The 60,396-nt window shown below is 50.8% G+C and overlaps 4 protein-coding genes across 13 annotated transcripts; 3 read left to right on the plus strand and 1 right to left on the minus strand.

The window, feature by feature from the left end:
• The first annotated feature begins 2,123 nt into the window (after positions 1 to 2,123).
• ZNF775 (zinc finger protein 775) lies at positions 2,124 to 34,020 on the plus strand. 5 transcript variants are annotated; one of them, XR_014266941.1, is made up of 4 exons: positions 2,124 to 2,206; positions 12,069 to 12,149; positions 19,547 to 21,281; positions 33,288 to 34,020. XR_014266941.1 is itself a non-coding variant. In XM_082473339.1 (4 exons), the coding sequence occupies exons 3-4, from the start codon at positions 12,116 to 12,118 to the stop codon at positions 21,070 to 21,072; spliced, it is 1,560 nt and encodes a 519-aa protein (XP_082329465.1). In that variant the 5' UTR covers positions 2,539 to 2,641; positions 4,164 to 4,255; positions 12,069 to 12,115; the 3' UTR covers positions 21,073 to 21,894. The 5 variants fall into 5 exon arrangements, 4 of the variants coding, with proteins under 4 accessions (XP_082329464.1, XP_082329466.1, XP_082329465.1 ...); XM_082473339.1 differs by lacking the exons at positions 2,124 to 2,206; positions 33,288 to 34,020 and adding exons at positions 2,539 to 2,641; positions 4,164 to 4,255 and having other exon boundaries at positions 19,547 to 21,894; XM_082473338.1 differs by lacking the exon at positions 33,288 to 34,020 and having other exon boundaries at positions 19,547 to 21,894.
• On the minus strand, positions 28,105 to 34,449 carry LOC309665830 (uncharacterized protein; the record flags this gene model as incomplete). Its single annotated transcript, XM_082472555.1, has 5 exons — positions 28,105 to 28,430; positions 28,981 to 29,084; positions 33,403 to 33,628; positions 34,083 to 34,342; positions 34,445 to 34,449. 5 exons carry the CDS (start codon positions 34,447 to 34,449, stop codon positions 28,105 to 28,107), a joined length of 921 nt encoding a protein of 306 aa, XP_082328681.1.
• Positions 28,476 to 34,020, plus strand: LOC309666178 (uncharacterized protein). 3 transcript variants are annotated; one of them, XM_082473374.1, is made up of 3 exons: positions 28,476 to 28,629; positions 30,775 to 31,662; positions 33,288 to 34,020. In XM_082473374.1, the coding sequence occupies exon 2, from the start codon at positions 30,803 to 30,805 to the stop codon at positions 31,412 to 31,414; it is 612 nt and encodes a 203-aa protein (XP_082329500.1). In that variant the 5' UTR covers positions 28,476 to 28,629; positions 30,775 to 30,802; the 3' UTR covers positions 31,415 to 31,662; positions 33,288 to 34,020. The 3 variants fall into 3 exon arrangements, with proteins under 3 accessions (XP_082329500.1, XP_082329498.1, XP_082329499.1); XM_082473372.1 differs by lacking the exon at positions 28,476 to 28,629 and adding an exon at positions 28,928 to 29,058; XM_082473373.1 differs by lacking the exon at positions 28,476 to 28,629 and adding an exon at positions 28,954 to 29,054.
• Positions 34,339 to 59,568, plus strand: GIMAP8 (GTPase, IMAP family member 8). 4 transcript variants are annotated; one of them, XM_082473358.1, is made up of 4 exons: positions 34,339 to 34,452; positions 52,722 to 52,892; positions 56,121 to 56,781; positions 58,397 to 59,567. In XM_082473358.1, exons 1-4 carry the CDS (start codon positions 34,448 to 34,450, stop codon positions 58,529 to 58,531), a joined length of 972 nt encoding a protein of 323 aa, XP_082329484.1. In that variant the 5' UTR covers positions 34,339 to 34,447; the 3' UTR covers positions 58,532 to 59,567. The 4 variants fall into 4 exon arrangements, with proteins under 4 accessions (XP_082329484.1, XP_082329487.1, XP_082329486.1 ...); XM_082473359.1 differs by lacking the exon at positions 34,339 to 34,452 and adding an exon at positions 52,448 to 52,588; XM_082473361.1 differs by lacking the exon at positions 52,722 to 52,892 and having other exon boundaries at positions 58,397 to 59,568.
• Positions 59,569 to 60,396: the final 828 nt, after the last annotated feature.

The raw sequence follows: 60,396 nt of genomic DNA on the forward strand, positions 1-60,396 counted from the left end.
TTTGTAATCACAAAAGTATTAAATTATCTTGTCAAAATTAAACAATGCAGACAATAATTTAGATTTATTTTTTAATGTAAAAGTTCTTTATTTCCCCCACTCCCCCGACCCCATGGCTTTTCTCTTTGCATCCTGTAAAGAGTTTGAGGGTGGCCTCCCAGACATTTTTCCTGTTCATTTGGAAACGCACACGTGCGGCCTCCCCTTTTTTCGCTTAATGGAAATAGGATCCCAGGTGTGCTTCATTGTTTCCACGCTTGAAGTACCCTTGGTCATGAAAGGTCAATCTGGAGGAAGTCTTTTCACTCTGTGGAAGGAAGAAACAGGCCCAGAGAGTGGAAATGACTTTCCCACTCATAGCCAGTGGCAGATGTGGAACTACAATGCTGGAATTCCACAAGTCTTGGTTGAACTCCCACTAGGTACTCAGAAAATAAGATGAATGAGACTCTTTATTTAAAGAGTTGATGGCCTAGTGATTTCCGGCCTCTGGGCAGGGTTTTACACTTTACAAATGCTTCTGTAGAGGATAGAACCAATTAGGGTCCTGCAAAAACCCAGTTGTCCCTCAGTATCCTCTGGGGATTGTTTCCAGTAACACCCCCACACTCCCCCCTCCCCTGCCCCCCCGTGGATAACAAAATCTTTGGATTCTGGAGTCCCTTATATATAAAATGGCATTGTATTTGCATATAACCTACACACTCATGTCCTCTTGTATACTTTAAATCACCTCTAGATTACTTATAATAATACAGTGTAAATGCTATGTACATAGTTCCCTGTGCCTGGGAAAATTCAAATTTTGCTTTTTTGGAACTTTCTGGAGTTATTTTTTCCCCCTGAATATTTTCAGTCTGCTGTTGACTGAAATCACAGATGTGGAACCTGCGGATACGGAAGGCCGACTGTAACTAGAAAATTATTAACTCTTACAGATGAGTGAGTCAAAAGTCCAGGGACAGAAAGTACCTTTTGTAAAAATTGCACAAGAAGATTGTGGCAAAACTGATAGAATTGGGTCCCCCGTTTCTGTTATGAGGCTGAATGAACAGCAGCTGGGCCCATGGCAAACGCTTAGTAGGCAGCTGCTGACTGATTAGAATAAGATCCATCGGCTTAACAGTAAGGTTTGTAGCAAGTCTCAGAATGAGGCCAGCTTCTCTCGATATCAACCTCCTGTCCCAAAGGCGGTTTCTAGGCAGCTCCGGAGACAATCTGCCAGTGGGAGTTGCCCTGGCTGGCCGGCCCCCTTTGAGGTAGCAGTGTGAGGAATTTTATTGACATAAAGGAGCATTTCCTTCCGATCTGGGTGAGTAGATGTGAAAATTCTCTTTCCTGAAGGTCTCTGGGAACAGAAAACCCTCCTTGGCCATCTGGACCCTGCCTCTAAATCAGCAGTAACACTCGACCTAGGAACGTTGGCCGCTCTTTCCTCAACAAAAAGGGAGGGGTTGGATTTAATGATGTCTAAGTCTCTCCTGGAGACCCCAGGTTCATTTATCACGCGCCTACGACGTGCCTAGGACCGCGTGAGTGCGGAGGGCGATTTCTCTCCCGTCGCACGAGACTCGCACATCTCACTCTAACACCTGGTGTGCTGTAGTGCCAAGTGCCATAACCATGTCACATGCACACTCGAGTGTGATCGTCGGAGCGGGGTTCGTGCGTCTTGTTCCCCCGGATCCCGGCACCAAGGGCGGTGCGGGCGCGTCGCAGGCGTCGGACGGAGAGTTGCCGAGCGACTGGATCGGTTTCAGAGCGCGCGTCTGCGCGGCCTGGACGGGGAGGGAGAGCTCCGCGGAGAGAAGGAGAGGGTGCTGCCGCGCCGTCGGATCACCAGCTATCCGGCCTCTCCCCCTCCCCTCCTCCCCTGGGAGACCGGGCCCAGCGCCCCACGCCAACGCTTTAATGCCTGGCGGGGCCGCGGCTGGCCCCTAGGGAGGCGAGGTCAGCCCGCCCACCCAGGCCATTGGCTCCAGAGAACAAAGGAGCCGCCCCACAGGCTTCTCTGATAGGGCTGAGCTGGTCATCTGAGAGGTGCAGCCAATCAGATGGCCGGGCGGCCCCGGGGATGGCCAGGCCTACCAGCCAATCAGGGGCGCGTGCCCGCCCCGCCTGCCCCGGGACTGGCGGGGCCGGGGAGCTCAGTGCCCAAGTCGCCCCGGGGTGGCAGTTCCCGTTAACCTTAGCCACAAAGTCAAAGGTATTTATTCCCGTCCCCTCCCTCCGAGTCCCTCTGAATCCGGGTGGGGAGGGGCGTGCGGAGGGACGGACCGTGCCGCGGGGCCAGCGTCCGGCCCCGCTCCTCCCGCGCTGTCTCCACCCAGACTCGGGCTGGAGGCGGCCTCGGGGTCCCCCGAGCCCCCCGCGCTCTCAGCCCCGAACTTTCCCCACCCCCACACAGCTCACGGGGAAAGGGGCCCGGGTCGTGTGTGGGAAGGGGCTGCAGGCCGGGTCAGAGCTGGAGTGGGGCGTGAGAGCGGGAGAGGCGCGGAGGTGAGCGCGGGGACTGCCCGCCGGCTCCTCCGGGCGCGCTCTGCCAGAGCCTGTCCCGATATTCGGGAGCGGTGTCAGCCTCCCCCAAAGATCGAGTTCCTGCAGGGCGGGAACCCCAGTGCTCGCCGCAGAGTGACACATAGTAGGTGCTTAATAAATGATTAAATGAGTGGGCCTGAGGATCGGGGGCGAGAACAATGAGAGGGAAGCACCACAGAAATTGGAGGGGTGTGTGTAGGGGTCTCCCCGAAACCTCCATTCTAGGAAGACAGGCATAGGAGCCAAGATCTCAGTGGGGCTGGGGGTAGGCGCTGGGGGTTTCTTCCCTCGTGAAGGTGGAGGGTATAGAGATGCCGCCCCCTCCAGCCCTTTGGGAGGATGGAGCCTGGTGTGTGTCTTGGTCCACCAGACCTGGGGGGGCGGGGGGGTGTGGTCATAGCCCCGACGCGAGGCCGGCTATGTCCAGGCTCCACTATTAGGTGTGCATTTTGGGTCCAGGTGTTCATCTGTAAAATGAAAATATTAGAGGGTATTAGTCTCCTTTCAACGCTAAGGTTCCATGATTCTATGCTTCTAATCTGTTTTGGACTTAAATTTCTTTTATCTAAATGTTCCTTTGTTAAAATTTTTATTAATGGTTTACAGCATGCTGGACCTTGTGCTGGGTGTTGGGGAGAGAGAAACACTCCCTGTGTTAAGATGTTTACAGTCTTCTTGTGGAGACAAAGTATCATTATACTATGTAGATGGTACTGGGTTGGCGGGGTGCACAGGTTAAACAGAGAAGGGCCCCTAACTGAGCCTGGTGTATCCACAAAGGCTTCCTGGTGAAAGTGATCCTGGATCTGGGCTGGGCAGGGAAGAGTTGGGCAAGGGTATTCCAAGACTGATAACAGGTGTCCCTAGCCCCTAGACACGGCAAGGTCAGGGAGTTGCATCTGGGGACAGTGGGGTAGGTTGGTGGTACAGTGAGAGGTGAGCAGAGGCCAGATTTTAAATGGTCTTGCCAAGAAATTTTTAGCAGTACCTGAAAGTGCTGGGGACCCACTGAAGTGTTTTAAGCAAAGTAGTAACATGTCTGAATTGTAATTTTAGGACAATTGCTTTGAGTCTGGGTGGTGGATGGATTGGAGGGGCAAGATGAGCTATGAGAGCAGCGCAGTCTCCAGGTGAGCAGGGCTGAGGCCTGAACTAAGGCAGCAGCGGTGGCAGATGCTGGAGGTATTAAAACAGCGCTGGTATGATTTAGTGACCTGTGGATAGTGAGGGCTGCGCTCTGCGGTAGTGAAAGGTGATGGCAGTTTTGAGAGGCCTGGTGAGTCCCACCTGGAGGGGCAAAGGATGCCCAGGGCCAAGTGCAGAGCTGGTCTAGGCACCTGCTCCCCTGGTGAGGGTTAAGCTGAGGAATCTGAGGTTTCCTAGCATGGGGGTGGCCTGCAGGGGAGAGTGGGCCAGGTGGGCAGGAGACCTGAGTTCTAACTTTCTCTGAGGCAGGGAATGTCCCCTCTGGGCCTTGCTTTCCTCATCCAAAAAGGGAGAAACACTCCTTATCCTTGCTAAGCTCCTTGGAATGCAGCAAGGGTGAAAAAAGTGTTTATAAATCAAAATGTGACAACTGTCCAAAGTGTTGTTAGCAGTTGGTTTCATCCCTTGCCTTCGATCAGGTAATGGGCGTCCCCTGGCCCTGGCAGGCTCCTGAGTCTTGGATTTGGGGCAGAGGAATATGGGTGACGTTCTATCCTCTAAAGGGAGACAGGTGAGCAAAGACTGGGGATGGGGATGCCATGGGTGGGGGACAGGCCTGGGGGCGGGGAGGTGGGGGAGTGACAGTCCCAGCAAAGGTGTGCATGTTGGGCAGGGCAGGTGGGGCAGGGGTCCTGGAAGGAGGTGCCTTGGGGACTGGCATGGGATTGAATCCGGGACCTCTGGGAGGTGGGCGGGCATGATGGGATAAGGCAGCTGCCCTGGCTGCCCTGGCCGGCCCTGGACCTTGTTCCCAGGGAATGCTGGCGGAAGCAAACTGAAGTCACTGAACTGGGCTCTTCCTATCAGTTCTGACAACTGGGTAGTGGGAGGGGGTGATGGCAATGCAGTGACCTAGAAAGAATTCATCTTGCACCTTGTGAACATTTTCCGGAGTCCTTTCGCAACGTTTCCCTCCCACTGCTTGATGTAACAGTTCTATACAGAGGACCAAGCATTATTTCCATTTGCAGATGGGGAAACTGAGGCCCAGGGAAGGAAAGTGGCTGGCCCGGGGTCACGTGACTAACCAGAAGCAAAGCCGGTCCCAAGGTCTCTGGCCTCCCTGTCCTGGGCTCCTGCTGCTACGTGTGGTCTTTCTGTGGGACGATGGCCTGCCCCGCCCTCTTGCTCCCCACCGCTGTCCCCTCTCCTGGGACTGAGGACCACAGTGTTTGGGAGGCTGAGGTCTGAAGATGCTGGAGTAGGAAGCGGGGGATGGGGAGAAGGAGGAGGACGGAGGGGGAGGGCTTGGAAGAGGTAACAGTGAGGGTGCATGGGGACACCTGATCCGGTAGTGAGTAGAGCCAGGAAGTCAGAGAGGAACAAGGGAGGAGCAGGGAGGTGGATGGGAGAGAAGGATGGGGTGGGGGCCCTGGAGGGGCTCAGGGATTGTTCTGGGAGTTGTAGAAGGATGCGGGGCATGCCTTATGCTGGGATGTGGGGTGGAGGCAGGCTTCTAGGTGGTGGGTGGAGGTGACGCTCACCCGGTCTGGGCTAGGACCTCGGCCTGCCTGTCTGTCCTCGGGCACCGGGCCATAGAAGGTGGGAAGAGCAGTTGCCCTGCCTTTCCAATACCATTTTAAAGCCACTTGTTGGGGATGGTTTGCGTGTCCTCCTTGGTCAGAAACGCTGGAGGAGAGGAAGGTGTGCAGTCTGGTGGGTGCAGGGATGGGGGACCGATGCCTGGAGAGAGCGCTGATTATCCAGAGATCAGCCAGAGCACAAGCCCAGGGACCAGGCCTCGCGCAGGAGTGGCTCGCGTAGGACTGGCTTTGGGAGAGGGCCTGGGGGCTGTGCGATCAGTCCTGGGAGACAGAGGCTACACCAGCTCCTCCCCGCAGCAAAGTCGGGGTGTGAGGCCGTGGGGCTCGCCTGAGCTGAGCCGGCAGAAGCGTCCACGGCTCTGTAGTCCAGCCCCCCGCCTGGCGCTCAGGGCCCAGCCCCGGCCCTGCTCTCCTTACCCCCGCCCCACAGCCTGGCCCGGAGGAGGCCCTCCTCCCCAGCCAGTCTCCATCTCCCGGGAGAGGCGGTACCCGGAGCTGCTCTGCAGGGAGCCCTGACCGTGACAGCTGTCCACGCCCGGTCCCTCTGCGAGGCCAGCTCCCGTTGCTGAGCAGAGTTTGGGGTTCCTGTGTGGGCGCCGGGGGCCTCCAGAGGTTCTGAAGCAGCTTGAGGGGTAACGGTTTAGGAGGAGTGAGCTGGCCGTGGGGTGTTCAGAGAGAGGGCTCAGAACCTTCGGGTGTGGATTGTTCTCAGGCCACGAGAAAGAGAAAGAAAAGACTGTTTAGAAAGTCTAGTGTTTCCCCCAACCTGATGCTCACGCAAGCCCCCCCCCCCCACCGGAGCAGGCGCTTTCAGTCACCTTTGCCATTGGGAACCTAGGCCTAGAGGTGAAGTGATTTGCCAAGGGCAGGTGGGCTGGAACTCAGGGCCCCTGATTCCGGGTCCAGGCGTGCGTGGGTCTGAGGAGAGGGGCAGCCAATGCGAGTGGGGCCGACTCGGCCGAGGAGCCAGCCCTGCGGGGCTCAGGTTCCTGGGGGAGAGGGGAACGGCCTGCCGCCTCCTCCTGGCCAGACCCCTGCAGCGTGGCCTGCCGGGCAGAGCCTTGTCCTCTTTCTAGGGCTTTCTGTGCCCCTCCAGCTGCAGCGCTGCTGCCTCACGCCGCCCCCCTGCCCTCAGCTTACCCCACCGGTACCCCAACAGTGACTGTTCCCATCACCCGCTGTCGCTTCCTCTCCCGGTGGCTGCATCATCCCCTGAGTTCCGTTCCTTGGAGCAGTGGACCTGGAGGGATGGCCATGGCTTGTGAGGACACTTGTGTCAGCAGGGGGTCACATGGCTGTTTTCTCCAGTGTGAAAGGGGAGTGATTTGTGCTCGTGCGGTTCACGTTGGCACACTTGTGTCTCTGGATCTGTAGGTGTAGCGGTGGATTTTTTAATATTTCAGTCTCTCTGTACTTTGCATATGCAATTTGGTAGGTATTCTCATGTGTATGAGTATCTCTGTATTTTTGCATCTTTGAACATTTGTGTACTTAGCCGCCTTGGATGTTAGATATGATTGTCTCTAGATGTGTTTTTGTGCGTTTAGTGTTTAGATCAGTTTCTTCTTGTATGCCTATGACTGTATTTTATCAATATTTTTATTTATTTATTTATTTATTTTATTTTTGGCTGTGTTGGGTCTTCATTTCTGTGTGAGGGCTTTCTCCAGTTGTGGCAAGCGGGGGCCACTCTTCATCGCGGTGCGCGGGCCTTTCACTGTCGCTGCCTCTCTTGTTGCAGAGCACAGGCTCAGTAGTTGTGGCTCACGGGCCTAGTTGCTCTGCGGCATGTGGGATCTTCCCAGACCAGGGCTCGAACCTGTGTCCCCTGCATTGGCAGGCAGACTCTCAACCGCTGCGCCACCAGGGAAGCCCTATCAATATTTTTTATTGAAGTATAGTTGATTCACAATGTTGTGTTAATTTCTGCTGTACAACAAAGTGATTCAGTTATACATGTATACATTCTTTTTTTTTATATTCTTTTCCATTATGGTTTATCACAGGTTATTGAATATACTTCCCTGTGCTCTACAGTAGGACCTTGTTGTTTATCCATTTATATATAAAAGCTTACATCTGCTAACCCTGACCTCCCACTCCATCCCTCCCCCAACCCCTTCCCCCTTGGCAACCACCTATGATGGTATATTTTAAATGAAACATCCACTGATATTAACTGAAATCCATTTCCCAGGCCAGGGACATCATTAACCTGTCCTGAGGTATTTGTTGTTGGTGATGAAGCACTGGGGCCACAGGGACCCCGTCTTCTGTCCTCCCATTTCTTTCATTCGTTCATTCATTTATTCATTCATCCAGTATAAGCTGAGCACCTTCTGCGTCTCAGGCCCGGGCAGGCAGGGCCACCGCCATCCTGGAGCTTTATATCTAGAGCCATGTCGCCCAGCAGAACTTCGTGAACCTGGAAATCTTTTCTGCTGGATGTTATGGTAGCTTTAGCCACGTGTGACTGTTGAACACTTGAAGCGTGGCCAGTGTGAATGAGAAACTGAATTTTAAACTTAATTTATACACACTTAAATAACCAACGTGTGGGCCTAGAGGCCAGACTCCTGAAAAGGAGGCCCTGGTGGCTTAAGGTTTGGTACACTCTGCACCTTCTCTTAGAGGCAGCATGGTCCAGGAGCAGGAGCTCTGGCTGGGGCAGGCCCACCCCAGTTCGTTCGGTCCTGGCTCCAGCACTTACTAGCTGTGTGACCTTGAGCAAACTGCTTAACGTCTCTGAGCCGTGGCTCCTTAGGATGAAGTGGGCGGTGCTTGCTGAGTGCCTGGTTCACAGTCAGTCTCCCTGTCCCTACCGAGTCTTGGCTGGTCACCCCCTTTTTCTTTCCAGAGCCAGGTCAATACCGAGGTGACCAGGGAAGCCCCCGCCCGCTCAGTGAATGAGGGAAGGACAGACAGAGCCTGTGTCCCCCCGGAGGACTCCGAGAGCACGCCCTCAGGGGGAGGGCTAGCTGGAGCCTGCGGGCCCTCGCCCATCCCCTTCCAAACGCTGGCCTGGGCTGCTCCCCGGGGGACTTGACCTACTGGTGTGAGGGCGGTCAGCTTGATGGGGAGGGTACCTTGGGAAGACTGCCTCCTGTGCGCATAGGTGAACGGTGGCAGTGAACGGTGGCAGATGGTGTCGCCCTGGGTGGGGCTCCTAGCTGAGCAGCGCCTGTGTGCTGGGCCTTCGGCTGGAGTTTGGGAGATGCATCCCTCAAAGCCTGAGCTATTGGTGGAGGCCACGTGGCCGGTCCCCGCTCCACTGGTGACAGAGGACACATGAGGTGCCATCTCCTTCTTCCCCATGTGGGGCCTGAGTCTGTGAAGAGAGATGTACTTGGCTGGTGGAAAAGGTCCAGGGCCCTGAGATCTGGAGGATGTGGAGTGACCCAGACGTGTCCCTGCACCGCCTCTCCTGGCCCGTGGCCTTCGTCCACCCCCAGCTGCTGTCTGCCTTCCCCCCAAATTTCTGCTAAGATCAAAGCCCCTTTGTTACCTTCCCTGCCCCCAGACCTCAGCACCTGCCCCAGGCCACAGTCCCGCTTTGTGTGACGCGGCAGTTGTCATGGCAGCTGTCCCGCAAAGCCTCCCCGTCAAGGGGCTCTCATCCCAACTGCAGCCTGACTCAGAGCCAGGGGCTGGGAAGGAGGAGGTGACTGGGGCCCTGTCCTGAGACCCACCCCCTGCGTGTGTCCCGCCCTCCACGGGACCTGCTGGGCAGGGAGGGGAAAGGTCATCAGAGCTTGGGGTCGGGGAGCTGGGTGATAGACCAGGTGGGCCTTAGGGACTCGGTGTGGGCGTTGGTGGATGGGGATCGGCCCCCGTTGCGTCCTGTTTTCTGGCCGGGGTCTTCTGCTGGGTGGCCTGCTCGCCGTGTCCCTGGGCATCTCTCTCTCCAGTCAGCTGAGTGATGTGTCTGGTGGAGCGAGAAGAGGTGTGCAGTGCGGTGCATCAGGGTGGGGTGTGCGGGGGCCTGGCCGGCCTGGAAAGACGTTGCCACATGCAGGGACCTTCTGCCGTTCGGCTTGTCTCAGGGGTTTGTCTGAGGACACCTGTTGGCCTGTTTTCCAGACACATCCCACCTGAGCACACAGGTGGAGATGGGCCCCCAAGACATAGCCCCTGCCCCCTCTTCCTGTCCTCTGTGCCTCTCCTCCTGTCCCCTGCCCTCTCCTTTCTTCCTTCTTCCCCTCGGGCCCATGAGGGTCCCTTCCTTCCATTTCGACTTCTGTTCTTTCTCGGACCATGAGCTCTGGTGCAGCTCAGTGACTCCTTGTGAATTGGTCACCAAGAATTGAAGCCCTTCTGCCACCTGAGGCGATTTTGAGTTCATAATACCTCTTAAGACAGAATGGATCAAGTAGGACTGATTTGATTTGGCTTAAGGGGTTTCAGTTGTGTTGTGTAGGGGTTTTGTGAATGAGCCCAAGTCCCACCCGCTGTCCTCGCCATGAATTGTGGCCCGAACCTCCACCCCCCTGTCTGAGATTCCCCATATCAAAGTGGCCTCTTTGTTCACCAGTCCTCTGAGTCTCCTTAGGCAGACATTAACTCTCCAGTTGGTGAGAGGCTACCCCATGGCCTGGGATGCAGAGTGACCTGGAAGGAAAATGTGGTGCTAAGGCAGGAGCACTGGCATCCATCAGGGGCCCCGAGGGGGGCCTTCTCCTGCCCTCATTTGTGGCCCCCTTTTCTCTGCACCACAGGCAGGTTTCAGTGTCTATAGTAACCCACAGCAGGAGTGCGTAACAGACCCCTTTTGGGGAAATAGAATTAAAAACCAAATCTCCTGCCAACTCAGAAAAACTCCCCGCAAAAGTAGGAGAGAAAGAAAACAAGTTTTTAACTGAATAAGCATTAGACTGGAATGTGGTGCACATCACAGGCAATTTGCTAAGAGGCTATAGACAGAAATCTCACCTGTTACACAGTCCAGCACGGGCAACCCCACTGCACACGTGTTCTCCAGGGAAAGCATAGCCAGTCCTCGGGTAAGAGGACTTGACGGCACCATTTGTCACACAGAGTTCACCCTAAATTCGCCTGGAATTGGGTGGCCACGCGTGATAGCTAATTGCCTTTGTGCAAAGGAAACATCCACTGCTTGTATCTTGGTGACAGGAGGAGGTTTGCAGCCCGGAGCCTGGTGCTGCTGGAGAGTCAGGCTCCCACGGCCCACGGGCAGGGGACACTGGCCGCTGTTTCCTTGATGTTTGCATTTCGGAGAGATGGCTCCCAGGTCCTGGAGAAAGACGGTCCTGGGTTGTAAAGCCGGCACGAGGCTTAGTGAGCTTTAAAAAGATTTATATACACCTCAAAGGGGCAGAGAAAGAACTTCCAATCAGAAGTTCTCTAAAGAAAATACTCTGAAAGAAAGGGGAGGGTTCTCTTTCCCTTTCTGCCCCAGGGAGGGTGAGTTTTCTATTTCTCAGATTCGTATCTCCCTGACACCCCTGCCCCCCACCTCTCCGGGCAGGGTCCACATCTCCAGCCTGGGTCCCTGTCCCCGGAGTAGCCGCTGGAAAGGGACCTGGGAGAAGGAAGCAGGGAGACCCTTAGAATGGGGTTTCTGGGAGGCTCTCCGGGGCCTGAGGTGTGGAGCAAGGGGAGGCTGGGTTCCCCGAGCCCGAGCGGTGGCCGAGCAGAGGTTCCTGGTCCTGCAGCGTGAGCCCAGCCTCCCGTCTCGTGGGGCAGAGGCTGGGGCCTGTTGGGAGTGCAGGGGGTCGGGGTATAGGCATAGGAAACGAGATCCCCGTCCTCGGGGGGTGCCGCCCGCAGCACCACTGCAGCTGCCACATCTCTGAGCGCACGTAACCAGCAGCATGTTGGTGCCACACACGGCTCTTTGGTGCCTTCCACGTGCGGGCTCTGTCCCGGACCCTGGCACTCGGCAGTGAGCCCGGGAAGTCCTGTCCTCCATTCCTGTCGGGGAATAAGCAGAAAAGTAAATATCCTGTCCGGTGGTGAAAAGTGTCAGGGAGGAATGGGAGCTGGGGTTAGGGTTGTGACTTTACACGGGGTTGCCAGGGAAGGCCACTCGGAGGAGGTGACATTTAGGCTGGGGCCTGGAAGGGGCAGGGGCCGCGCCAAGGGCTCAGAGCAGCAGGGCCCGTCCCGATCACGTTCCAGGCACCAAATGAGCCAGTCGGGAGATGTTCAAAAGACTGAAGAGTAAAAAAAGATGAGCCCCAGATTGGTGGATGAGGGAGCAGGTCCCTAGGACCCAGGTTGGCCACCTGTGTTCTTGCCCAGGGGTGGGGGATGGCTGTGAGGCCCCAGAAGGGTTTGCACTGGAACATGGACGGGGGCTTTGAGAGACGGGGGGCTGGTGATCTTGGAGGGACGGTTCTTCCCTCCAGGGTGTCCTTGTGACCACGTTGCAGGGTAGGGGCTGTCTCTCAACTTATTTGAGTTTCCTGGTTCTCTCTTGTGGCATCCTTCACACTCCACCCCGCAGGTGATGAGAGTGTGGGCATGAGGCTCTGGTCTGGGAGTTAGAAGCCCAGGGACCCTGCCCAGCTCTGCCGTTCGGCCACCTCTGTGACTTGGGGCATGTCAGCAGCCCTCTCTGGCCTCAGTTTATTCTTCATAAAATGGGAATTATACACATTTTACCTGCCTAGCAGGTATATGTGCTTTAAAAAGAAATCCTGCTCATTTTGACAGAGGTCATAGAAAAGCTTTTGAAAAAGAGGGACTGCCTCCTGTGAGGGGCATTCGTCCTTGTCCCACAGGCCAACTCTCTTTCCTTTGCTCCCATCTCACCCGCAGACGGCCGCGCCGGGAGCCGCCGTGCTGATGCCGAGGGGCCTCCGGGGATGGAGAGTGGCCTGGCTGGCGACTGCAGCACAGGTAAGAGACGAGGGGCAGGTGGGAGCCCACCACGGCCCCCTCCCCAGCCCCGTCGTCCCTGTCCCTCTGTAGCTGAGCAGGAGTTGCTGGTGGCCTGTAGAACCACACGGTGGGACCAGGACACTGAGGTCACGTCCAAGGATGGAGCAAACACAGACGGGGGCGGGGCTAAGAACTGACAAAGGCCATCCTGTGCTTGCCAGGCAGGAACACACACACACACACACACACACACACACCCGTGCAGAAATCTGCTGGGGGAAGATCAGGTGTCTGTCAAGCGCTAGATCAGGGAGTGCTTGGTGTTGGCGCTGATCACACACCGAGAGCCAGCGCTCTGGGGAGGACACGTGGCCGCAACAAGTCCTGCTGTTGGTTGGTCAGGAGAGTGTCTCCAGTTCGGTCCATTAAGCTTCCCGGGGTCACACAGTTCACGGTCTGTGTCAGCTGATGCACTTGGAGCCGGTGGTGAGGAAACACAGCAGTTAGTGCTGGTGTCTCCCGGGCAGGGGGCAGGCGCCGCTGAGAGTGGGAAGTGCCCTGTGGAGACCCCTCCCCAGCCGCCCGCTTCCCGCTTCTGGGATGGAGCAGCCCCTGGTCTGAGACCCGCTCTCAGCCTCTGTGGCAGGCGCTGTTCTGGGTGTAGCTGGGCTGCACGGTGGCTCTGGCCCCGGGAGAGGGGACCGGCCCAGGCCCGGGAACTCTGCCCCTCGCTCAGCACAGTCACCAGGTTTCTTTACGTCCCACCCCTTCCAGGGGCGTTGCCCCGTAGACCCCAGAGCCCCCGCCCTCCCAGGACAGTCACTGCAGTGGGCCTAAGATGAGACAAAAATCAGGCAATTGGGTAAAAAAGAAATAAAACACCAGCTCAAAGGAGGCAGTATGATATATGGACACCACACTGTTCTGGGGCTGGGTCCTGACACAGACGGCAGTGAGTTCGGCCACCCCACTTCCCAGTCCCCCCAACCCCGGCCCCGGGCTCTCGCTTTGAACGCTGAGAGCACTCGAGGTGTGTGTGTGTGTGTGTGTGTGTGTGTGTGTGTGTGAGTGAGGCTGACATTACAGTAATTACAGGAAAACCTAGGGCATACAGTTCCAAACATTGCAGCTGAAGGACCCTTTTGCCCACGTAAACTCATAAGGGAGATCCTAATTCAGACGTGAGAGATGGGCTCCACCAGGGCCTTCTCTGCCCCGTACGGCAGCTTCAGCTTCGGGAAGAGGTAGAAAAACACTGGCCTGGACCCTGGAGCCACTGGGGCCTGGGGTCCCCCGTGAGCTCAGCCTCCACAGGCTGCCACGCCTGCTGGCCAGGCTGAAGGAATGACTCTACTGGAAGGCCAGAGCTTTCAGATAATTGGGAGCTTACCTCTTTCAGGTACCTTTTACTTTATTTTATGTGTTTTTTTTAATTGTGGTGAAATATATTATACATAACATGAAATTTACCATTTTAACCATTTTTAAGGGTACAATTCAGTGGCATGAAGCACATTCACGTTGTGGTACAGCCATCACCACTATCCATTTCTCGAATTTTCCCATAATGTCAGAAACTACCCATTAAGCAATAGCTCTCCATTCAGCAGCTTTTTATTTTATCTGAACCATTTAGATAAAAACTGATGCTTTTTATGCTGACTGAGGACCAGTACCTTTGGAACAGGCAGGCAGAAGCCTGTTTTCCTCCGTATCAGTGCCTGATCCCTACGGGAAGGTGCCCGTGACGACTGAAGTCCCAGCAACACACGTCACAGGTCTACACGCGCCACCCCTGGGCTTCAGGGCCTCCTCATACAACCCAGCCACTGTGCTGGAATCAAGGCCAGGTTTAATCAGGGAAAGGTGGTGGCTTTTGTGGCGCTCTGGGGCATTAATGGGTGCCCTGTCACTTGGAGACAGTGGTGCCCCGCTGACTGGAGTATATTTTGGATTCACTACATGACCACCAATTTGGACAGCTAGCCCTGTTAAATACTTCCGCTGGCCAACAATTCAGTGCATCTAAGGAAGCATTCTTAGAATCAATGAAACTCATTACACGTGGGTTTTCGATTCCTGCCAGTACACAATTTAAATCACCACTTTCATTTTCAAATTATTACTCCTGATAAAATGACCTCTCACAACCGAGCATCTGGGGAGGCCTCACGGCGTCGTTTCGCCAGGTGGAAAGCTGGCCCCTTGCAGGTGCTTTCTGTGACACTCCCACCCTCCCACCTCCGCCCCCATGGGCACCACATCGGTTTCTTTGCCCCCATGTGGCCAGTCAGGCTGTGGAGTGGAGCAGAGCTCTTTGGCCTCAAAACTAAAGGCCACCAGATTAGAGGGGAGGTTTTCTCTTTATTTCCTAAGATATTTTAAAGACTTAAGAATTATAATGTTTGAATTTCTATGAGAATATTCAAATAACACATAGAAAGTGTGAGTCCCCTTTGACTTCCCCATCTAATCCTGCTATGGTCCATATCACCTGCAGGGTGGCCACCATCTTGGGTTTGGCGTGAACCGTCCTGGATCGGGCATGTGTATGTACACAGAGAGGGATGGTTTTATTTTCCATAAGTTGGATCAGACGACTGATACTGATTTTCAATTTTTTTTTTCTCTCTTAAAATGTTTTCGAAATCTTTTCACGTTCGCCTGTAGAGCTCTTTTCAACTGCTGCATAGTATTCCACATTATGAAGGGAGTGAAACTTTTATTAGACTATTATTGATGGGTAATTAGGTTGTTTCCCCCTTTCTCCTAATTACAGATAGCACTTCAGTGAATATACTTAGACGTTCCTCTTTGGACTCATATGTATTTCTTAGGATAAACACCTGGAGTGAAATTGCTGGGTGGAAGAGGCGGAAGATTGTACACATTTATAATTTTAATAAGCACTGTCAGGTCGTCCTCAGAGAGTCTGAATTCGTTTAGGCCCCCAGCATATCCATGTTGTACTTACCCTCCTATGTAATTTCCATGTGTATTGTGAAGTCGGGGTATTATCAACCTCTTCAATATTTGCTGCTGTGATGGGTGAAAAGATGCTACACTGTTATTTTGCACTTTGCTGATTACTAGCGAGGGTGCACCTCTTTTCTTCCTGTCTATAGGAGTCCTTTATATACTCTGGATGTTAATCCTTGGTCTGGTCTGTCATATATCTGCACATATGTTCTCCTAGACGTGTGCTGTCCAGTAGGTGGCCAATAGCCACATATGGTTATTTAAATTTAAATTTAGATTTAAATTAATTTAAATTTAAAAAAGTAAGTTCAGTTCTTCAGTGGTACTAGCCACATTCCAAGTGCTCTGTAACCACCTGTGGCTAGAGGCCGCATGTATCAGAGAGCTCGGATGTAAAATGTTTTCACTCTGTGGAAAGCTCTGTTGGAAAAGGCTGCCCCGCACGATCATTTCTAGTTCGCTCATATGCAGTATCCTTTGTCGTACAGGGGTTTTAAATTTAGTTTTTATGTTTTGCAACCTGTTTAAGAAGATTATCAATTACCTCTAGATTCTAAACAAATTCTCCTAATTCTTCTAATACTGTATTTGCTTCTTGTAAACCAGCACTTAAATCCATCTGGAACTGATTTTCATAAACAGTATGAACTACAAATCTAACTTGAATATTTTTCCCAAATGGAGAGTTAGTTGGTCCTAAATTGATGAATAGGCCAGCCTTTCAGTGTTGACTTGGAATGCTACCTTGTATCGCATATCAAACTTTTCTGTTCTTTTGATGTATCTGTCAGTTATGTGTATTCTACACTTTTAATGATTGTTTTTAGCTTTTTTTTTTTTTTTTTTGGTGGGAGGGACTCTCACAGCCTCACCTCACCTGGCTCACTATGGGACGGCCCCGTCAATACAACTGCATCAGTCAAGACTTTTATTAAATGGACTTTATTTTTTAGAGCAGTATTAGGTTTACAGAGAAAATGTGCAGAAAGGACAAAGACTGCCCTATACCCTTCTCTACAGTTTCTCCTTTTATTAACATTTTGCATTAGAACGGTGCAATTTTTACAATAGATTAAACTTTATTAACACATTTGTATAAATAAAGTCCATAGTTTGAATTAGGGTCCACTCTTTGTGTTGTACATTCTGTGGACAGATGCTTAATGTCCTGTACCTACCATTACAGTATCAGGCAGAGGAGTTTCACTGCCCTAAAAATCCCCTGTGCTCTGCCTACTCGTCGCTTTCCCCCTGACCCTTCAACCCCTGGCAACCACTGATCTTTTTACTGTCTCCACAGTTTTGCCTTTTCCAGAATGTCATATAGTTGGAATCATACAGTGTGTAGCCTTTTCAGATTGGCTTCTTTCACTTAGTCATATGCATTTACGTTTCCTCCATGTCGTTTCATGACTTGAGATCTCATGTCTCTTTATCACTGAATAATACTCCATTGTATGGTGTACCACTGTTTATCCATGCACCCAATGAAGGACATCGCTTGGATGCTTCCACGTTTTGACTGTTATCAATAAAGCTGCTATAAACATCTGTGCGCAGGTTTTTGTGTGAACATAAGTTTTCAATTCCTTTGGGTGAATACATAGGAGAGTGATTTGTTGGATTGTATGGTAAGAGTATCTTCAGTTTTGTAAGAAACAGACAAACTGTCTTCCAAAGTGGCCTTCCTTAACATTTTGCATTCCCACCAGCAATGAATGAGAGAGTTCCTGTTGCTGCACAGCCCTGTCAGCGTTTGGTGTTGTCGTGTTTTGGATTTTAGCCATTCTAATGGGTGTGTGGTGATAGTATTTTAGCTTTTAATGTTGCATAAGCCAAATTCTTCCTTGCTCATTTTTAGAATTCCTGGGTGATTTACACACATAGTAAATGTTATAATTTACTTAATTAGGATTACACTGAACTGAAACATTTCGGAATGGAGAGCTTCTTATCTAGGAATATGAGGTACCTGTTCTTTTATTTACATTTTATCCCTTCAGTAAAGTTTAATAGTTTTCTTTATGTTTTGCTTGTATATTAGGTATACTTACAGTTACTTTATTGCCATTCTAAAAAGTTATGAATTTTAATGTTTTTTATCTGGCAGTTTTGTTGAAACTTTTATTTCTAAAACTTCATCAGTGGATTCTCATGCACATTCTAGGTTAATAATTATCAGCAAATGACAGTTCTCTCCTCCTTTCCAATATTTATATATATCTTTCTTTTTTCACCTTGTTCCTAACTTGAATAGGCTTCTAATCTTTTGCCTTCAGTTATAACATTTGCTGCAGTTTCTAATACAGCTCCTTTGTCAACCTAAGAAAATTTCCTTATGTTCCTAGTTTGCTAAGAGCTTCCTTCCTTCCTTTTGTCTTTCCCCCTCCCTCCTTTCCCTTTTCCTTCTCTCCCTCCAGAAATGATGTTGCGTTTGATCATGGGACTTTTTCACATCTATTGAGATAGTATAAGGCTTCTAATGTTTAAAAGGTTAATGTCATGAACTGTGTTGAGTCATCTTCGCTTTCCTGGAGAAGATCCAGCAAAGCCAGGATAGGTTGTTCTCTTAGCACTGCCAAACTTGCTTTGCCAGTGTTTTTGCTTGTTTGTTTTTTGCATCTACTTTCAAAGAACGATAAACCTATAATTTCCTGCCTACCCCACCCTTGTCTTATTCTGGGTCATGTTAACATGTAAGCTTCCCCCCTCCCCCTGCCCTAGTCATGGTCACAGTTTATGTAAGCTGGGAATAGTCCTTCCCGTGAAGTTTTAGTAGAACCTCTTTGTACGGTTCAGGGGCTTGTTACCCATTTCCGAGGTTGAACTTTAGCTTTCTTTTCAGTCTCTTCTAATTGTTTCTATAGACATGGCTTCTACCTTTTCTTGAGTCTGTTTTGTTAATTTATTTTTCTTGCAAAATCATCCATTTTACATAGATTTTTCAAATTGATATAATGTCTATACATGGTATTTTGGGATTTATCAGAATCCTTTTTATATCTTTGTGTTCCCTTTATCCTATCATCTCTGCTTTTGTCTTTATTAATTCCTTCCTCTTACTTCCTTGGGGTTTACTTTGTTGTCTTTTTAATATTGGCAGCGGTTTTTTTTTTTTTTTCGGCTGTGTTGGGTCTTGTTGCTGTGTGCGTGCTTTCTCTAGTTGCAGTGAGCGGGGGCTACTCTTTGTTGCGGTGCGCAGGCTTCTCACTGTGGTGGCTTCTCTTGTTGAGGAGCACGGGCTCTAGGCGCTCCAGCTTCAGTAGTTGTGGCTCGCAGGCTCTAGAGCACAGGCTCAGCAGTTGTGGTGTGTGGGCTTAGTTGCTCCGCGGCGTGTGGACTCGTCCCGGACCAGGGATTGAACCCGTGTCCCCTGCGTTGGCAGGTGGATTGGCAACTGTTGTTTAGAGTTTCTCTTCTTTGTTCACAACTGTTTCATTTATTTTTTATTGAACATAAACTTTTTCTTGAAGTATAACACAGAAAAGTGCACAGGTCGCGGGCTGTATAAATTCTCCAAGTGAACACGCCCATGTAACCAGCACCCGGATCCAGAAGGAGAACGTTGCCAGAGCCGCAGAAGTGCCCCAGGCCCCCTTCCAACCACAGTGCCCTCTATCAGGGGGCCGTTACCCTTCTAACTCATCCATTAGTTGGCAGCTTTTGACCTACGTATAAATGGAATCAGTCTGTATGCAGTGTCTATAGCAAACCTTTTCCATCATGGCTTATGTCCATGAGCCCGGAAGCAAAGCGCCCTTCTGACCTGAGCACAGTGTAAGGGGTGGGTTAGCAGCAGAGTGTGCTGCTGGTGTGTGGGATTCGTTTAGTACAAGGACGAGGCAACACCTATTCTGGGCGCTGAGACCTTTCTGGCCTTTCTTGTGCATGGTTTTGTTGAAGAAAGGTGAGGCTGCCAAGAAGGTAAGGTGCTCACGCACCACGGCTGCTGCCCCGGAGAGGCCTGGCAGGGATGCGGGGCTTGGCTGCCCAACCCCTGGGGGGGGACTGGACGTGCACTCGTCCAGCAAGTGTCCTGCACGTCCATCCCCTTAGGAAGAGAAGGAAAGTTTTGAAACTTGGCCACTTTCTGCTTGCTTCCTGGGCCGGAAGACTTCCCTGGATTGGCTTCTTTACCTTCTCTGCATCCCCTGGGCCTCAGGGTGGAGGAGGCGGGCGGCGGGGTCGTTGGCACAGCAACGCTCACTTATCGTTTCTTTCTTGTCTTTTTTCTTTGCCTTCCTGCACACCCCAATCCCCCCTTTATTGTCCTTTCCACCCTCCCTCCTCTCATCTTCCTTCTGCATCCTTTTCTCCCGCCCTATTTTCTGCCAAGCTCTGCCCTCCTGACGCTTCTTCCCTCCCTCCCGCCCTTTCCCTCCACCCCACGGAACACCAAATGACTCTCCCCGTCTCTCTCCCTTTGCCTCCGGCAGGAGATGTGCTGGTCATGAAGATCAAGCAAGAGAAGACAGAATGGCTGCTGCAGACGCTGGGGCCACAGGCCGCGCTTTGCCAGAAGGATAAGGAGAACATTTTCCAGCAGCGTCGGAGCCTCCCGCCATGCCAGACCGTGGGGAAGCCTCGAGCCTGGGGGGGACAGGAGGAGACTGGGGGTCCAAGGTGGGGCCCTCCCCTTGAGCAGGACGGCGGGCCGGCAGGCCGGGCTCCGGGGGTGACCGCCAGCCCCCTGAGCCCCGCTCTTTCTGCCGGCGAGGGTCACTTCGTGTGCCCGGACTGCGGGAAGAGGTTCAGCTGGTGGTCGTCCTTGAAGATCCACCAGCGCACCCACACCGGCGAGAAGCCTTACCCGTGCGGCAAGTGTGGCAAGAGCTTCAGCCAGAAGCCCAACCTGGCGCGCCACCAGCGGCACCACACGGGCGAGCGGCCCTTCTGCTGCCCCGAGTGCGCTCGGCGCTTTAGCCAGAAGCAGCACCTGCTCAAGCACCAGAAGACCCACTCCCGGCCCGCCAGCCACCCGTGCCCCGAGTGCGAGCGCTGCTTCCGCCACCAGGTGGGCCTCCGCATCCACCAGCGCGCGCACGCCCGGGACCGCCAGGGCGCCCGCGCCGGGCTGCAGGCGCTGCTCCGGGACGCCACGGCCCATCGGGGCTGTCGCCCGCGACCGGGGCCCCGGCGGGGGCGCCCAGAGTGGGCCTGGCTGGGGCTCTGCCAGAGCTGGTGGCGCCAGCCCGGGGCCCGGACCGCCGCCCCCGCCGAGCCGCGCCAGTTCATCTGCAACGAGTGCGGCAAGAGCTTCTCGTGGTGGTCGTCGCTGAACATCCACCAGCGCATCCACACCGGCGAGCGGCCCTACCCGTGCCCCGAGTGCGGGCGCCGCTTCAGCCAGAAGCCCAACCTGACGCGCCACCTGCGCAACCACACGGGCGAGCGGCCGCACCCCTGCGCGCACTGCGGCCGCAGCTTCCGCCAGAAGCAGCACCTGCTCAAGCACCAGCGCACGCACCTGCCCGGCGCCCCGGCTGCGCCGCGCCCCAGCCGCGCCGCGCTGCGGGCCCACCAGCAAGCCCACGCCGCCGCCACCGAGCCGCCCGCCCAGGGCGCCCCCGGCCTGTTGCCGCCGCCGCCGCCGCCGCACGGCCCCTCGCCGGCCCGGGGGCCCGGGGATGTGCCGTGGGGCCGGGCGCGGGCGGGCGGGCCGGACGAGCCGCGCCAGTTCATCTGCAACGAGTGCGGCAAGAGCTTCTCGTGGTGGTCGGCGCTCACCATCCACCAGCGCATCCACACGGGCGAGCGGCCCTACCCGTGCCCCGAGTGCGGGCGCCGCTTCAGCCAGAAGCCGAACCTGACGCGCCACCGGCGCAACCACACGGGCGAGCGGCCCTACCTATGTGCCTCCTGCGGCCGCGGCTTCAGCCAGAAGCAGCACCTGCTCAAGCACCAGCGCGTTCACCGGGGCGCCCTGGCGCCCACCCCCAGCGCCAAGGGAGCGGCGCTCTAGGGGGCCTGGACCCAAGCAGACCCATGGGCGGGGTGGGATGCTTGCGTGGTGCGTGTGGGGAATGACCAGGAATGGTGGCTTTTAGAACCCCAGGGGGTGAGACCCTATCACAAGGTGCTTTCTTCAAGGCTCTCATACCTGAGAACAGAATTCCACAAGCATCCCAAAACGGGGGCCGGGAAAAGTCCCGGGAAGGGCTGAGGGAGGAGGTAAGATCAGACATTCTCATCCTGGAGCCTGGATGTGTCTGTGATGGTTGAGGCCCGTCTGTGTCCTTCCTCGGAGGTGGGACCGCAGCCCTCGGGCACTGAGTGCGGGGGCTGTCGACGGCCCTGGGCGAGGCTCCCTGGGTGAGATGGCGCAGGTCTGGACTGGTCAGCTGTGGCGCCAGCCAGCCGCGCTCAGCTGCCCAGGGGCGTCCCTGTGGGGGAAGTCTCAACAGACTGAGTGATACCCAGATGGGAGCTGGGGCTGGGGAGGGGCACGTCTATGCCCGTGCGAGACCAGTGCCCAGCACTTAATGGCTATTCAAGACATGTTGTTGGAAGGAGGGAATGGTTTGATGGTCCTCAACACTGAGTGCCCCGCTGCCCAGGGTGCTGTGGTGGCCGGCTTGACCCTAGGACTGGTGTGTGTGTGTGTGTGTGATGGTCAGGGGCTGGGACTCGGGGGGCGGGGGTGGTCTCAGCTGGGGTTTGGTACCTTGGGGAGGGACCTGCAGCAGGAGAGCAGCGAATGTGCTGCTCTGACTCGGTGGGCACTGCCCGGGGGATCCTTATCAACGCCGGTGTTGCAGAAGAGAGAAATGAAGGATTGACTGTCTCCTGTGGTCTCCTTTCTAAGCCACCCTTCCTGTTCTCTGGGTCCTTGTGTGCTTGGAGGGATCCATTTGCCCCAGGACGAGGGCAAGGAGCTTTGGCCATGAGCGTAGCCAGTCCCCATGGCCAGTTCTTGCTGGGGGTGGAGGGCAGTATTCTCTTCCCCTGTTCCCTCTCCAAGACAATTTGATCACTTCCCACATACCCCCCTTGACCTCTAGCCCCTCAGAAGTCACTCCTCATACCCTTCCAAAAGCAGGGTCGGCTGGGGCGCTAGTGCTAGCAGAAGAGCCCAGGGCTCTAGCCCGTCTGTAGCCTTGGACCATGTTCTTCCCACAGGAGGGGAGGGGATTGCAGAGGGGGTGGGTATTGGGGTACCAGGGTTGGATAACTGGGAAGTGGGAGGAAAAAGGGGAATCCTAGGGTGATTCTGTAGGAGGAGAAACTGTGCCTTCCTGCCTCCAGGGGCCCGCCTGGTTCTCCCTTGAACTCAGAGAAGTGTTATCTTCTCCAGGAGCTGTGCTGTCACCCTGGCTTCCGCTCACCCCTCTTCTCAGGTTTTGTTTAATCCCTTTCATCTGGCAGGAGCTCTAAGTGTTGTAGCATCACAAAAAGACATATGGAGGTGATCCAGCTTAGCTGGGTAACACAAGTCTGGCGGTGGTTAATGTTCAGCCACGGCCGCTGACTCGTGGTCCAGGCCTCCAGGTCACAAACCATGCTGTGTGAAAGCTCACGAATGGGTGAGGTGTGCCCGTCTGGGAGTTCAGGTCTGAGGACCAGCCGGGGGCCAAATCAGAAGGGTTTTCCTAAGCACGCTCTCTGACCCAGCCCTAGGTGCTCCCCTGTCTCCCTGCAATGCACTGCCCCTCTCCTGCAGCTCCTCCCCCAGCCTGCCCTGCTCAGGGAAGCAAAATGCTTGGGATCTCATCAAAACCCACTTTAATGATGGGGTATTTGCTTCCTCAAATTCTGAGGCCAACTCGAGCAAGCCCTGCTCCTCCAGGAAACATCCCAGAGGTACCTTGTCTGCATTAGAGCCCTGTTGAACCAGGTTCCTGAGGGGCAGGGCAGGCAGATACTGAAGAGGTCAGCTGAGCAGAAGTTTCCATACAATAGAAAGTGTTATCGTTCCCAAATGGCCTGTGTTTAATGATCAGATCAATCAAGCAGCTGCACTGGTAAGACTTGGGGTTAATGAGGTCTGATTGCAGCTCCCCTCTCCCACCAAAGTCATGAGAATGAACACCTGTTCACTGACCCCAGGTGACCTACCTCTTCAAAAATGGGTGCTTTGGGTCACAATGGGGACAAGGCCAAGTCCGTCAGAGTGAAGAATTACCGAGGTGCACGTCCCATTGACCAGGTTGGGATGGCAGGGTGGCACGGCAATGATTTACTAAACAAGCCTCCGGCGTGCCAGGCACTGTGTCAGACCTCAGGGACGCTGTGATGAATAAATAAGCCATTGTCTTGGTCGGCTCGGGCCAGCGTATCGCCACCACAGGCTGGGAGCTTTAATGACAGGCATGCAGTTCTCACAGTCCGGGAGGCTGGTAGTCCAAGAGCAAGGTGCTGGCAGATTCTTTTCCTGGTGAGGGCACGGTTCCTGGCTTGCAGACTGGCTTGCAGACGACCACCTTTTCTCGGTGTTTTCACATGGTGGGAGGGCGGGAAGGAGTGGGGGAGAAGTAAAAGAGAGAGAGAGAAAGGACCTGGTCTCCCTCTTCTTAGACACTGATCTCACCAGGCGAACCTCACTCTCACGACTTCATTTAAACCTAATTCTTAATTGCCTCCCAAAGGCTCCATCTCCAGATGCCACCACATTGAGGGTAGGGCTTCAACATATGAATTTGCGGGGACACAATGCAGTCCCTAGCAGTCACAGACCCTGCCCTTGAGGAGCTCCTGGGCCTTCGTGGAAACTCATTTTGATACACAGCTTAGAACAATCTATACGGTCAACTCTTCAACAAATCGTTCTCAGCTCCAGCTCTGTCAGCAAAGCATTCTTATTCACCATCTCACCTCGAGTTAGGACCTGGGCAGGGCAGTGATATAGGGGAGGGGGAGGGGGACGGTGGGACTAGTCCAGCGGGTCACGTTGCAAGTGGATGGCAGGTCCCAGGTCTCCTGTTAGCCTAAACCTCTTCCGCTGTCACGATGGCAGTCTTCTCCGAGGGAGGCCTGGCATTGTCAACTTCAATTTTAATTCCCTTTCATTTAAAAATAAACTAGGTCAGAGAAAATTTAGGAAAAGACACGCCATAAAAATCAAAGACAAGAAGGTCAGACCTATCCTTGTGGTTTACAGTTCAAAATGTTCCGGAGCATGCTGAGATGAAAGACTTGCGTGGGGGAACGGAAAACAGCCATGAGTAAATAAACCAAGATCTTAAAAGACTTATTTATAGCCTGTCCACAGCCAGGTAAGTTCCTGTCTGCGGTGGGGACCCAGGGCCAAGCTTGCAACACACCAGATGAGCTTGGTGGGGCTGGAGTTCCAGGAACTGCCCTCGTCACCCTTGTGTCCTTTGTTAGGAGCAGCCTGGCAGCTAAGACAAATAACTTAGGTACCGGGAAAATACTCGTCCTTGGCAAGGAACGTGAGCTTCGAGTCAGCTGGCCAGGTGGCAGCCTGCTCGGGAGGGTGTTGTTCCCGGCTGCCCAGCCCCAGGGAGCTGCGGGGAGAGGTGCCCTGACCAGGGGAGAGAGGGGGACCAGCAGGGACTTCGTAGAGAGCGCCTGGCAGGAGTAGGGGCTGCTGCCGAGACCTTTGCTTTTTCTTTATAAAGTAATTTGGGTTTGGTAAAGAACTATCCTTGACCTTTGGCAAGAGGAGGAGTGTTGTGGCCGAAGATAGTATGTTTTCACATATCACTGCTCTTACTAGATCCTAGCGGAGGGAGGGACATGAATGGGTCCCCATGGGCTGACCTCTGGATTAAAAAGAGAATGGTGTCTCCCGGGTCACTCAGATCTGGAGGGGGAGGTACCCTAGAGCAGCACCGTCCAGGGGAACTTTCTGTGATGATGAAACGTTCTGTATCTGTGCTGCCCAAAACCATGGCCACCAGCCACGTGTGGCTGTCGAGCCCTTAACTGTCGCGGGTGAGGCTGAGGACCTGAACTTTCAATTTTATTTGATTTTAATTAATTTAAATTTAAAAAGCCACACGTAGCTATTGGACAGTAAAGCCCTGGGAATAATGCTCCTATTGAGAAGAAGTAGAAATGTTTTCTCTCACCCCTGCCCCTCACCCCAATCTAGAAAGAGCTTTCTTTCGACGTTGGGAATAGTGGGTAGAGTCAGTTCTGGGGCTAAATTCTGGCTTTACCATGTAAGCTGCGGGACCTTGGGCAAGGGACCTATGTAAGGCATGTAGTGTAGTACCTGGCACACAGCAGGCAATAAATGATAGCTGTGGTCATTTTAAAAATAACCTCCCCGTGTGACTACTTGCACGGCATTTATGGCAATGGAAGTTGTACCATGGAAGAAGAAGAAAAGGATTTTCCCCAAACAGAGCTCAGTCGCCATAGAAATTAACTGGTATCAAGCACACTGCAAGCTTAGAGGCTGAACTGATGTCCTAGGTCACATCTTGGGTTTTAACTTCAAGGAAAAAGAACTTTGAAGCAGATGTGAACTCGTGCCCAGAGCCCCACATCACCATCCAGGTCTCGCAGTGCCTCCCAGCCCTCAGAGCCATGTCTGGGGCCCCTGATCCCTTACATTACATCGGCACACCTGCTGGCCGAGGGGCCACCTTTTCCCTCCACCACTCTTAGGTGGAATCTGCAGACGTGCATTCATTCATTCAGCAGATATTGACCGAAGGCCTATGATATGCTGGGCACTTGGGATACAGAGACGCTGAAAACGCAGTCCCTGTCCTTTGAAGCTCAGGACCTGGTGGGAAAACAAAAGTGAGCTAAATCCCTATTTGAAGTCAGCACAGGTGCCTTAGGGAGGGATGTTAGGGATCACTGTCTAATCTGGGGAGACAGGAGGAGCTGGTGGGGGACAGCATGGTCACCTAGCTGAGTGCAGAGGCCCTGGGGATGCAGCCCAGAGCCGGGGGAGCCAGAGGATGACCAGGCTGATCTCTGCGAGGGACCACGCGGGTCCAGAAGAGTACCTGGGGATCGTTTGTCCAGCCGGTGTACCCTGGAGGTCGGGGAGGGAATACAGGGCCCTGGGCAGGACTCAGCTGAGCTGCACATGCCTCTTCCCAGAGTGAGGTCACGGGCCAGCTGTTGTTGGCTGTGAGAAGCCCAGGCCTTTGTTAGGGGCCGGAGTGCAGCTGTCACATGAGCCTTGTGGAGTGGTGGGGCTCGCCATGCCAGCCTCTGGCCCTGCCCGTGCGAAGAAGCACGGCTGCATTTGCAGAATGTTTCCACGCTTCCATTCTATCGTGCTCACCACAGCACGTGAAAACGGAAGGGGAGATGCGTGTGGGAGTGTATGTGTATGAAACCAGAGAAACGAAGTGACTCAGCAGAAGTCACACACACAGAGGCAGAGCAGGGGATAGAGGCCTCCCAGAGCCCTTGGCATTCCCACTGAGAGAGATGAGTTATAGGTGGTGTCGTCTGCTTCCCCCTCCCCCTGTCCCCAGCTGTGTTCCTTTCTATGTTGGCACAGGTTACCTAGAAAATGCTGCTAAAAATGTAGGTGACATCCTCAGGTATATTATTGATTTTGCCTTTGAAAAAATCTGGTCATTTACTAAGTGTCCCCATTTCTCCTGCAGCCTGCGGGAGGGATGAAAGCTGGTCCCTCTGGCAGGTGACAACTTTTGCAACAGGAGCTGGAGAGCTGGGAGGCATGGCTCTCCACAGGCCCCGGGGCGGAGTGTGGGCATGGGTTATCATTAGTGGTTAGGGGGTCTTTTCGTCAATGCCAGGGGAGCGCCCTGGGGTAAAACATCTATCCTGGTGGATTCATTTCTTTGGGCTTCCCAGAATTCCCTCCCTGTTGCCTCTATTTGAAATACCAATCTCCTTGGGATGTCTCACTCATGAAGCTCCACATACCTCGGTGAGGGGCTACAGGAGCAGCATGGATGGGGGTAGGGGTGGGGGTGGGTCCTTGAGAGGCTGAGAGTGACCCAGGGTGGACCTGCTGGGATGCACTGGTCCACGGGGCGTGCTGTGAAAGCTGGTAGGCCTGACCTTCAGGTCTGGTGTCGGGAGAAAGGGATTGGTTTTACTCCCAGGGTTTGACCCCACCTGGAATTCATTTCCCAGGCTCTGAAAGGCACACTGGGCGCCTGCAGAGTTGCAGGAGGGACCTCCTGAGGCTGGGAGGCCTGTGTCTGCTAGAGCCCCTCATCAGGGATAATGCCACCCTAACAGCCACATCCACTGTCTGCCGTAAGGAGCCCTGCCTGGACCTTCCGGAATCCCAGCTGCTTCATCCACCTGGCAGCTACAGAGGGCCGGGGAGGAAAAGGCTAGCTGATGTTCCTCTAGCACTTTTAATTTAAAAAATCCTTTTCCTTCTCCAGCTTCAGTTTCTTTGTCTATAAAATGTAAATTTGGAGGCGTTTTCTCACTCTGGATGAGACGATTACTTCTCATCCCGGTCCGCACACCGTTTCTGTTTGCAGGTCGAGATACCGGAGTGATACCAGGGAGAGTGAGCTGGGCCTACCTTTCCACTGAGCTCTGCCACTTAGAGCTGTGGGTCGCAGGGGAGTAGGGAGGGTAGGGGAGCCGCTCTGTGTTTCAATTTTATTTTACTTTCCCATCTGTGAAATGGGATAATAATACCTGTATAACTTAGACGGCACGTGATTATTGGAAGCCTCCTGCGAGATAATATATGACAAAGGACATTGTAATAAGAGAAGTAATATATAAGTAAGGGGTATTATTAAATGACATTTGGAAACGAATTCAGCCCCGCCCTGTCCTCGCCAGCTGGTTCCCCTGGGTGTTATAAATGGCTCTTTCACAGGATATCTTTGTCTTGACTATGATGGGCTCACTTCTGAAAAGGACTGGACCGTAGGGGTGTAAGTGTCTCCTCTATTCCCCCATCCATCCTAATAGCATAACCCGAGCCATATGGTAGGGTGGGCTCTGTCTCCCACCCATGAAACCCCTGCTCAGAAAGGCTGTGCCGGGGGCGTTCCTGCGTTCACCCCCTTCTCTCTCTTGCAAGGAAACGCTCTGTCCCTCCAGCGCCCCCAGACCCAGTTTCCTAGGCGCTGGGGTCAGTTTGCGGGCCTGACCAGGCTAGCCCTGCCGTAGGATGAGGGAGGTGAGGATGCGGCTCTAACTGCTGAACTGGGGCCTCGGGGAATCCTGAACCAGGAATGGCTGGGGCAGGGGGCCCGGGGGGAGTTGGGGCGACCCGGCCCTTGGGGCGTTCTGCCCCCGGACCGGCCCCCGCCTGGTTCCCTCTTCTGTCCCGGCGGGCGCTGGGCTCGCAGCCCTCCTTGTTCCGCCAGCCAGGTTGTTGGCGAGTTAGACCTCCCAGCCTCACGGGGCTGCTGTGAGGCTGCGGCGACGTCGGCGACTGCGGCGCTGTGGAGGAGACGGAGGGCTGGGGAGGCGGCGCCACGTGAGTCCCGGGCCAGGCCAGGGCTGGGGCCTCGGCGGGAGATTACCGTATTTACCGAGGCCAGTGCCGGCCCCTGGGGCGGGTCACTGCAGGCGCGCTACCGTATTTGCCGGGAGCCGCGCAGACCCTTTCCGGGAGTGGCGAGCGCCGCGACTTAATTATGTATTTATCCAGGGTTGCGTGGTTCCCCCATGGCGCTGCGGGAGCGGGAGGGCGTGGGTTGCATGAATTCCCTAAGGGAGCCGGGGCTTGCAGCGGAATGGGGTGGGTTGCTGCAGCAGAGTGGGAGGCCTACATATTTTAGTGGGGGTGGGGTTGCGACGCAGAGTTTACCATATTTCTCCAGGATCGCTCCGGCCCCAGGAATTGGCAAGGCTGTGCGCGGGGGGGTCGGGTGGGTGGGGTCAACTCTTTTGATTAATGCCGCTATTTGAAAAGAACAGCGGTGCGGGACGCTGGCCGTCTTTATGAGGGTGAGGGAGAAGGGGCGCGGGAGGCGCTGCGGAGAGTTACCGTATTTGCCTTGGGCAGCGCAGACTCGAGGAAAGAGCCACTGCTGGAGGCCGGAGGAACTGGGGCGCAGCCTGGTCTGTGAGTGTGGGATGGGATGGAGGCACCTGGGGGAGACAGGGGGGCCATGGCCTTGGACCCTCTCGGCGGGCGGGGCCCTTGGTCAGGGGTATAGCTGGGAGAGTGGGGAGGCTGCCCAGAGACAAGGCCGGGCTGAGATTGGCCAAGGGGACGGTGATGATCTGTCTTTGCAAACGTCCATGCAGCTGCCTGGGGAAAGACTTGTGGGTGGGGTCTGTTGCAAGTAGAACTTGTCCCCTTCCCCTGGGTGAGTGCTGTTCCACCCCAGCCTGGGGGTAGGGGGAGACAGAGGGGGTGCCTCTGGGACCCCACTCTGCCGATAGGTCCACTGAGGCCGTGGTCAGCAGAGAGATCTGGAAGTGTGGAGAGGGTCTGCATGGAGGACCAGGGGAAGGGCCAGCAAGCTTCCCAGTTGGGGGTGGGGGAATGCAGGGGAGTGGCCAGCTCATTCCCTCCGAGCCGGCCTCAGCGCTCTGCGGGAGCAGGAGCCTAGGGTTTTGGGGAGGCACGAGGGTGGTGGCCGCAGACAGTGCCCCAGAAGCAGTGGTCCTTTGGGTATTGATGGCTCTGTGATGGTGGCCAGGAGGGTGGTGGTCTTGTGTGTGTGTGTGTGTGTGTGTGTGTTTTGAGGGGAACTTAGCTGGTGAGCAGCTACTATGTTGAAAAGAGCTTTTGACAGTGAGGAAACTTAAGGCCTAGTCCTGGTTCACCTTGCTGTGTGACCCTGGGCAAGTAAAGTGGGCCTCACTGAGCCTCAGTTTCCCCATCTATAAAATGGGGTTCAATAAGCCTGCCCCTTCCTCAGGGCTGTTGTGAGGACAGTGGGAAACAATTTAAGAGGAGCACAGTGCCCTGGGAAAGAGAATCCTTAGGAGAACCAGTGTGAACGGGATGGAACTGAACTTGGGGGTGTTTGTCGCGCTTTGAGTGTTCCTCAGCCTTGGGCCAGGCTTTGCTGGGGCGATGCCGGATGCCAAGAGGAATCAAGCTGAGACCCGCCCTCTGGGAGCTCACACTGTGGTTCAGTGACTTGCAAACCTTTTACAGGCATGCCTCATTTTGATAAACAAAGAGCTGCTGCCTTAATGTTTAACTGAGGTTACTTTCAAGTTTACAGGGCTTTTGTTGCTTTTTCGAAGCTTAGCAAAAGTATCTTTAAACCACTGTTGACCCACCCTTCCCTCCAGATTGGGGATGCACCTCCCTACCCTGCTTCTTGAGAATCTGGTTGGAGAGATGAAGATGCATCCAGGTTCAGTATAACTTACAATACTAGGAGTCCCTGAATATCACTCATCAGCATTTATTCAATGCCTTGTGTGGCAGGCACAGTGTTTGATGTGGGACATAAAAGGAAGCAGCTCTGTCCTCAAGGTGCTCACAGGGCAGGGAGACAGAGGTGGCCTGACAGACCAGCATGCTGTGTGATGAGTGAGGGTCATAGGGTTGGGTCACGTGGCTCAGGAGGGGCTGGAGAGGTCAAGGAAGGATTCTAGCAGGAAGTGTCATTTTAGAAAGGCCTGAAGGAGGGGGAGGATGTGATTAGGGGTGGAGGAGAAAGAAGGGCATTCCAGCAGGGGGACACAGGCTCGATCAGGACTGGAGAGCGGCGGGTTCTGGAAGCCGTGGGAGCCCAGGGGAGTGTCCTCCCTGAGGCTGGGGCCTGGGTGATCCTCGGGTGTCCCCTGAGTACTCTCTCTGCTTCCGCCTCCCCAGGGGCCGGTGATTGCAGCCGGGAGTGCCCATGACCGAACTGGCGTCCTCCGGGGACAGGTCCCCTGCAGGGGACGGGGAGGAGGGCCTGGGGGACGACCGAGGCCTGGTCATCCACCACCCTGCGGAGGAGCAGCCGCACCGCTGCCCACTGTGCGGCCAGACCTTCTCGCAGCAGCCAAGCCTGGTGCGGCACCAGAAGGCGCATGCCGGAGTGGGCCGCGCGGCCGCCTTCGTGTGCCCCGAGTGCGGCAAGGCCTTCAGCGTCAAGCACAACCTCGAGGTGCATCAGCGCACCCACACGGGCGAGCGGCCCTTCCCCTGCCCCGAGTGCGGGCGCTGCTTCAGCCTCAAGCAGAACCTGCTCACGCACCAGCGTATCCACAGCGGCGAGAAGCCGCACCAGTGCGCGCAGTGCGGCCGCTGCTTCCGCGAGCCGCGCTTCCTGCTCAACCACCAGCGCACCCACGCGCGCATGCCCGCGCCGCACCCGCGCCGCCCCGGCGTCTTCGGGGAGCGGAGGCCCTACTTCTGCGCCCGCTGCGGCAAGAGCTTCGCGCGCGAAGGCTCGCTCAAGACCCACCAGCGCAGCCACGGCCACGGGCCCGAGGGCCAGGCGGCCCATTTAGGCCGCGTGCTCTGATGCGCGCTGGACCTGCTGCCTCCGGCCGTTTTCTGCCCCAGAGCCGCATCCGTGACCTCTGGAGATGGCGCTGGGCTTCGGCCCCCTCTCTGGCTGGGATCCCGGGAGACTGGGAGGGCTGCCTTGGGGTCTCAAAGGAGTGGGCCGCCTCCTTCCGCTCCTTCCCCAGGACCCTCTGGCTGGCTGCACACGGCTGCTTTGGGCCCCTGCGTTGGTTTTCCTCCGCAGGCCCACCCGGCTTAGAGCAGGTGAGACCCGACGCCGGCCAGAGCCCATCTCAGGCTTGTTCGGGGTCAGGTGGGGACAGGTGAGGGAGGTGGGGCGTACCGAGCTCCTAGGTCTACGACTAGCTTCTTACTAGATCTTCGTTCCCTGAATGTCAGAATTGAAAGCGACCTGGAGAGGGTACTCTCCACAATCCTCAGGCCCACCCCCAGCCCCTAGGGCCTCCTGGCACCAGCACTTACTATTTGGTACCCTTGAGAAGTCATTTCACTTCATGACTCAGTTTGCTTATCTGTGAGTTGGGGCTAACGATGAGGGCGCCTCCTCCCTGGGATATTGTGAGGATTGTAATTGCTGTTAGCAGACAAGAGAGGTTGACGTCATTAATTGAGCGCCCCGGTGTGCCAAGCAGTGTGCTGCGCAGGGCTCTTGGGAGGAGCACAGCCACAGGCCCTGTCCCCTGGGGGGCTCGCTCATACAGGGTGATGCCGGCTATCGGCTCTCGTGGGGACAGACTGCAAAGTGCTCTGGGAGGCGAGGTGATTGGTGTCGCCCAAGGCAGTTTGATGGTTTGAACTGGGTCCTGGGGACGAATAGGGAGAGCAAGGGTGTGGAAGGTTTCCAAGGCAGGGGTCCTACCTTGGAGGCTCACATTTGCTCTACAAAGGACTTTGTGGCAGGGAGAGGGGACACTGAGATGTTTAATGGGAAGAGCCCAGTGATCTCAAGTGCAGTTCAGGGACAACCGGAAGCACTGAGGAGAGATGGAAGTGGGACGGGCGGGAGCCTCGAGGGTGCTGGGGTCATCCGGGCAAAAGAAAGTGAGGTCCCCCAAGAGGCTTGGCCAAGGTCATGCAGTGAGAAAGGGGAGAGCCAGGACCTGTCCCCCGGGCCTCAGGTTCCAAGTTGATGCTCGGAGGCACGGGCTTCTCAGCCATTTGGCAGACAAGGACACTGAGGCTCACCTCAAGCTGGCCCTAAATCACACGTAGGAGCTGGCGGTGCAGCGGTGGAAGCCTGGACCTCGTTTTGGGTTCTGGACCCCAAGACCCTTCATTTCTACTGTGTCATTGTTAAGAGAGGCTCTTGCAGGTGGGAAGATGGGGCTTCGGGGATGTGGGAATGTGAGCCTGGGCAGGGGCATCGCTAGGGGCTGTGGGTGCCTGAAGGGGACATGGCATCCTGGGTAGGGGGTTGGGAGGAAGGAAGCTGGGGGCTGGCAGAGAACCTGCTCTCGTAGAGCCCTTGTTCCACGCCCAGTCCCGTGCTCAGTGCTGGAGACCGATCCCTGCCCTCTGCCCTTCCTTAGGGCCACGGGGCTTCGCGGCGATCAGTTGTCCTCTGCCTGCCGCCCCTAGGTGGCTGTTGCACTGTGGACTAGTACTTAGTGGTGGAGATTAAGAGATTAAATCGGGACCCAGGATATCCGGAACCAGTCACCAAGTGCCCTGAACCCACGTTGTCTCATTGGTAAATGGGATTAGTAATCCTTGGGTGCTTGGTAGGGGCTAAGAGGACTCAAAGCCCTGGATGGGTGCAGGGGGCCCATGACTGCTCCCTCCTAGCCCTGGAGAGATGGCTGACGGGGGCTGGGCAGGGCCGCGTCCCGTCCCAGACCTGACCTTGGTCTCTTTGTCGTTGTGAACAGATGTGGCGTGTACAGGACCTCTGGGCTGTGTGCAAGGCACACCTGACACAGTGACTAGGAATGGGGCCCTGGGCTTGTGCCCCGGCATGAGGACACGTCCGCTAAGAAGACCTACCTCGGGAGGTGACAGCAGAGGGACCGATGGAGCCTGGAATTGGAGGCAGGTTCTGCGCCCTGGTGGAAAAACTCCCCGGACCTGCTGGGAGTCACAGCCGAAGAAGAGCTCGTGCTGGCTGCCTGGCTGTAAGCCTTCACTCTCCCGTGGCAGCGGGGCCGGTGCCTGTGTGGGGAGCCTGCTTCTGTGCTCCCGCCTGGCCCACCAGAGACGGGAGGTGAATTGCCTAGGAGAACACAGCAAGTTGGTAACAGACTCGGCTCCAGAGGCAAGACCTTCCCCCAGGTGTGCACATACCTGCAGGCTTCGCTCTCCTTTCAGAGCAACGTTCTTAACACTTTTGGGGTCGTGAAGCCCTCTGACAAGATGGCAAAGGTTATGAACCGTCTCCCCAGGAAGACACACATAGTCACGTAGGTGCAAGAATCTACAAGCAATCCCAGGAGCTCCTGGACCCCAGGCCGAGATCCTTGGCCCCGGGACTAACCCGCCACTCCTTCCTTACCTGACACAGAGCCCCGGGTCAGGGCCTACATTCGAGTAGCATTTCATCCCCTGCCCTCCCCAACCCCTGCCCTTCCTTCCCTTGTTCAGGAATAAAGAATTCTGAGGAGGGGCCTCTTTTAGTCACTCTCTTCTCCCAGACCTAACAAGCAGCGTGCGTCAGGCTGGAGCCTCACTTCCCTTCCGCAGATGTTGCTGGAAGCTCGCTGGGCTGGGCTGGTCTTCTCTGGTTTGCAGTTGCTTGCTCTGGCTGTACCTGGCTGCCGGCTCGGCAGGATTGGGGGAAGGCTGGGGAGGAAGTGGAGCCTCCCTGCTGGGGCCCGCTGGCTCCGGGCAGGGAGAGAGGCTGGCAGACAAGCTTCTGTGTGTCCGGACTTCACAGCGGAACAAGAGGAGGGTGGTGCCGGGCCAGCAGCAGGGCGAGGGCTCCTCCGGGCTTCACACCTGAGCAGGTTGGCCTGGAGCTCCCCAGACTGGACCACCCATCAGAAAAGGTGGGACCGACTAGGGCTGGGCTGGGTTTTGATGACAACCGGACTTCATGAGGTAGGTTATAGTTAGTGAAACCCTTGGAGGTGGGGAGAGGCCTTTAGTCATGAAATGTAGGTCAAATCCCAGGGACGTGAGTGCTGGGGGGCGTGGGGGAGTTCTGTTCAGGTGAGAGGTCCCAGGGCTGAGCTGAGGTTTGGTCAGAGTTGCCAGGAGGCCCCCATGGGTTCCTGTCTCCAGTGCAGTTTGCATGTAGGTTCTTACCGTCTGCCATATGCCTGGCTCAGGGATAACAGGCCGCTCTGGGGGAGGTCAGAGAAATGAGGCCCTGTACTTCTGGAACTTCCTTCTCTCTGATCCTTGGCCCAACCCGGGGGACCCTCACAGATGCCCCTTCTCCTCTCATCTCCCTCCTCGGTCCTGCCTCTGTTTCCCCTGCTGTTGATCTGGCCTGTGCCCCTCTGCCTCCCCCCGGCTAAGCCCTCTTCTCCACCAGGCTGCCTTCCCAACCACCAGGCCCACATCCCTCCCTCCTCTGAACAGTCCCTGTGTTAACACACTATCACACGCCTGAAATTCGTGTGGAGTCTTATGTAAGTCCCCTACATATGAACCTTCAAATTGCGAACTTTCAAAGATGTGAGCGTGCATTGCATCAGTGTCAGGCGTGAGTGAAATTGCAGCCTGCCCTCCAATTGTGTTAGTTGGGTACCTAAGCTAACTTTGCTGGACTTACGAACAAATTGGACTTACGAACGTGCTCTTGGAACCCATTCGTGTGTAGGGGACTTACGGTACTCCCGTTTCCTGTGTGTGTGTGTGTGCGCACACACGTGTGCGTGTGAAACCTCCACTGAGACTGGGAGCCCCCTGAAGGCAAGGGCTGTGTCCTTCCGTCTTGAACCCCAGCAGGGTCTAGCACAGGGCTGGGCTCATAACGCTCAGGAAGTAGTTGCCGACTGGCTGGTGGGTCCAGCGCTGGAGGCTGTGGGGTGGGAGGTGATGGGAGGTGTGAACGGGGAGAGGGACGTGAGTCCTCTGGTGAGTGTATCTTAGTGGCTGTGGGCTGGCTTTCCTGGGCGATAACAGCCGCAGGAGGCCTTGGGTTCTCCCCTCCTTGGGGCAGTGGGGCAGGAGAGACCCCCCCATCGACTCCGCAGGAGTGTGTGTCAATGGGTGTCCAGGCCGGACGTCTCCATAGGTTGCTGACGCTTGCTGGAGCTGACCAAGGGGAATCAGTGTTCTCTCAACATCCGCTCGTGTGAGGCGTGGTCATTTGGGGCTCCGCTGGGAGCAGGGAGGTGGCCTCCAGCTCCGCCTCCATCTTTTCTTGAGGAGTTACGTTCCAGGTCACGTAGCTCAAAAGCCACAGCAGTGAGTCAGCTTGGGCTCCCCCATATGGATAATGACCACTACTTGGGTGTGAGTAGTGGATACCGGGGCCCCTTGGGGTAGCCCCCCGGCAGCTTGCTCAATGCACAGCGAGGCAGACCTGCTGAGAACCTTCGAGGTGGTTCCCTCAGCACCTGAGTGCTGGGCCACTCCAGGGCTGGCCCATCCCCACCCAGAGGCCCTGGCCGGTCGCATCTCTCTCCTGGCTCTGGTCTTCTCATCTGCTCCGCCTGCCTCGTGGGTTGTGAGAATCGGATGAGTGTATATATACACTGTGCACGCTGCAAAGCCCCACGGAGGGGCAGGGGTTGCTGTCATTGTCCTGCCACTGTCTCCTGCCGCAGGTGGGCCTGGCCGCTGACACGTCACAGCCCAGGAGTCTTCTGCAGCAGAAGGTTCTGGAGAGTGGAGTTACGCCAGGCCTGCCACCGTGTTGCCGAGACTTGGATGAGCAATTTTCCTCCTGTTCCTGGTGAGGGGCTGGGCCTGGTCATGGCCAAGGCTCACTCCAGAACCTTCCTTCTGTGCCTTGCTCTTTTTATTTATTTATTTATTTATTTATTTTTGGCTGTGTTGGGTCTTCGTTTCTGTGCGAGGGCTTTCTCTAGTTGCGGCGAGCGGGGGCCACTCTTCATCACAGTGTGCGGGCCTCTCACTATCGCGGCCTCTCTTGTTGCGGAGCACAGGCTCCAGACGCGCAGGCTCAGTAGTTGTGGCTCACGGGCCTAGTTGCTCCGCGGCATGTGGGATCTTCCTGGACCAGGGCTTGAACCTGTGCCCCTGCATTGGCAGGCGGATTCTTAACCACTGCGCCACCAGGGAAGCCCAAACAGAGCTTCTTTCCATGGTTACCTCTGTTGTCTGTTCTGTGCAATCCTCCCCCCTTCCCATTACACTATACCTTCCTCCTCTGCTGCTTTGCTTTTTTTAATTAAAAAAAATTTTTTTAAAAGTATAGTTGATTTACAACATCATATTGGTTTCAGATGTACAGCACAAGGATTCAAATTTTTATAAATTATACTTTAAGTTATTATAATAAAATATCGGCTATATTCCCTGTGCTGTACAATGTATCCTTGTAGCTTATTTATTTTATACCTCTTGTAGTTTGTACCTCTTGTCCCCCTACCCCTATCTTGCCTCTCCCCACTTCCCGCTTCCCACTGGTAACTACTATTTCTCTATATCTGTGAGTCTGTTTCTGTTTGGTTATATCATTCACGTGTTTTATTTTTTAGATTCTATGTATAAGTGATAACATACAGTATATTTCTTTCTCTGTCTGACTTATTTCACTGAGCATAATACTCTCCAGGTCCATCCATGTTGCTGCAAATGGCAAAACTTGAGTCTTTTATATGGCTGAGTAGTATTCCATTGTATATATACATCACTTCTTCTTTATCCATTCATCTGTTGATGGACACTTAGGTTGCTTCCATATCTTGGCCATTGTAAATCATGCTGCTATGAACATTGGGGTGCATGTATCTTTTTGAATTAATGTTTTCATTTTCTTCAGCTATATACCCAGGACTGGGATTACTGGGTCATATGGTAACCCTATTTTTATTTTTTGAGGATACTCCATACTGTTTTCCATAGTGGCTGCACCAATTTACCTCCCCACCAGCAGTGCTGGAGGGTTCCCTTTTCTCCACACCCTCTCCAGCACTTGTTTGTTGTGGTCTTCCTACTCTTCTTTATCACACTTTCATGGGTAGGCCTTTGCCCTTTTTTTTTTTTTTCTTGATATCTTTATTGGAGTATAATTGCTTTACAATGGTGTGTTAGTTTCTGCTTTATAACAAAGTGAATCAGCTATACATATACATATATCCACATATCTCCTCCCTTTTGCGTCTCCCTCCCACTAGGCCTTTGCCTTTGATCCCTCTTCCTGGAATATTCTGGAATATTCTGCTCCCAGATATTCCCAGGGCTCTCTTGTCACTGAGGTATGAGTATAGCTGTCATCTCATGGAGGCCTTTTCTAAACACTCTAGGTCAATAACTCCCCATCTATTCCTTTTCACATCAACCAGCTCTATTTTCTCTCTTGCATTTATCACAAACATGACCTTGTTTATTTATTTGTTTGCTTGTTCATTATCTCCCCCTTCAGATGTAAGCACCAAGGACAGTACAATGCCTGGCACACGTCAGGTGCTATATAAATATTTGTTGTGTTAACTGACACGGGTTTTTTGGCCATTACTGGGGCATATTCAGGAAATTTTATAATATAGCAAATTAAACTTATTAATAGTTTCAAATGTAATGAAATGCTTTTGAGACTACATGTAACAGCAAAGTTGATATGTTGTTCTCTGTAGACATTTATTGATTTCAACTTTTCAGTTTTCTTTTGGTATTTTGCAGTGAAAATATAGTCTGCAACATTTTTATAATTTTGTAAAACCTATAAGCCCTAGGCTTTCTGTCTATGATGTCTAATGGAAAAATGGACCTATTTGGGGGAATTATGTAATTTCTCTCTCTTTTTGTCTGTGCATCCAATAAATGGAATTTATTTCGTTTTTAAGGGGAAGGTTGTGTGAGTTTCTTTATTTGGTTGACTATGTGGTGAGGTATAGAGAGCTTACATGGGCTGCATAGTGAGTTAGTCAGGCCAGACTTTTCTAACAGATGCCAATGGGAGAGTGGCGCCCTCTAGCGCACATTTGGAGAACTGATGTTGAGTGAATTGGACTTGTGTTCTCTAAGGCCAGCCTGGCCACGTTTTTATTATAATGCACAAGTCAGGGACCATGTAGGCGGTCAGTAAATACTTGCTGAATGAATAAATAGAACCACGAGGCTTTTCAGAGTGCCCTATGGAAGTGAGTAAAAAAATAAATAAAAGCAGAGTTGAAAAGTTAACTGTCCCCTTAGAGATGAAGTGAAGATTGATGGCTAATACAGGGGAGAAGAGAAAATTGGAGGTAATGAAATTCGACACATGTTTCTTTTCTGAGTTTCCAGAAGGGAGAAGAAGAAAACAGAGTAACTTTCCAAACAGAATGAGCCAAAAAGCCGGCAATGAAAGTTTGCTCATGAAAGTATTAGAGGGACTTTTAAAAAGGGAGTAGACCCCAAAGGGGTTGATACGCCAACTCCATCGGCTGGCTGAGTCGACCACAGGATGCCAGAGAAGGAAGCACGTAATAAGAGTGGGAAAAACAAGCACTAGCTGAAAAGTTGTGGGCTGTTTTCATCTGTAAGCAAATCTTTAAAATGTAGATGTTACACTTACATGTGGAATCTAAAATATGATACAAATGAACCTATCTATGAAACAGAAACAGAATCACAGACATAGAGAACAGACTGGTGGTTGCCAAGGGGTGGGGGCTTGGGGGAGGGATGGAGCGGGAGGTCGGGGTTAGCAGATGTAAGCTTTTATATATAGAATGGATAAAAAACAAGGTCCTACTGTAGAGCACAGGGAACTAAATTTAATATCCTGTGATAAATCATAATGGAAAAGAGTATATAAAAAAAGAATGTGTATATGTATAACCGAATCACGTTGCTGTACAGTAGAAATTAACACAACATTGTAAATCAACTATACTTCAATGAAAAATATTGATAAAATGTAGATGTTATTGAGGAAATTTGAACACTTATTGGATACTCGATAATACAGAATTGTTAATTTTTTCTCAGTTACGATTAGGTTATCGTGCTTACGTAATAAAAGGATCTTTAGCTTTTAGAGATACATAGGGAATGAAATGCTCTCTGGGATTTGCTTCAGAGTCGTCTGGGGCATGGGTGTGAGAAGGTGCAGTTAGAGATGAGACAGTGTTGACTGTGTGTTGATGATTTGAAGCTGGGCGAGAGGGGACCGGGGCTCATTACAGCCTTCTGTCTACCATTGTCGTGTGTTGGAAAACTTCCGTAATAACAAGTTGAGGTATGTTTGTGCCTAATCCTTCTGGCCTTTTGAAAGTTCCCTTCTTAAGACTCCCGAAAAAACTGAAGTGCTGTGGATGTTTTGGGGCAGAGGAGGTGTTTGGGGCTGACTGGGAGTGTTGGTTTTGAGCCCTTTCCTTTTGTCCTAGAGATCAGGATGGCTGAGAAGGGGGAGGGGCTGAGAGGATGCCCTGCTTAATTTACATAGGGGGGTGATGTCAATATACTAGTCCTTTCAAGATGGGGAAAGATGATCTAATTAGATAATTGAGCCAAATCATTTTGTGGTCGGATTGACTTAACGGATACATTAACTGGAAAATCTGAAAAGTTTTCCAAATGCTACTGAGGAAATAAAATTGCAGCAAAGACCTCTTTGCTGTCCGTCAGATAGTTGAGTATGAACCGACTTTTGACCTCTAGAATGGCAATTCTACGTTGGAATGCTTTGAGGGTCTTTGTTGTTGTTTTTGAACGAAATGTTTTTAAAAGGAAAAATGACATAAATAATTTCTGAGAGAATCCCAGTTCTTTAGAGAGACTATGACCCGGGAGGGCAGCGCGGTGCCTCTGGAATACTAAGAGGGCAGGTGGGGGACCCTGAGCCCCCTGCCAGTACTTCAGAGGTTGCTGCCCAGCTGTAACAGAACACTGCGAGTGAATTTTTGGAAGTAATTTCCGTATTTGCCCTAATTTAGAAAACTTCTGAGGAACACTAGAAATGACTAGGGATCACATCAAGAAATGCAGCGTTAATGTCGATTTCCAGTAGAGACAGGTTCTGGGCTCCACGCTCTGGGTCTTCTTTCTGGACAAGGTGCGGGGGGCGGGGGGTGATGCCATGGGACTGGTAGAGGCAGGTATTTGGATTGAAGAGGCTTCCGCTGACTTTTCAGTGGCCACTAGACAGAAATGGCTGTGGTAGGAAGAGCATGGGTCTTGGTGTTAAAACGGGGTTAGAATTCCAGCTCTGCCACTTCTAGCTGTGATCTTGGGGAAACTGGCTCCTAACAGGAATTGTCTGGTTCTCTGCACCCCAAAGGTCGCCCGAAGTAAGGCGCGAGTGCCTGTTGGGGAGTGTCCTGCTCTTTCTTTCTTTTTTTTGTTGTTTATTGCTAACTTAAAAAAAATTGAAATACAGTTGATTTACAATGCCATGTTAGTTTCAGGTGTACAGCACAGTGATTCACATATATATATATATATATATATATATATATATATATATATATACACACACACACACACACATATATCTATTCTTTTTCAGATTCTTTTCCCTTATAGGTTATTACAAAATATTAAGTATAGTTCCCTGTGCTAGACAGTAGGTCCTCATTGGTTATCTGTTTAATATATAGTAGTGTGTATATGTTAATCCCATCCTCCTAAAATATCCCTCCCCCCTTCCCCTTTGGTAACCGTAAGTTGGTTTACTATGTCTGTGGGTCAATTTCTGTTTTGTAAATAAGTTCATTTGCATCCTTTTAGGTTCCACATGTAAGCGCTATCATATGATAGTTGTCTTTCTCCCTCTGGCTCACTTCACTCAGTATGATGCGTCCCCCTCTTTCCAAAGCACTTCCTTCGATGTCCGTTTCCAGGCTGCACCCCTCAATCCTTGTCCCAGCTGAGCACAGGCACCACCCCCTCCTGGCCACCTGCTTCCCACCCAGCAGGTGGAGGAGGTGCATGATGGGGAAAGTCAGCGGGACCCTCGGGCCCGGAGGGGCATGGCTGGCCCTAGGGTTCTGAACCTGGGTAGGGGTATGGAAATGGAATTGTCAGTGGGTTGAGATTTCCAGGACTTCTAAAAGGGCCCCAATAAACCCTCCAGAACTTTCACTCGAGGCTGGAAGAATAAAATGAGCTCTCCAGCCTGCATGCTGCAACTAGAGAGAAGCCCATGTGCTGCAATGAAAGATCCCACGTGCCGCAAAGAAGATCCCACGTGCCACAACTAAGACCCGACGCAGCCAAATAAATAAATATTAAAAAAATAAATAAAATGCTCTGGAAGGTGGGCCATGGCTGGGCTGTGGTCTGTCTGAGCCGGGCACTGGCCCTCAGCCAATGAAGCAGGAGCACCTGGGTTTAAGATGCAAGAAGCAATCGGCCTCTGAGGTCCCTTCTGGCTCCTGGCTTTTCACCTGTTTCTTTTTTTTTTAAAATTAATTAATTAATTTTTGGCTGCCTTGGGTCTTTGTTGCTGCGCAGGGGCAGTGAGCAGTCATTGCGGTGCACGGGCTTCTCATTGCGGTGGCTTCTCTTGTGGAGCATGGGCTCTAGGCGGGCTTCAGTAGTTGTGGCACGTGGGCTCAGTAGTTGTGGCGCACGGGCTCAGTTGCTCTGCGGCATGTGGGATCTTCCCGAACCAGGGCTCGAACCCGTGTCCCCTGCATGGGCAGGCGGACTCTTAACCACTGCGCCACCAGGGAAGTCCCTGGCTTCTCACTTGTGTTTCGGCCCCACTTGTTCCTGGTGCACCCATGTCGCCTTCCTCTTGCTCATTAAAAATCCTGCTCTGGCCTCCCCGCCAGCCAGCAGCCCAGATGGCAGGGACAGATGTCCTTCTGAGAATACCAAGGTGGTAGAAAAGTCCTGCCAGATGTGGTGATAGCACCTGCGGATGTAGCAGCAGCCCTTGGCATTCACCATCCGGCCTCCCTCCCAGCGAGGGGACGACAGCCCCGAGAGACGCCTCTTCCCAAGGCGACGCTGCGTCTAGACACCTACATCAGCACCATGTGCCGGAAAGGGGAGAGAAATTAGATGGCAGCTGGAGGGGGAAGCGGGGTGAGAGCATATTCTTTTTTAAAGATGGGAGAGGGGCAGGTAGGAGAGTTATGGGGCTGGGGGGCGGGGGAGGTGAATGCACCACGACACAGAGGGAGATGCCCCGTCAGAGCCCGTTGAGAATGGTGATCCTAGTGTAAAGTCACTTCCGCCAGTAGGTTTGTGTGTCTCCCCTCGGCGCCCTCAGCGGTGCAGGCGCAGGCGTGGTGGTGATGGATCGGCGCCACGTTTCTCCCAGCACGTTCATGTTCTCCTCCGCCTGACAGCCCCAGACTGCCCTCTTCCTGACTCTTGACCTCCCTTTCCTTGGAGCATTTACTTTAGAAAAATTGTAATTGCAAACTCTTTCTCTGCCCCTTTGAGATGTAACTCTTTTTAAAAGCCTCCTGCCAGTTTTACAACCCAGATCTATCTTTCTCAAGGATGTGGGAGCGGTCCATCCCTTTGAAATGTAACCACCAAGGGAGGTAGCGCCCCACCTCCCTTCTCCCTGGGGCGGGGTGGCGGGGGGGGGGCGGGGGGGGTGTCAAGCCTGACTCTGATGGGCTCCAGTACTTTTCCAGCAGCTCGCCCCAGCCCGGAACATCCTTCCTGGTGTTTCAGCTGTGGGTTCAGTCTTAGTTCTGGCCTCGCTGCCCTGTTATCAGAGCCTTGAACAGTCTTCCCGGCCTGGTCGCCTTTGTCTGCTGCAGCCGTTGCTATTGTTGTTGTTTTAATTTATTTTATTCAGGTAGAGTTGATTTACAATGTTGTGTTAATTTCTGCTGTACAGCAAAGTGACTCAGTTATACATACATACCCATCTTTATCCTGTTTTGTTTTAGTTGTTTTCAGCGGGAGGGTTGGCGTGAATAACATGGAAACAGGAATCAGTCATGACCTTTTGGCTTTCTCTGCCTGCCCTGCCTCTAGTGCCTCAGACTCAGTGTCCCCAAGCTGAGGCCCTTGTCTTCCCGGAAAACCCCGCTCTCTCACAGCCCCAGCTGCACAAAGGCCACTAGAAAGTGCTGTGACCCCTGACATCCCACAGCCGGTCAACCTGGGGCGACCACTAACCTTTATGTGAATGAGAAAATGATATCTCTTCTTCAAGTTAAGTGTTTATAAAGAGGCATATTGGGTTTCCCTGGTGGCGCAGTGGTTAAGAATCTGCCTGCCAATGCAGGGGACACGGGTTCAAGCCCTGGTCCAGGAAGATCCCGCATGCTGTGGAGCAACTAAGCCCGTGCACCACAACTACTGAGCCTGTGCTCTTGAGCCCGCGAGCCACAACTACTGAAGCCCGCCCGCCTAGACGCCATGCTCCGCAACAAGCCCGTGCACCACAATGAAGAGTAGCCCCTGCTCTCTGCAACTAGAGAAAGCCCGCGTGCAGCAACAATGACCCAAGGCAGCCAAAAATAAATAAATAAATAAATGTATAAATAGGCATATTATTTCTTTTCTTTCTTTCTTTCTTTTTTTAATACAGCAGGTTCTTATTAGTCATCAATTTCATACACATCAGTGTATACATGTCAATTCCAGTCGCCCAATTCATCCCACCCCCACCACCACCCCCCACCGCTTTCCCCTCTAGTGTCCTTACGTTTGTTCTCTACATCTGTGTCTCAATTTCTGCCCTGCAAACCGGTTCATCTGTACCACTTTTCTAGGTTCCACATATATGCGTTAATATACGATATTTGTTTTTCTCTTTCTGACTTACTTCACTCTGTATGACAGACTCTAGATCCATCCACGTCTCAACAAATGACCCAATTTCGTTCCTTTTTATGGCTGAGTAATATTCCATTGTATATATGTACCACATCTTCTTTATCCATTCGTCTGTCGATGGGCATTTAGGTTGCTTCCATGACCTGGCTATTGAAAATAGTGCTTCAATGAACACTGGGGTGCATGTGTCTTTTTGAATTATGGTTTTCTCTGGGTATGTGCCCAGTAGTAGGATTGCTGGATCATATGGTAATTTTATTTTTAGTTTTTTAAGGAACCTCCATACTGTTCTCCATAGTGGCTGTATCAACTTACATTCCCACCGACAGTGCAAGAGGGTTTCCTTTTCTCCACACCCTCTCCAGCATTTGTTGTTTGTAGATTTTCTGATGATGCCCATTCTAACTGGTGTGAGGTGGTACCTCATTGTAGTTTTGATTTGCATTTCTCTAATAATTAGTGATGCTGAGCAGCTTTTCATGTGCTTCTTGGCCATCTGTATGTCTTCTTTGGAGAAATGTCTATTTAGGTCTTCTGCCCATTTTTGGATTGGGTTGTTTGTTTTTTTAATATTGAGCTGTATGAGCTGTTTATATATTTTGGAGATTAATCCTTTGTCCGTTGATTTGTTTGCAAATATTTTCTCCCATTCTGAGGGCTGTCTTTTCGTCTTATTTATGGTTTCCTTTGCTGTGCAAAAGCTTTGAAGTTTCATTAGGTCCAGCACATTTATTTTTTTGTTTATTTTTGTTTTTATTTCCATTACTCTAGGAGATGGATCAAAAAAGATCTTGCTGTGATTTATGTCAAAGAGTGTTCTGCCTATGTTTTCCTCTAAGAGTTTTATAGTGTCCGGTCTTACATTTAGGTCTCGAATCCATTTCGAGTTTATTTTTGTGTATGGTGTTAGGGAGTGTTCTAATTTCATTCTTTTATATGTAGCTGTCCAGTTTTCCCAGCACCACTTATTGAAGAGACTGTCTTTTCTCCATTGTACATCCTTGCCTCCTTTGTCATAGCTTAGTTGACCATAGGTGCGTGGGTTTATCTCTGGGCTTTCTATCTTGTTCCATTGATCTGTGTTTCTGTTTTTATGCCGGTACCATATTGTCTTGATTAGTGTAGCTTTGTAGTGTAGTCTGAAGTCAGGGAGTCTGATTCCTCCAGCTCCGTTTTCTCCCCACAAGACTGCTTTGGCTATTCAGGGTCTTTTGTGTCTCCATACAAATTTTAAGATTTTTTGTTCTAGTTCTGTAAAAAATGCCATTGGTAATTTGATAGGGATTGCATTGAATCTGTAGATTGCTTTGGGTAGTATAGTCATTTTCACAATGTTGATTCTTCCAATCCAAGAACATGGTCTATCTCTCCATCTGTTGGTATCATCTTTAATTTCTTTCATCAGTGTCTTATAGTTTTCTGCATACAGGTCTTTTGTCTCCCTAGGTAGGTTTATTCCTAGGTATTTTATTCTTTTTGTTGCAATGGTAAATGGGAGTGTTTCCTTAATTTCTCTTTCAGATTTTTCATCATTAGTGTATAGGAATGCAAGAGATTTCTGTGCATTAATTTTGTATCCTGCAACTTTACCATATTCATTGATTAGCTCTAATAGTTTTCTGGTGGCATCTTTAGGATTCTCTATGTATAGTATCATGTCATCTGCAAACAGTGACAGTTTTACTTCTTCTTTTCCAATTTGTATTCCTTTTATTTCTTTTTCTTCTCTGATTGCTGTGGCTAGGACTTCCAAAACTATGTTGAGTAATAGTGGTGAGAATGGACATCCTTGTCTTGTTCCTGATCTTAGAGGAAATGCTTTCAGTTTTTCACCATTGAGAATGATGTTTGCTGTGGGTTTGTCGTATATGGCCTTTATTATGTTGAGGTAAGTTCCCTCTATGCCCACTTTCTGGAGAGTTTTTTATCATAAATGGGTGTTGAATTTTGTCAAAAGCTTCTTCTGCATCTATTGAGATGATCATATGGTTTTTATTCTTCATTTTGTTAATATGGTGTATCACATTGATTCATTTGTGTATATTGAAGAATCCTTGCATCCCTGGGATAAATCCCACTTGATCATGGTGTATGATCCTTTTAATGTGTTGTTGGATTCTGTTTGCTAGTATTTTGTTGAGGATTTTTGCATCCATATTCATCAGTGATATTGGTCTGTAATTTTCTTTTTTTGTAGTATCTTTGTCTGGTTTTGGTATCAGGGTGATGGTGGTCTCATAGAATGAGTTTGGGAGTGTTCCTTCCTCTGCAATTTTTTGGAAGAGTTTGAGAAGGATGGGTGTTAGCTCTTCTCTAAATGTTTGATAGAATTCACCTGTGAAGCCATCTGGTCCTGGACTTTTGTTTGTTGGAAGATTTTTAATCACAGTTTCAATTTCATTACTTGTGATTGGTCTGTTCATATTTTCATATTTTCTGTTTCTTCCTCGTTAAGTCTTGGAAAGTTATACCTTTCTAAGAATTTGTCCATTTCTTCCAGGTTGTCCATTTTATTGGCATAGAGTTGCTTGTAGTAGTCTCTTAGGATGCTTTGTATTTCTGCGGTGTCTATTGTAACTTCTCCTTTTTCATTTCTAATTTTATTGATTTGAGTCCTCCCGCTCTTTTTCTTGATGAGTCTGGCTAATGGTTTATCAATTTTGTTTATCTTCTCAAAGAACTGTCTTTTAGTTTTATTGATCTTTGCTATTATTTTCTTTGTTGCTATTTAATTTATTTCTGCTCTGATATTTATGATTTCTTTCCTTCTGCTAACTTTGGGTTTTGTTTGTTCTTCTTTCTGTAGTTCCTTTAGGTGTAAGGTTAGATTGTTTATTTGAGATTTTTCTTGTTTCTTGAGGTAGGCTTGTATAGCTATAAACTTTCCTCTTAGAACTGCTTTTGCTGCATCCCATAGGTTTTGGATCGTTGTGTTTTCATTGTCATTTGTCTCTAGGTATTTCTTGATTTCCTCTTTGATTTCTTCAGTGATCTCTTGGTTATTTAGTAACGTATTGTTTAGCCTCCATGTGTTTGTCTTTTTTACGTTTTTTCCCATGTAATTCATTTCTAATCTCATAGTGTTGTGGTCAGAAAAGATGCTTGATATGATTTCAATTTTCTTAAATTTACTGAGGCTTGATTTGTGACCCAAGATGTGATCTATCCTGGAGAATGTTCCGTGCACACTTGAGAAGAAAGTGTAATCTGCTGTTTTTGGATGGAATGTCCTATAAATATCAATTAAATCTATCTGGTCTATTGTGTCATTTAAAGCTTGTGTTTCCTTATTTATTTTCATTTTGGGTGATCTGTCCATTGGTGTAAGTATGGTGTTAAAGTCCCCCAGTATTATTGTGTTACTGTCGATTTCCTCTTTTATAGCTGTTAGCAGTTGCCCTATGTATTGAGGTGCTCCTATGTTGGGTGCATATATATTTATAATTGTTATATCTTCTTCTTGGATTGATCCCTTGATCATTATGTAGTGTCCCTCCTTGTCTCCCGTAACATTCTTTATTTTAAAGTCTATTTTATCTGATATGAGTGTTGCTACTCCAGCTTTCTTTTGATTTCCATTTGCATGGAATATCTTTTTCCATCCCCTCACTTTCAGTCTGTATGTGTCCCTAGGTCTGAAGTGGGTCTCTTGTAGACAGCATATATATGGGTCTTGTTTTTGTATCCATTTGGCAAGCCTGTGTCTTTTGGTTGGAGCGTTTAATCCATTCATGTTTAAGGTAATTATCGATATGTATGTTCCTATGACCATTTTCTTAATTGTTTTGGGTTTGTTTTTGTAGGTCCTTTTCTTCTCTTGTGTTTCCCACTTAGAGAAGTTCCTTTAGCATTTGTCATAGAGCTGGTTTGGTGGTGCTGAATTCTTTTAGCTTTTGCTTGTCTGTAAAGCTTTTGATTCCTCCATCGAATCTGAATGAGATCCTTGCCGGGTAGAGTAATCTTGGTTGTAGGTTCTTCCTTTCATCACTTTAAGTGTATCATGCCAATCCGTTCTGGCTTGTAGAGTTTCTGCTGAGAAATCAGCTGTTAACCTTATGGGAGTTCCCTTGTATGTTGTTTGTCGTTTTTCCCTCGCTGCTTTCAATAATTTTTCTTTGTCTTTAATTTTTGCCAATTTGATTACTATGTGTCTCGGCGTGTTTCTCCTTGGGTGTATCCTGTATGGGACTTGCTGTGCTTCCTGGACTTGGGTGGCTATTTCCTTTCCCATGTTAGGGAAATTTTCGACTATAATCTCTTCAAATATTTTCTCGGGTCCTTTCTCTCTCTCTTCTCCTCCTGGGACCCCTATAATGTGAATGTTGTTGTGTTTAATGTTGTCCCAGAGGTCTCTTAGGCTGTCTTCATTTCTTTTCATTCTTTTTTCTTTATTCTGTTCTGCAGCAGTGAATTCCACCATTCTGTCTTCCAGGTCACTTATCCGTTCTTCTGCCTCAGTTATTCTGCTATTGATTCCTTCTAGTGTAGCTTTCATTTCATTTATTGTACTGTTCATCCCTGTTTGTTTGTTGTTTAATTCTTCTAGGTCTTTGTGAAACATTTCTTGCATCTTCTCAATCTTTGCCACCATTCTTTTTCCGAGGTCCTGGATCATTTTCACTATCATTATTCTGAATTCTTTTTCTGGAAGGTTGCCTATCTCCACTTCATTTAGTTGTTTTTCTGGGGTTTTATCTTGTTTCTTCATCTGGTACATAGCCCTCTGCCTTTTCATCTTGTCTATCTTTCTGTGAATGTGGTTTTTGTTCCACAGGCTGCAGGATTGTAGTTCTTCTTGCTTGTGCTGTCTGCCCTCTGGTGGATGCAGCTATCTAAGAGGCTTGTGCAAGTTTCCTGATGGGAGGGACCTGTGGTGGGTAGAGCTGACTGTTGCTCTGGTGGGCAGAGCTCAGTAAAACTTTAATCCGCTTGACTGCTGATGGGTGGGGTTGGGTTCCCTCCCTGTTGGTTGTTTGGCCCGAGGCAACCCAACACTGGAGCCTACCTAGGCTCTTTGGTGGGGCTAATGGTGGACTGTGGGAGGGCTCACGCCAAGGACTACTTCCCGGAACTTCTGCTGCCAGTGTCCTTGTCCCCATGGTGAGCCACAGGCACCCCCCACCTCTGCAGGAGACCCTCCAACACTAGCAGGTAGGTCTGGTTCAGTCTCCCCTGGGGTCACTGCTCCTTCCCCTGGGTCCTGATGGGCACACTACTTTGTGTGTGCCCTCCAAGAGTGGAGTCTCTGTTTCCCCCAGTCCTGTTGAAGTCCTGCAATCAAATCCCACTAGCCTTCAAAGTCTGATTCTCTAGGAATTCCTCCTCCCGTTGCTGGACCCCTAGGTTGGGAAGCCTGACATGGGGCTCAGAACCTTCACTCCAGTGGGTGGACTTCTGTTGTATAAGTGTTCTCCAGTCTGTGAGTCACCCACCCAGCAGTTATGGGATTTGATTTTACCGTGATTGTGCCCCTCCTACCGTCTCATTGTGGCTTCTCCTTTGTCTTCGGATGTGGGGTATCTTTTTTGGTGAGTTCCAGTGTCCTCCTGTCGATGATTGTCCAGCAGCTAGTTGTGATTTGGTGTTCTCGCAAGAGGGAGCGAGAGCACGTCCTTCTACTTCACAATCTTGGTTCAGGGCTGCATAGTATTTCTTAATAATAAATATTGTAACAAACAAGGAGTCTGTTTGAATAAGACTTTTAATTCCATCTGAAAACTGTCAAAATATACAAATTTAGTTACAAGACACTTTTACCGCCATCTGCCAAAATTGTAGTAAGCACACATGTCCTATCTTGGAAATAAAACAACTTATAAATTTTTTTTTTTTCGAAATAAGAAATGTCTATGTTGTGAGTAGCACTCCTTTTGATGTGACAACTTGGAACACTTGTAAGAGCAACCCTGAATGAGTCTTTTTTATTCTTGTGCTGTTTCTAGCTCCTAAATCTATCATAAATCTGTTCCTTTTTCCACATCCACTTTCACTGTCACTATTTTCGTTCATGTCCTTGTTTCTAGCTTGGACTACTGCAGTAGCCTCTCACTGGTCCTGCATCCTGACCCCATTTCCTCCACATGCCCAAGCTGCTCTCATCACTCTGACTGCCTGTGGCATTTGCCACTCTCCCTCTGCCTGAGTGTCCTTCCCAGGGAAATTTCTACCTGCCCTTCAGGACTGCGGGTAGGCTTAAGCTCCCCTGTGTAGCTTCTGCCTCTACTGTGCCCGCTAATCTCCTCCATTAAAGTCCCTGGCACAGTAAAGGGCTGGTTTATGGGTTTGTTGATAAGTTTGCTTCCCACTTGGTGGTTTCTCCATCTTGCGGGGTTGACAGGCTTCCTCTTTGCTCCCATGGCCTCCTGAACACGCTTCTATGGCAGCACATGTACACTTTTCATAGCCATAGATTTAGTCTCTTTTCCCGTCATTTGATTGAGCTCCTTGAGCCAGGGATGTGTCTTTAAACCTCTGTGTCTTGAGACAGTGCTGGGTCCTGGTAGCTTCCTCCTTGCTCGCATAACTTGTGCCTTCCAGGAGGAAGTACACATGTTACATGTGTACTTTCTGGAAGTCCAGTCCCTCTCCCTCCCGCCCCCTTTGAGAGTCTGGGAGGGGGAGGGGAAAGAGGGGTGTCTTACCTGCAGAGTCCTTGCAAGAGCCACCTGGGGAGTGGTTTTGCTGCCCTTGTCATTACCCACACAGCCACTAGGGAGCAGGAAAGCCCCACACTTCCCTAGATTGGGGCCCAGCCAGAATCAGCCGCCTTCCCCACAGAAGTCCATTCTCCAAAAGCTGATGTGCTGAGGATCATTTTGCAAAATCGTCGACTCAGCAAATAATCAACTGCTAACTCATCAAGGAGTTATTTGAGGCTTTGGTTTTATTCAGAGTGTTCCCCAAAGCTTCCTATTTCATCTAAGAAGGAGGGAACTTTTCTTGATCTCAGTTTACTGTGTTCTCTGTTTTGGGGAAATGGTATCCCACCAGGCCTGTGACCCTGCCTTGACCTGACCTCCACTTCTGGGAGTGACACAGCTGGGATGATCGACTGGCCATGTGGCAGGCTTCTGTCTGATGGTTTTGATGTGTTGATTTCATGTGAATTGACCTAGTGCCCCATGGAGGGTGGGGATTCTTCCGGGACCTGGTCCTCCTTACTAAGGGGGTGGGGGGATGGGAGACCCTCTTTCGGTTTCCCCTCCAAGGTGTAGCCGTGTCACCCCAGCCCTTGGTAGCGGTGCCAGCAGACTGAACTTGAAGACCAGAGGGGAGCGGGACCCCAGGAGACACAGCAGCCCCTCCAAGCCCAGTTCAGCCCCCACTGCTCCTCCTTCCATGGGGTCTCTGGAAGGCTCAGCCCCACCTCAGACATTTCATAGACCCAGCCTGGCGTGACAGTGTGAGCTCAAGGGCCTCTGCACCGTGACTGAAAGTCCTCTCACACAGAGGACATTAAGCTAAGTGAAAAAAGCCAGTCACAGAGGACAAACACTGTCTGATTCCAGTCACAGGAAGCATCTAAATCATAGACACAGAAAGTAGACGGTGGTTACCAGGGGCTGGGGAGGGGGAGGAGGATTAGCATCTAATGGGTCCAGAGCTTCAGGCTGGGGGATGGAATAGTTCTGGAACTCTTGGCACAATGTCGAGAATGCACCTGAAGCTGCTGAGCTGTACATTTAAAGATAGCTAAGATGGTCAATTCAATGTTACATGTGTGGGTTTTTTTTTTTTTTTTTTTTTTAGCACAGTAAAATAAAATAAGGTCTTTCTCTGTGTTTCACTTCCTTCTCTAGAAGGAAGCTTTGAACGCTTATGGCTCACAATAGGGTTTCGTTTTATGAACTCTTTGAAAGCATCAAAGTTCTAGCATTTCAAATGTTTGGCTAGCTCCGGGAAAGAACACTTTCTCCTGCGAAGCAGCGTTGGTCCGAGGCCCCGAGTTTGTCCGGCGGGGGCGTTCGGGGAGAGCCCTCTGGAAGGCAGGAGAGGCGCTGAAGCTGTAAGGGCTGCTGCAGGGCAGACGCAGGGCGAGGAGCTGGTGGGAGACGGTAAACTATGTCTTTCGCTTTTCACCCCAGTCTCGGGAAAGGGCGGGGCTGAGCGGTGAAGGCGGGGACCTGCTGGGAGCGGAAACACCTGCTCCGGGCCCTAACCCCCCCCACCCCCCCCCACCCCCCCCCACCCCGGCTCGCCCAAAGCCTTGAAAGGCCCCAGATTGTTCTCTGTCGGCACAGCGATCCTTCTCGAGGGACCCTTCCGAAGCTCGGCTGGGGCTCAGCCCGGGTCCCAGCCCGGGTCCCCTCAGCCCCAGCGGAGCCTCCGCCCTCCCCCTCCCACCAGCCTTTGGCCGCGCCGGGTAGGTGGGCGCGGTCCCTTCCTGACTCGGACCGCCGTGCCCCAGACGTTCTCACCCTGTGGTCTGGCATCACTTCTGAACTTCCCCTCCGACTGCACTGGAAACCTATTTCTAAAAACCTCTTCCTCCCCAGAAACACTATGTCAGGAAGATCCCGACCCTGCGAAGCTGGTCCAGCCCCTGATTTCCTCTCCCCGCGCGGTGCTCCATCCTCAGGGGATAGAGTAGCCGCTTCACCCAGCCGAGCGATGCAGGCGGAACCTGGAGGTTCTGAGACCTTGACAGGTCAGGGGACAGGCCCGAGGTACGTGCGTGCGTGGTGGTGGTCTCTGTGCTGGACACGTGGACGTGAGGACGGGAAAGGCGGCCGACGCAGGGCGGGGAGACAGCCATCTGGAGGGCTTGATTTCAGGGGCTCTGGGATGTTCCTCCCGCTCCAGCGCAGGTCTCCCCAGCCTGGGGGGGGGCACAGAGGTGCCCCCCCCCCTCCCCGGGGAGTCGTGCCTGTGGGCAGCCTTCCTAGGAAGAGGCGGGTCTGGGAGGGGGCTGCTCGCCCCGCCCAGGGCTGAGATGAAGGCCTGGAAGAGAAAGGGGGGTAGGCCCGCTCCTCCGGCGTCCCCTGACTTCACGACTGTGACACAAAGCAAACTCCCACCCTCACCTCGGGGAAGTCAGCGGGAGCTGCCTGACTCCTTGAGAAGAAGCGGGCAGGGAAGCTGGCCGTTTGGACACTGATTTTCCACATTCACTCTCCCGATATTTCCCAACCCTTGCACAATTAGGATTCCATGAACTGAGCATTTAAAGTGGTCAGTGTTTGCCAAAAACACTCTTCCTGATTTTATCTAAATTTAAGCCTCCTGGGCTTTCACCCATGAACTCTTTTCCTTCCTCCTGCTGGGCTGGGACTGAGTTCTCTCCAGGCCGGGCTCCGGAAGCTTCTCTGACCACCTTTTTTCTGTGCACCTGAACTGCCCCTGATGTGGGACAAATCCCTACATCATTAGAAGCTTTGCTTGGATGCCTGAAGCCACGTCCCCTTGGGCTATATCCTGAGAAGAAGGTGGAGGCTGCTTTAGAATCTCAGCAAGAGTTCTGGAGAAAGCTTTCTTTCTTTTTTTTTTTTTAAGTTTTTAAAAAATTCTTGAATTTTATTTATTTTTTAATACAGCAGGTTCTTATTAGTTACCTATTTTATACGTATTAGTGTATATATGTCAATCCCAATCTCCCAATTCATCCCACCACCACCCCCCCTCCCCCCTTTGTGTCCATACGTTCGTTCTGTACATCTGTGTCTCTATTTCTGCCTTGCAAACTGGTTCATCTGTACCATTTTTCTAGAGTCCACATATATGCATTAATAGTCGATATTTGTTTTTCTCTTTCTGACTTAGTTCACTCTGTATGACAGTCTCTAGGTCCATCCACGTCTCTACAAATGACCCAATTTCATTCCTTTTTATGGCTGAGTAATATTCCATTGTAAATATGTACCACATCTTCTTTATCCATTCGTCCGTCGATGGGCATTTAGGTTGCTTCCATGACCTGGCTATTGTAAATAGTGCTTCAATGAACATTGGGGTGCATGTGTCTTTTTGAATTATGGTTTTCTCTGGGTATATGCTCAGTAGTGGGATTGCTATGTCATATGGTAATTCTATTTTTAGTTTTTTAAGGAACTTCCATACTGTTCTCCACAGTGGCTATATCAACTTACATTCCCACCAACAGTGCAAGAGGGTTTCCTTTTCTCCACACCCTCGCCAGCATTTATTGTTCATAGATTTTCTGATGATGCCCATTCTGACCAGTGTGAGGTGATACCTCATTGTAGTTTTGATTTGCATTTCTCTAATAATTCGTGATGTTGAGCAGCTTTTCATGTGCTTCTTGGCCATCTGTATATCTTCTTTGGAGAAATGTCTATTTAGGTCTTCCGCCCATTTTTGGATTGGGTTGTTTGTTTTTTTAATATTGAGCTGCATGAACTGTTTATGTATTTTGGAGATTAATCCTTTGTCCGTTGATTCGTTTGCAAATATTTTCTCCCATTCTGAGGGTTGTCTTTTCGTCTTGTTTAGAGTTTCCTTTGCTGTGCAAAAGGAAAGCAGTCTTTCTTTCTTTTTCTCTCTTTTGCTCTGCTGGGGTCTCCAGAGTGGTCTCGGAGATGATGAGGGAAATGTGGGTTATCAAGGAGAGAGTGAGGGAGGGGAGAGCTTTGGTTCCCTTTTGTCCTCAAAAGTATTTTCTGTACCCTTGGGAGAAAATGATACAGGTGGGCAATTGTATGTATAGGGGGGGGGGAGGGGGGAAGAGCAAGAGAAAGAGAGTTAGTTCTGATTCAATATGATGTCATTAGCTGGAAGGAGTACAATAAACGCTCATCCATTTCGTCACACCATGATGGGGAACCATATAAAACAACAGTGTGTACTTGGGAAATAAATTCCTTTTTCTGACCTGCTGGAGATCTCTGCTTCCTTTACCTTATTTACTCACTAGTGTCTTAAAAAAAAATTAATGTACAAAAATATACTACTTCTTCCCTTGGTTGGGAAACAACATGAAGTCACTTCTCTTTTATTATTCAAAGTGACGTCACTTCAGTCTCCCTCTCCACGTCTAAAAACAATTTTTCTTCCTTTCCTCACATCCCCCACTCTCACCATCACTCATTTCACACCATTTATTGAGCATTTACTGTATGCCAGACACAATATTAGGACTTAGGGACACAGAACAAGACGGGCATGGTCTCTGCTCTTAGAGAGTTTCATACTAAGGACAGCAAAGAGAAAATGAAAAAAGTAGACACAATAAATAATACCAGATAGAAACAGTGCTATGACGACAGTAAGGAGAGTCAGGATATGGGGAGTTAGGGTGAGGCTTTCTTTATATGGGGGTGTGTCAGGGTCAGAAGAGGCTCGTCCCGACAGTGACTGGACTTCTCGGCTTGGCATAACCTTGGAGGTGCGTGTTTTGAGCTGAGCTGGGCTTTGCCTGTTGCACTGTGCAGAGATCCAGACGCTTGTAGGGAGGAGCCCAGGCCTCCATCCTTGGCCCTGATGAGATTCTCCCTGCCTCAGCCGTACGTTTCCTCTGAGGTGAAGCTTCTTGAGGGCAGGTGTACGTGCTTCCTTTGCTACCTTCTCTGATTCCTTCCTCACACTCCAGTGACACTCTTCTTGAAAGAGGAGTGAACTTTCAAAGAGCTACGCAGAAAAGGGGCTTTTCTCCTTCACTTTCTTCAGCTGTGTTTCTTTATTTTTCAAGTTTGTATCCTTTATTTTCCTTGTTTGTATCCTGGGGCCCTATTATTGTATAAAAATACAAATACCATGTATTTTTAATCTGCGGTGTTTTGTGTAAGTAGCATTTTCTCAGTTGTCAGACATGACTTACGTATATGATAAATAAACTTCAATCTATTGAAAAAAAAAAAGAAACAAAGTACTTTCTTGTTGTTCCTCTATCCACTCTGCTTGTGAGTTGAACATTGTTGTGTTGCTTTTCGTCCCAACAGAACCAGCGGAAACCTGTGTCAGGAGAGAGAGTCAGAGCTGGGCTGCGCCATGTCGGAACTGAGGCTTCTTCTTTTAGGGAAACGTGGCGCAGGGAAAAGTGCCACAGGAAACACCATTCTGGGCAAAGCTGTGTTCAAGTCCAGGTTCAGTGAGCAGATGGTGACTAAAACGTGCCAGAGAGAGAGTGGGGCCACGCAGGGGAGGGAGGTTGTGGTCATCGACACCCCTGACCTTTTCTCCTCAATAGCTTGTGCCAATGACAAGGAAGGCTACATTGAGCGCTGCCTGGAGCTCTCGGCTCCCAGCCTCGACGCCTTGCTTCTGGTAATTCCCATCGGCCATTATAAGGTGGAGGACAGAGAAACAATCAAGGGCATCCAGAAGGTGTTTGGAGCTAAAGCCAGGAAGCACATCATTATAGTCTTTACTTGGAAGGATGATTTGATGGATGGCTTGCTGGAAGATTACATTGAAAGTGACGAGTCTGTTAGGGACTTGGTTCAAAACTATGGCGGCCGATACTGCGCTTTCAACAACAAGGCAAGCGAGGATGAGCGGGACGCCCAGGTGAAGGACCTCCTCTGCAAGGTCAAGTGTTTGGTGGATGAGAACCAAGGACCATACTGGGTGAGCTTCAGAAACGAAGACAGTAGATTCCAGGTGAGGATTCTTGTGAAGGTCTCCAGGGGTCTCTGTTGTTAGAGCTAGCGGGATAAAGGCACAAATAAGTGAAATGTTGCATAGGCTTTGTTTAAAGGGATATTTATCCGTAAACTGGAAAGATGAGGTTACTTTGAGTGTTATACTTTATTGGCAAATTATTGGATATGTTTAAGAGCTTATCTGACTTTACCCCTCATAGCATTGGACACATAAATGACTCATTAGACCCTCTCTTCCCTTGGCTTCAGTAAAACTCTCCTCTTCTTGCTTTTTCGTCCTCGCTTGCTCCTCCAGAGAATGCTGAGTCCTCCTCTAATGACCTGACAGCTGGCATCTTCAGGGCTTGGACCTCGTCCTTCCTCCCTTCGCTATACTTGTGTCCTCAGGTGATTCCACGTTTTTACCGCTTTGAGCTTCATCTGTTGCTAATAGTTTTCAAATTAGTAACTCCAGTCCAGGTCTTTCCTCTTGAGTTCCGACTCCTTTGTCCATCCAATTGCTATTTGACATCGCTCTCTTAAAGAATCTCAGAGTTAACATGTCCAGACTTTTGTTTTTCCCTCTTGAATCTCTGAGACTTCAGTTTTCCTCTCAGCTCTGTCCATGGCTGTCCGGCTTATCATGCTCTTCAAACCTAAGCCCAGATGTCAGCTTTGATACCACCGCCAGCTTGCATCTGGTTTCCAGGAGATCATCGTCTTGTGTGATTAAGGCACCTGGAATCCGCCTGCTTCTCTCTGTCTCCACTACCACCGTCTGGTCCAGGCCAGCCTCTTTTCTTGCCCGTACTATTTTACACATATTTGCATAACAATTTTCCCCTCATTCCTTCTTGTGCCTTACCCTCCCCACCCCCATCCATTTCACGCACAATAGCCGGAGTGATATTTTAGTTGATTTTAAAACTTCTGATTTCATGCCAATTTAAATGTTGGGAGTGAGGCTTCCCCAGGCAGGTGAAGGGGATGTTAATTATGTGTTTGGCCCTTCATCCTTCATTGTCTTCATTTGCCCATCTGGATGCGGAAGGTTCCAAATTTTACTGGATCTCATGTTAGAAGAAGCTTCATCTCTATATTGGGGGTGCAGTAAGGGAAGAAGACATTGGAGATGCATGGGGAGCTTGATTTCCAATCTCCTCCCTTCCCCGTCCCTCAGATGCACCACACAGCCATCACTTGACTAGTTTCTTCTTCCAGGGAGTCCAGAAGCTTTTCTTAAGCTTCTGGATTTTCTCCAGGAATAGCTGGAACTCTGGAGACTCTGGAAAGAATTACTATTACTACTGGGGACTGCGGAGGAGTAAAGTTAGAAAGTGCTTCAGGAACAATGCCTGGGTTAGATGGCATTTGTGGGGCTTCTCTGAGTGAGAGCAAAACCCACCTTCTTACTTCTGGGAAACCTGTTGGCAGCAGCAGCGGGGTCTCAAGGTCAACTTCATCATGGACAGGACTACACATGCCAGCAGCGACCGTGACCATGACCTTCATTTGACCACATCCTAATCATCGAATTACTCTGAATTATATACTTGTGTCTCCATTCCTTCACTTTGTGAAAAGCTGAGATTTTAGATCTGTGTGCATCATATTCTCCTTTATTTTCTTTCTAGGATTGTGTGAATGAAGCTACATCTCAGAGGAGGACCGTCCACATGGTAAGAAAATTCTTTTTTCACACAAATATTTTAATCAAATTATCACGCAAAGTTGTATATATACACATACAACTATTTACAAATATGTAAGCATATGTACAAAGACTAGAAAGGAATATACAGAAAAAATATGTGTTAGATACTGGGGTTCTGTTTCTTTTAAATTATTTTGTAATTATTTTACACTGAGGTAGGACTATTGTAGTGTTAGAGAATCTTGTATAAATGTATTTGTTCAAGAGCTTCCCTGTCAATATCCTTTCTGGGTATACGTCATAGTTCAGTGGTACCTCTTCAACCCAGGGAGATACTGTATATTAACCTGAAGACCTGAGAGAGAATGAAGCTACATCTCAGAGGGAGGACCGTCCACATGGTAAGATAATTCTTAAAAAAATGTTAAGCTCATATCTGTATTCTTTTGAATGCATCATGCATCAAATGAAGGGAAAAATTAGCTAGATAAGTCACAACAAAAATGCACCCTGGAGCCTAGCTCAGGTTGGTGCCCACAATCTGTCTCCCAGGGAACTGCTAACACTTGTGAGTAGGTGCAGCACCAGCAGAGGTTCTGGACACCGCGCGGGTGTCCCCGGCCTTCCCTGAAGTGTTACGGAGCTGGGCTTGTCTCTTGCAGCTTCTTTCCTGACTCAGCCTCTTCTCCCCAGCCTGGGATCCAGCACTACCCAATTTTGGACTCCTACCGGGAGGCAGAAATCACTCCTTCATGGATAACACTAAACAGAATAACACCTGCAGAATTCAGTGATGGAGCTCAGTATCTGTGTGATGATTGCCATTAATGGTGCATTGTGCACACTGCACAAGTCAGTACACATAGATCTACCTTGTTCTGTTCGGTGGACGTAATGTGGTCCATGGTATGGGCATACGCGACAAATTCACCCATCTCTTTGTTGTTGGACTTTCAGGTTATTTCCGGGCCAGCTCTGTGCAAGAACTGAATATTTCACAGTGAATAAGATAGATGAGCTCTCTGTCCTTGTAGGACTTCCCAAAATAATAATTAAGATTAAAATTACAATTTTAATGATAATTATTGCAACTGACATTATATGCTGGGAGATATATATATATATATATATATATATATATATATATATATACACATATAATATATAAATTATTCAATCCTCGTAGCATATAATATATAATCCTCGTAACAACCTCACAATATAGCCCTTAATAACAATCCTATAAAGAAGGTGTTATTTTCATTATTCTCATTTTACAGTTGAGTAAATTTAGCCAGAAATACGTGAATTTAGACAGCAGTAGGGAGTTAAAATTCTGTCGATGCCCGTCAGCCAAGACCCCCAGGAATATTCTGTTACTGAACAAAACTGGGTGGAATGGCTTGTGGCAGTGAGGATATAGCACATCGTGGGGACCAAGGAGCATCTCAGAATGAGGGTGTTGACGAAGACTTTTATAGGATGTGGGCTTGTGTGAGGTGATTTGGGGAAAGTAGAAACTCTCCCAAGGCAACATAACACGGACATGGTGTCACTAGCGTTTCAGCTGCTTTCTTTAAATGCTGTGTTCTTTCCCCTTCCCGGACTTGGGGCTCAGATGCTGAGTATCACCCACTCTGATAGTGCCCTGGCTGATACAGACTCAGTGACTATCCTTGTAACTGTGGGCTCTGTCATGTGCCCAGTGGGTCTGGTATTGACTTGGGATCATGGGGAGAAGTGGTGGGGATAGTGTATGTGTGGAGAGACGGTTTTGTGGTGTAGGTTATTACAGTAATTTACCGAGGTATAATTTACATAGAGTGAAATGCACAAATCTTAAGTGTACAACTCGAGGGTTTTTTACATATCTACACATATGTGACCATCATCTAGATAAAGATATGGGGCATTTCCATCACCTTAGAAGTTCTTACTGTCCCTCCCCAAAGGGAACCACTCTCCAGACTTCTATCAACA

Source organism: Balaenoptera physalus (genome assembly GCF_965194825.1).
Source record: "Balaenoptera physalus genome assembly, chromosome: 8".
In the NCBI taxonomy this organism is placed as follows: Eukaryota; Metazoa; Chordata; class Mammalia; order Artiodactyla; family Balaenopteridae; genus Balaenoptera; species Balaenoptera physalus.

Excerpts from the sequence above, each read along its gene's own strand:
- ZNF775 (XM_082473338.1), top strand. The coding sequence starts at position 12,116 with ATGGAGAGTGGCCTGGCTGGCGACTGCAGCACAG. Across the intron at positions 12,150-19,546 it reads GGCTGGCGACTGCAGCACAG|GAGATGTGCTGGTCATGAAG; the intron begins GTAAGAGACGAG and ends TGCCTCCGGCAG.
- LOC309666178 (XM_082473374.1), top strand. The coding sequence starts at position 30,803 with ATGACCGAACTGGCGTCCTCCGGGGACAGGTCCCCTGCAGGGGACGGG.
- GIMAP8 (XM_082473358.1), top strand. Across the intron at positions 52,893-56,120 it reads GGTCAGGGGACAGGCCCGAG|AACCAGCGGAAACCTGTGTC; the intron begins GTACGTGCGTGC and ends TCGTCCCAACAG. Across the intron at positions 56,782-58,396 it reads ACGAAGACAGTAGATTCCAG|GATTGTGTGAATGAAGCTAC; the intron begins GTGAGGATTCTT and ends TTTTCTTTCTAG.